Here is a 72,089-nt window from a genome sequence, read left to right on the forward strand (position 1 = left end):
TATTTTAAAGGGTGCAGTCATGTGGCGCTGCTTCATGTCAGCAGTCTGTAGTGACAGCTGTCTTCCAGAAACCACATTTTCTCATTAACAGCTTCATGTCAGTAACAGGATTTTTAGCACCACATTACCACCAGGGTACAGATCACACGTGCCACTTTTTCGGGCCAAAACAGTCAGTTTATGATGATTCAGAATACTAATTTGTCGTACTGGGAATCTTTGATCGTGTCCGCATGACTAGGAGGGAGTATGCCTTAGCTTGAACAACACAGTGGAAAACTTTTCATCTTGTAAGTCAAGTTAACATCAACCATATCTAACTTCTTGTGAAGATGGAAGTTTATTTTTACAAGACACTATGCATGTAACAAGCGTATATTGACAAGCCATCCTTGACACGTCTAAAGCTGACGCTGCAGGTGTACGTAGGGAGTCATTTGTTGAAGCCAGTTATGTGGTTTTCTATGAAAACTCTAAATTCCATCTTGAAAGGTAGCTCTAGTATAATCATCTGACCGATTTAATGAACCATGCTGCAAGGCCTTTTTGCTGTGTTAAAACCTGCATAGAACTCTGACGAGAGTCCTTGTTCACGGCCATATTCATGTTATGTTCAGACCTTGGCTTCTCCTTTGACAGCAAATGTTTGCAAAAGTACACTGACTATTTAGCCTTTGGTTGTAGTCATCTTGGCTGTAGTATACAATAGCAACACACGCTATTGAAGATGATCCACTGTTGACACAGGGGTTAATACCTGTTGTAGACTCATTTTTACCAAATATAAATGGAAAACTTTGGCTAATAATTTGTCAGCAGCCTTGATGCATTGAATGTTTGAACTCTAGCTCGCTGAAATATGCAATGAAAATTGTAAATACCTTGTGCAAGCCACACATTGTATGATGTATTTGAAGTAAAATGTCTAGATGAACTGTGTGATAATAGAAATATAACAAGAAAACATGAATATAGTATTTCTGAATCTCCTGGAGGATGAAGCTCCTGAACCAAAAGCCTGGATTGAGGCAATGAGAGGAGAGAGAGAGAGAGACATAGAAAAGCTTCTGTACTAAAATTAATGTGTGGCAGGGAGGTTGTAAGCTGCTTCTTTTTCAGTTTCAGCAAGATGAGAGGAATCGTTGTGGAACTTTTTGGAAGATTTCAGCTAGATGAAGAACAGCTTATGAGAGTTGATCTGTTGTTGGGCTGCTGCCCTTAAATGATTGACAACAGAACCGGTAGGTATTTGTTTGAACTGTTCTCATCCAGATTGTAAGGGATTTGCCGACATCATACTACCCAAGCAGAAGGATCTCTCAGCATCACATAAGCACATTTTTCTCAAAATTGTAATGCGTATTACTGATCTGTGTGATATGAAGCCTTGAATTTTAAATGCATGAGCAGTGGTTTGGAAAATGTAGCCACTCACTGCCAGCAAATGTAGAGGTGACCTTAAAGCTACTAAAGTTATTTGAAAATCAAACAAACTTTGGCCATCAGCATTAAATCCACAAATCGTACATACTAAAAATGAGTGTACCGGAATATGATCTGTACCATATTTAAAAGGTTTTCCCCGAATCCTTTTTTTTTAAAGTATAGTTAAGTTACTGACATACAGAAAAATTACAAGTGTAAAACAGATCGTACGCATAACTTACTGTACATATTCTTAATAGAAACATAGTTTCTTGATATAATTTCCTCTCAACATAATGGAGATTTGTGGGGGGGGGAAGACACATTTCCTGCAACTTTAGCTGTGATAGTTTCATGGTGTTAATACTAGTTGCACAAATGAATAACAAGTGTCAGCTAAAACTCCAAATTAATCCCAATTAATTGTGTTTTTTGAGTTTTTTTCAAGCATGATACACTATAAGATGTAAACATGGCTATGGTCTTACTGGAATTTTTTTGGTGAGCAGCAAATGTTGCATGTTGTCACAAGCCCACATGCTCAGTTTTCTCTTCCTGCAAGTGCAAAAATAATCACTCAGATTTAGAACTGTATACAATATTTATTGACGATGTATTCATCTCCAAAGGTTTTTCATTGTAAAGACAGACACTGACTTTATCAGGGCTTATCTTTGAGAAGGTACATCTCTGGGTTTCTGGGAATGTTCTCGTGAGTGGCACATACAAGGATTTTTCAAGGTGGAGGGTGTTGAGAGGGTAGAGGGATTAATGCTCCTTGGAGTGAAGTCCAGGGTAGCAGGAGGCTAAGGCTTCTTCTGTGAGTGTGTGCAAACATACACTGTCACCAAGATGTGTCATTTAGGCTTTTAGGATGTCAGTCTGTCCTTGCTCTCCAGAGAAGACTCTGCTGTCTGATGAAAACCTTGCATTTCCAAAAACCTTAACTTTCCAGGAATGAAGAGAAAAAGCCATTTTCCAACCATGTACACCCATGTATTTTTTCAGCTTTATACAAGGGATCTTGACAGGATTTTGTAAGCATACTTGTCATTAAGTTTCCAGAATCACTGGAGGACAATGTCGTCATTCTGTATAATATAAATGTGAAAATTGCCAAAATTGGATTTACAAGGTTTTGCCAAAAACAGTGTTTGCAATTATTATTATTTTTTATACACAGGAGTATAGAAGTATAAAAATATATGAAACAAAAAAGCGCTGTGAAGTACAAACACATATCCAAAGTGTAGAACTTATGAAGCAGACCTTTCTTGCCAGGTGCAGAGGGTCTTTGGAAACACATTACTGTCCGGCAAACATACATCCACCACACACACTCACACTCACATTTACCATGTCATACCACAAACAGTATGATTCTGAAGATTAAGAAATTTATATTGGATAAATTGAGACATGTCCTGGCTGAGGTGGATTTAGTACCTGAATGAATTTTCAAATATTTTAGGTGTTTAGATTCTGCCAATGATAAAAGTGTGCCATACAGTTTGTAATGTAAACATGTACTGTGCACAGTATGATGGGCCGTGTGTTTAACAGAGAAAGCAAATGCAGTACAGAGAAAACAACTGAGATAAGCTCACTAAGGTACTTTTCCTGAAGTACAATTTTTGGGTTTGAAGTTGAAGGTTGTGGTTGTATTGTTGTTTGTTTGTAGTGTGAATTGTGCTGACCTGAGATGGTTAACTTTCGGGCTGATACAAAGGCATCGTTAGCTTCTTTATCACTTGACCCTTTTTACTGTGTGTGTGTGTGCGTGTGCGTGTGTGTGCGTGTGTGCGTGTGTGTGTGTGTGTGTGTTTGAAAAGGTGGTGCACATTGTTTCTAGCTGATCATTGGTACAATAAATTGTAATACTTTTGCTGACACATTGCAGCAAATACATGCTGCAAAAGAATATCAACTACATTCATGATTACAGTATATGTTACATTTTGGCAAAACCAAAGAAATGTGCTTTGACAAATAGAGCAAAAATAAACAAGAGGTGATCAAGTGACACTGTAAAATAGACTATTTACATAGTTTAACATCAGCCTTTGCATTCTCTTAACATTACAGTATACATTATATTGAAAATGTCCTTTTTGTCTTTTCTATTTAAAGTTATTAGTTATTTATTTACAGGATTAAAATGTTCCAATCGATGATTTATAATATACTATCTGATATATACATACTTATTTAAATATGTTTTTTGTTTTTTTTAAGGACTGATCCCAAATTTGATCTTTAGAAAAATGCACAATGCCAATAATCAGTTTGAGTAGATCTCAGAATCTATCTGGATCCCTTTCTGTATGTTCTTTTTTATTATTAAAAACGAAACAAACAAAAAACAAGAAAGATGAGAAGAATTTAGTTTGACAAAACCACCAGAACTATCAAAAAGCTTTCAAAACTAAACATAACAATTTACTTGCGCATTTTTCAATACCCAGATCAACACAATGTGGAAATTATTCATTTTGATGAGCAACATGTAAACAACAGAGAGGTTGTTATAAGTTAAAACTTTGAACAATGTTCAGTCAAAGCTTACATTTCAGTTGTTGGGCAGTGTCATTGTGTCATTCTCAAAAACAGTTGGAACTGTTACGTAAATGCTTTTTAGAAAACTGTAAATATTCTTAATAACATCACTAATAATTGATATACCAATCAGATATAGCTTTAATAAATTGTAATTACAGACTTATGTACGCTCATTTGTGAATTGAAATTAAGTGAAATTTGTGAATCAAACACAAAAAAGCACAAATGAAATGATAGAATTCTTTGAGAAAGGATAAAGTGAGCAAAAATGGAATATCAAGGAGTTACTACTGTACAGAGCATGCAGTGAGTCATAACTGTAGGTTGCTACATTTTAAGTGACAAATTATAACATTAACTGTTAACACACACCTTCACAATAAAAATGAAGGCATACCAGGATAAATTAACCCTTCGAGTTTGTTGTTTGATGTTAACTAACTTGATGTTAGTTTGTGTAAACTCAAAAGAATCACTTAAAACAAAGGCTCAAGTTCCTAGTTCTCATTTTAGGGTCATTTGTGAAGGATATTTGGAGTCACCTTTTCTTTTTTTCTATGTCCTCAGCAATGATCTTGTCAATGAAATTTCACCATTAGCCTTGGTCACTCGCAGCGGCTCTATGTCCTTATTTGGTACTTTGCGTATGCGGGAAGGAGGCCATAACGCCAGAGTTCATTCATATGGACAACATGACAAATTGCCTATAGGGAGAGGGATAGGAAACTATTTTGTATTGCAGCCCTATTTAATGTCTACATTTTAACCTTGTTGTAACTGAAACATAAAGTGTGACTGTAATCCTATTAACATAGTTCCTAGTTTTGTAAGACAGCCATCATAAGCACCAGGTATTAGAAGGACGGTACAGCCTCTATGGCTTTTAAGAACTTGTGTGCAACAACTTTTATAAAAATCTACCTTGTGTCCAAAGCTCAGTATCATTTGTAAATAATTTGTAATTATCTGTTATTTGTTGGTTTTTAATTTACAGCTATATCCATTTACAGCATTAACCATTTTTTCAATATGGACAGGATGCACAACACGATTCAGAGGTTTTAAACTAATGATAATTATATTAATGTGGCTTGCTAGATAGATGCAATATATTAACTCATAGGCAACAAAAGGAAAAATCGTTTGCATGAAAAATGCTGTCAAAGGCTGATATTTAAAGTTTTTTTTTGTGCTTTTTATGCATTCTGGCCTTTCTGTGGACCAATATAGTCCTTTTCGCTTTGATATCAGTGTTCTTGTTGAACCTTGAAAGAATAATCATAGATAATAAAGTGCCTTTTACAGCAGTTCTGAATTTTTTATTCTGTCAACGTGGTTAATACATATCTACATATATACATCTAAAGACTAAACTATTTTCTTCAGATGTAGTCGTCACCAAAGACACTCACGCTGTGTATATGTGTTTTGGGGTAGAATCCAATATCAATACATATAGTAATATATAAGAAAAGACAATTTGGCAAAAGACAATTATTTCAAATTTTCTTTCTTAGTGCAATCTGAGTTAAAACCTGGAGTTTTTGGAATGTTCTTTGTTGATATTAAAATGGTTTATGAACTGAGAAGATGCTTGGAAGTAAATTATTTAGTGCTCCCTGTATAATAAAGTAGAAAAAAATTGATACATTACTTACATATTACATGATATTGTTAACTTCAGGCCCTTATAATATTAGTATGAAGTCAATGCTAGTAACAATACATTTTGTGTGTTTGTCATAATTAATCCTGGAAAACCCTGCTGACCTGACATCTAAGTAGTGTAATTAATAGTAAATGGTCATTTTGTGCCAACTGTCAATTGGTTTCTAACTGATATGATATTTTGGCAAATAAGTGTGTGTGCTGTAGATCTAACATAATAAAAACATAAAAAAATATGCAAACAAACATTTAAAAAAATGGCAAGATACACATTGCACAGATGTATGTACAATTTAAACAATTATTCAGAAACAGGCACCTTATATGTTTGTAATCTCTCTTTTATAAGGTTTTCATGTGTTAGCCAGCAAATAGGGTATTCCAAGATATAATGGATCCAGTCCTGAATATAGTAATTCAGTCCAGCTTTACAAGATCACATAAAAATGAAACGAACCGGATACAAACAACAAATGAGCAACATATTTTGCTGTTTGTTTTTGCCCTCACCGATGTCCTTTTGTTTCTTTTAATTGACGTAGTAAAGCCAGTAAACAATGTTGAAGAAGGAGAAGACAGTCGGGAAGATCATCCTCGACCATTTGTCAATAGAGTTTACATCAGTCAAGTCTGGGATGTTGATCTTTAGCTGTGAAGCACGCCTCCGTAGTCGGCTTTTCTTTTGAGTCATGTGGCACTCCAGCGTGTTTCGACCAAAGTTGTGCCTGGCCAGCCCTGCTTTGCGGTACTGTAGAGTTGAGCTGTCGTATGTCAGCATGGTATTTCGTGGGTCGTTGAGACCCAGAGCCAGCTCTGAAACGCCCATGTCGTTCTTGATGTCCAAGGTGCCCAAAAGGATGTTTTCATGTGGGTCCATCTACCCAAGAGAAAGAGTCCAGTTTGTGTGGTGTATTAATATCATGTAACAACAGTTTTCTCTAAATTACATTTTACTAAAATGAATGAAAACAAAGTATCAAAATTTACTAGGTAGCTCCTAGCGTCTTTGATCACCCAAAAACACATCTCCAAATATATGCTCATGTTAAACCTCTGTTTGCTGGACGTGCAAACCGGTAACATTATCAACTTAATAATGTGATAATATGCCAATGTTGTGTTTGTCCTGCTGCGTCCAGGTGGCCAGAATACAATCTAAATGTAAATGTGTAGGAGCAGTCTAACACAGTTTGACATCTAAATACATTTTTGCAGTACCTTGTTCTTTTGATCGCCAAGTCCAATTGCTCCGTCGTCCACAAAGATTGGTTCCCACATCGTGTCATGACCATCAAGATCCCTTTGTTTCATTCTTGCATACAAAGTATCATCTCTGCCAACTACATTCCCCACCAGCCACTGCAAAGCAAACATAATCAACATGGTTACTTGAGCAACTGAAAAGTAAATGCAAATATGTGTGGACATGAACCGCAGTATAAGGAATAGTGTTTTCAGAGGATTCAAAACACAAGTCCAGTTTTACGTTCCTCGTTTGCCTTCACTTTGATATTACCAGATATCAATGGGATTTTTTTTTTTCCTGCTCATTAAAGACTGTTTTGTATTCAACTATTATCAGCACGTCCATATGCAGCCATGGTAAGTTGGCCATTTTGAATCTCTGCTCGTAAGTATTTGGTTCATGTCACCTGGGAGCACAAACTGAGGAAGAGAACGCAACTCTTTCTATCAAGACAAAGAGCCAAGTGGCTCTGAGACCTTATTTCCCTCTGTTTCAGCTGGCAACATGTCTCATTTGGATTTCAAACGGGGCAAGTACAAGCTTATTAGGCTGCCTTTCTTTGGCACACTAGAGGCAGGAAACATTAGGTCAACCCTCTATTTGAAGTGGTGACATTTCTTTTTTTTCTCTAAGCTCCTTAGACAGCTTTATGAATAATTTAATTTAAATTTCACTGCAAAGTAAAGAAAATATGTGATTTTGTGAATCTAGAGCAAAGACTGGGACTGCTTCCACTTGAAAATGTGAGAATGTGGAAGCTCATCATCAAGTCTGTGCCTCTACAGAAAAAAAAAATGCATACATGGAGACATTTTTCAGAAAAGTATTCTGAATTTGAGGAAATGTAGGTTGACAAACTCCAAGCTAAGATATTCTTACCTTGTTCGGATCCATCCTCATCTTTTCATTGTTAGCTAGAGTTAGTTTCTCAGCTGCCCTTTTCTGACGTTGAGGGCCCCGTCCAAAGAATATGTAGTTTACCAGCGCATACTCCAGCAGAGCCAGGAAGACAAAGACAAAGCAGCCCATGAGGTACATGTCTATGGCCTTGACGTAGGGGATTTTGGGGAGGGTTTCTCTCAGATGGGTGTTAATGGTAGTCATGGTCAGCACCGTGGTAATACCTGGAGGAGAAAGACCATATTCATGACATTAAAGCAGACACGGTATTAATCAATAATGTTGCTGTTGAAATCATGCCATTTTTATGTAGGCACTCACAAATTTACTTCTGGCATTTTTCTTTTTATTAAATCAATAGCAACTATAGACCAACTTGCGATGAGATCACACCAACTGAGAAGCCTAATAGGACCAGGGGCTATTTGACTTTCCATTGGCTTCGTTCCTGTGGTGCGCACATGTCATTTTAACACACTTTGTACCACCATCATTTCAAACCTTTACTCATGTGCTGTTCTGACTGAATGTTCTGACTGAATGCTCTGAATCTTGCGACTGCAGGACATCTTTGTGATCTACTTGATACCATGTCTGTGCTTGATTAAGCTTGCCAGGATCAATGAACCCAAGGGACTTACCCCCATGAATTCAAACCACGCATCGGGAGACGAGCTAAAATACGGTCACCTGAAGCGCTGCAGCGATTTGAAATTCAAATGTCAACCTTGGTCTTGTTCATTAGCATAGAACTCCTACTGAGAAAAGTTGTAGACAGTTTTTTTTAAAATCCTCGCCCAGCAAGATGTGGATAAAAGTTACTGTCAGATTGACTGCGCATATCAACATGTTGCTTTTCTGCTTATTATGAGTGACACGCTTACTCTTACTGGTACTGATTTCGTTTCATATTCCTTGTTGCTTAGCAAAATACTGGCTGTTGGATGTAGTGTGCTTTCAATGTGTGTCTACAGTATTATCTATATGCAGGAATTATAAATGGCATGAGAGGCCCGATTCTAAAGCTTAAATGTGATTTTTCCCTTGCATGATTAAATAATTGTGTTCTCAGCTCCTATGGCGCTCAGCAATCCTCCCACGCGCACCTGTATATTCTACTGTGAAAGCACACAAAGTATGATTATTTAAGGCAATTTCTATTGAGAGTCTCGGTAAACAATTACTAAATTATTTTACAGCTGTCACAAAGCTGTCAGGTGACCACCGCTCAAAATAGGATTCAGGCAATTTTCCCAAGCTGTTGCTCCAAGGGCTTACCAATGACAACAAAGGATTCCAACGGCACAGTGGCCATGTGATTCAGCCATAACAGGTCAATTTTATTGCCAGAAACCAGGTCAGAATAAAGTGGTTCCTGAATCTGGTGTAGACTAAGGGGTGACCCAACATTTCCCAACTCAACTGACCCGCCTCCATTATGGAGTATTACCTTTTTTTTTTTCATTAAATCCCATGCATGCCTTAACCCCGGATCACTAAATGCAGCTCAGTCGTCAATCAGCGAAATTGCCTTGTCGACTAAAGCGAGGGATGGGTTGAAGGATGGATGAAGCAGGGTGGAGGGAGTTGGGTGAAAAGAAGACAGGGAGGCTTCTGATAAACACTGAGGAAGCTCGAAGCTCAACACAAACCTCACGTAGTGTTTACATGTTTTAGGATGACAAGGACTTGTGACTACCAGAAAAGCTCAGAGGCTCTGGATAAAGTGGAAACAAATCAAACTGGTCATCCACCATAATAAATCTGTGGGATAGAGCAACAGCTGTAGTACTGGGGTGGATATATGACCCCCTTTTAACAACCACAGTGATTGTAAAAGAAGTGAAACAGATACAGATGGAAATTTGACTTTCTGGCTAAACCTGGTATATTTTCTGAAAAGACATAAATATGCACTTTCCCTGTTAAATAAAAAGAATTAACTAAAAATAAACTAAACTAAACAGAGTGTACTTGGGGATCAGTGCAGTGCTTTATTTAATGACCATGTCTTAAATTAAAAAGACAAAAAGCACAGTAGTTAAAGTTGAAATTTGAAGACCGGTAGAAATTAAAAAAATTGAAATAAATAAGTATATATATTATGTATCACAAATATTCATAATTTGTAATGATGATTATTATGGGAAAAGACAAATCTGTTAACCTGAAAAGGGGCAAAAACCCGTTTGTCTATTGTCAGTCATAGAATGTTTGGGTCTGCTACAGATGTTCTTGCCTGACTTAATGTGAAATATTTCCTAAGTCTTCTTACCTAACCTTGTCACCCTCAGGTTCCTTGCCTCTATTTGCCCTTGAAGTGAATTATGTGAATGTCATGAGGTAAAATCGGGGGGGTAAAAAATAAAAATATAATCTTCCACTGGTGAGTCTATTTTTATTTAAGTGTCTACCCCAATGTCCTTTCAATCTGTATGTACTTGTATTGCAGGCCTCACCTAGAGCCACTCTGGCAGCAGAGGCGTCATAGTTGATCCAGAAGGAGACCCATGAGAGGATTGTGATAAGTATAGAAGGCATGTATGTCTGCAGGATGAAGTATCCAATGTTCCTCTTCAGTTTAAAACTCAAGGACAGACGAGGGTAAGAACCTGCAGAGAAGGGACAGGGAAGAAAGATAAAACAGTGATGAATTTTGATTTGCTTTATGTAAAAGGTACACTGGTTAAATGTTGGCACAAAGTCTTACTTGTTCATGGTTTGGGAATGTAATTTTGGATCAATATTAGCAGCCAAGTTCACTTCTGGTAGGATATGAAGTAAGGATACTAGTCTCTGTTGTTGTTGTTTTCTGCTATTTTGTTCACTTATTGTTAACATAACCCATGTACAAAAAGGATACCAATGTTCAAACATCCAACATGGTTTGTCATTGTAATCTTTTTTTTCACAAAATTATAATAATATCATGGAACATCTACATTTGCTTCGGAATGCAACCATTTATTTTGTTTATAATTGACACTTAATTGAGGTCTTCTGGAGACGGCCTCTCAAAAATGATAGAAATGAATAAAATACTTAATTTCATTTTTGGTTTATTAATGAGCTTTTGACTCTATAAAAAAGAAAAGAGTGAGACATTTTAATCACAATTTCCCTGGGCCTGAAGTTATATTTTGTCCAAACAACCAAATAGAAAGATACTCAAATCAAGAAGAGCGGGGCTAGCACTTTGGCTTCATGATAACCCAAAACAACAGATTTATTATTAACATCGATGTGAAGGTATCCTAAAACATACTGCACTCTTCAACGATTTTTCTTCCAAGCTCTGTTATCAACAATAGCATCTAGTTCCTGGGTAGCAGAAGAAACCCAGTAAAATGTCATATCTGTGTCCACTGAACTGACAAATCGGCGCTCTCCAGAATTACCTGTTCTGCACTGCCTGTGTTTATACACAATATTGCAAGAGGTTTGATGGTTTGTCTATTGAGGGGCCTTTTTTTTTTTTTTTTTTTTTTTTTTTTTGCTTATCTTGCACTATTTGAAATAAGCCCAGCAGGAGTTTTGGATTGGGCAAATTGTATCACCACACACATGTCTCTCCTAAGGGAATTGGCTGTATTTTATTTTGAGTTGCATTGCAACCAAATGGGGTTAAGCACCAAAAGAAGAGCTAGAATACACTGCAATATACCGTTGGAGAGAAAAGGGGGAAGGGAGGACTAAAAATTTGTTGCAATGAAAGCACTAACAACCCCCTAGCCTTAGCTCCTCCTAAAAGTCATCACTTAGACCTGCTTATTCATTTAACTAACGTCAGCATGAGCCACTGAGAGAATCCTTGAATTATTTCTCTATGAAGGGAGGAAACCGTATGGGTAAAACGAGGTGCAACAGTAAATGTTCATTATTCATAAGGCAACAATGACATTGCCTATCCTTGGAGTGAACCATGTCGCATGTATTTGGTAAATGCCCAGGCACTTGTGCTGAGTTTGCATCTCTGGGTGCCCCGAAGGTCATTCACTACAAATCACAATAGACAGCAAATTAAAAGGGAATCCCCGTCTACCATATCTCCTGTAGAAGGCAGTGAAATCAGGCACACTGCAGGGACACAGTGGGTAGTTAACAAACACATACACTCATGCATAAACAAACCATGTGCATACATCAGAAAGCATTATGTTATTAATAGGGTTGCGTGGAACGTGTGACCACTGCAGACAAACCTTGCCCTCTTATAATTGGAGTCACTATGCTCTTATTGCATTAGTGTTCAGCTCTGATTCTCTGCATCATCCAAAAAGTGTATTCAGCAGAACCACTGTCCCGCTTACCATTGCTTGCTTGCATGACAAATTCATGAATATGAAAATGCAGAAGAGATGAATATTTCATTGTATCAGACAGTATTCTTTTTGTTTATTGCTGTTAAATAAGTCATAGTGTCTTGATTCTCCCAGGACGGCACTTCATTTGAAGGTTTGTATGTGTGTTCGTAGATTTACATATCATTTTGCCTTTCTCGAAATTAGTGGATGCTAGTTCTCTTATCAATCAGTGCAAGTTGTGAAAATAATCAATATTCATAAGCTTCCATATTGCCCTATTTACAGCAGCATAATGATAAGGACATTTGAAATGGACCTTAAAGAAGGAAAATAATGAAAGGACTTGTTTAATGGAAATAAAGGCAAAGAAGTAAGAGATAAGTGTGTGCATATGTACAAAACAATAACATGCTTCGAGATAATATTTGTTTAAGGGTTAATACTGTTGGATTGCATTATGTTCTACCCTTGTCACCATGCTTGTTAGCATTACCTGTGGAGAAGACAACGTTCTTGGAGATGAGCTTATGATCCACGATTGAAAACTGGGGCAATTCGATCTTGTCCACCCCCGTCACAGCATTGTGTCCTCCTCGCCAGTAGAACTCAATGTCATCTGTAGTGTAGCCATCTGAGATAAAGGTACAGAGAACAGGGATTACTGAGGATTGTTAATGGTTTGCATTGTATGGATATGTTCATAATCATGTTCCATCTAGATTCTGAACAGTCCAGTTAATTAAACACTTTACATGATTAGGTTTGCATTTGTCACCATTTTACATTCTGCTGACAGCAGACAATGTAATTGGTCTATGGTTCACTGAATTAAAATATGAGATTAATCCACAAGGAAAGGGTATATTTATATCCTACTTTTTGCATTTGCATTAACTCTATGAATACAGTTTGCTATAATATTGTTTTAATACTACTACTATTGTTATTATTCTTATTATCGTAAATTCCTAACTCATCAGATGGGGACCCTTGATAAGGGCATATTGTTGTCACTTTTTAAAACACTGGGTTGTCATATTATCAAGCTGTCCATTTCAGTTCATTACACATTATTTTTTGCATTTCCATTAGCAAAAGTTGCGCATAGGTTTAACAGCTGGTACTTTTTTTTAGTACCACCTCGGTCGAGTTTTCCAGCAAGCTGAGTCAATACATGATGGTGGAGTTAAAACAGTGAACACCATTGATTGGTCAAAGAGAACTCTCACATGCGCAAATCGGGACATCAAGCACAAATCCGCAAAAAAAATGAATTTGAATGGCTTGTAATAGCTTCATGACCACAAATACTCGCACAGGTTTAGTTAAAGTCAGAGCATTCAAATTATAATAAAACTGTGGAACCTGAAGATGGTATTAAAAATTGTTACGATCCATATCACTTATGTAGTCTCTTCGTACAAGACTCCTCAGATTAACACAAGCCTGTATATTGCTGTTATGATAGGGCTTACATAAAACTTTGCATCTGTTCTGATTATTAAATATGGTCAGAACCTGTTTATTTATTCTCAACTCGAAAACATTGTGTATTTCTTTTATTAAATCATCATATGCTATAATGTAGGTAATACTATATGATTCAGATCAGTGATCCTGAGTTAATTTAGAGGAAGATAGAACCCAGGTTGTATGCATGTAGCCTATTAGTTTGTGTTCTGACCTATTAATAATACAATAATAATGCATAAACAAAGTTCTACGCACACATTAACATCCCAAGCGGCCACCTCAAGCCATTCCTTTGCCAACCCTGGACCAAACATTCCAAGAAACACAACTGAACTCTTTCCAAAAGTGTATCCAGTTAAAGGGAAGCAGCTTCACAACAGCTCTATCACGTGTTCAAATGCACCTGGACACCAACTTCTGAGGAACCCACAAGCAAGGCACAGGCTCGTGGGTTAAGTCAACTTTATTATGTTTTGTCCCATGAGCAACTAAATTATTAAATGCCAAGAGCAATAATGATTAAATAATCAGGCCTGGAATCCATTTTCTTCTCTAAAACCCAGTAAAATCTTTCAAGGGACAAGGGAACATTAATATTAATATGAACCACAGCTACTCGCTCTTTTGCTCTCATTTTGGTCCAATCAGTGGAGACATGGACAGCAAGGCGGCTAGTGGGCAGGAGCAATAAATGATTGAATAACATGTAGTTATAGTTGAAGACAAGTGCTGTTATAAAAAAGGCAAGAAGAAAAGTAGAACATTTTCATTAGACCATGAAACTTGGCTCTTGCATAATCCACTGCCTACTGTCTGCTCTAGTGCAGCTGACATGTCTGCTGACTTCGGGGCATAAGAGCATTGGTCTCAGAGAGAGGAGAGGAAGGAGATGAGGAAACGAGTGGAGACAGGAGACAGCTGGGGTTAGCGCACTTCTTTAGAAGACTGGCTTCCCATTAAAGATAAGCTAAAACTATATTGGACCTAATTAAAACAGAAATATGCAAAATGATGTATAAAAATGGTATATTTTCACCATGTGAATAAGTATGTATGTGCATGAATGTCTTAATGAAGTTGTTTTGAGACCTCCCTATGCCACAACAGAAGTCATCATGATACAAAAAACATTGTTATGTACACATGTACAGCAGATAAGCTTGTTTTTCAATCACAGATGGCATTATTGCTTTTCCATATTGGGATTCTTTAGGGCTACAAAGGGGTTTGAAGTGACACAGAGCTCATTTTGATAGAGGAAAGCAGTTAGATGGTGATATTTGTATATCTAGAAGCACCAGAGTGTCTCCGAGTTCTGACAGCTCATCAGGATGAGTGTATTGAAGTGTGAACTTGCTCACCTAAGAGGCAGGAAGCCAATACTTGCGATACCCTTTGCTGCATCAAGACAAACATCTGAATATTGTAGTCTTATATCATACAACTGCTAACACTTTTCAGTCCCTCCAATGTGTAGTCATTTTGGGTAACAGCAGGAGATGGCTTTAACAACAAATCTGGATTTTTTTTTTTTCAGTAACTCAACATGCAACATAATAATCTTTTATGATGCTCGCAACAGTGGTTACAACTCATGTTTGCTGCAATGGGGATTTGCATGCAAGCTAGTAAAATTTGCCTGAGCCATTATTGTTAAAGCCTATCATTATATTGCATGCGTGGAAGTTCTTTTTAGACTGGTGTGACCAGTATTCCCCGGAATACTAATGATAGTGAGATTTAGCAGCTAGAAAGTGAATTAATGTTGGATTTGCACGAGTATGTACTAAATGTGCGTGTTTGTGTGGAGGGGTGGGGGTGATGACAGGCCCTGTCTGGATGACGAATGAAAGCACAATTGACAGAACACTTTAGAGGCATCTCTCGTGCTGTTTCATTGATTAGTGCTTACAATATGGACCACACCTCCTCTTGTCTTCCTCTTCTGGTCTCTCCTTTTTCTCCACCACTCTCCTTCTCTTACTTGTTATTTTCTTTAATCGACGTTCTCCCAACCATTTTTCCGGTTGATTACACTCCTCTCCTTCACTCTTCAATTTTTCTGTCATAACTACTATTATGTGTCCAACTATCTTTCACTCTACGTTCCCTCTTCCTTTCCTTCCGCCATACCCTGTTCTGCTTAATTAATACTTGTGTGACCTATTTAGTTGCTCTGAATTATTAACGCAGAGTCCGCAGTGGCTCCTTTCATCGCCCTCACACTCTGACATCTCTTGGTCCTCTTGACGAAAGGAGAGTTTGGTGCTCACTGTGTTCAGATATACTCTCAAATTTAATGTATTTCCAAAACATTCATGTACGGTATCATCATCACCTAACATAAAAGGTAATCAATACATTCTCAAAATGTATTCCGAAGGAAATAAGTAGCCAAAGGGGGGGGATGGGAAAATGAGATGAACGTTCTATCGTCTCGGTTCCAGTAAAAAGCCTGGCAGCCTCATTTTGAACCAACTTGCAGACCATCAAGTGCTTCTCTAAGTGCAGAGCATAAAGAAATTATATTAGTCGAGATGGGATGAAATAAAGGCAGGTCAGGTCAGGGGCAGACAGAAATAACGTCATTTTGGATACATTTCTTAAGTGCTAAAATCGCGACTGAGCGGCCTCCTCTACTTGAGATTTAAAATTAAAATTTTACTCAATGGGTTCAGTCCCAGAGGATTGGCCCTAAATGATGAGAGCCCATTTTATTGATGACATGCTGGTTTTTCCTCTCGAGTCAGCACCTAGGCCGATGACAGCATATATCAATACGTATGGGGAGATTGACATTTCCTTGACAACAATCATTCTCCCTTGAGGATGAACCGTTCTGCTTTGCAAGATCTACCATTTAGATTGTAATGCGCATTCTCAGTCCTAACGGGATAGAACTTTTTCATACTAATGACCCCATGGTCTTTCCTCAGGCAATTCAGGAGAAGCAATTTAATCAAAGCATTGAAGAGCAAACTCGACAACGTACTGTTCAATCCAACATTTTTATACCATGGGGTGTTATGTGCATTCCAGCTTCTCCAGGGGCCGCTTGTTTTAATAAACAAACCTGCATATGCACACTTTCAGTAAAGAGAAGTGAATGGTTTTGTGCAAACATTTGAGTCAATGATGTGAAATGGCCCACATTTTTTGGAGTGTCCAACTACCCAATCCACTTAACTCCATTGTTTCTACATCATCGGGGCTGACTTTGCAGAATTGCATCACCTCCCTCTCATAATAAAGTTATTATGTCACAGTATTTGGCACAAATAGATCATCCTCATTCCCATTAAATGAAATTGACTGGAATGAGTGAGGGTGAGAAAAAAGAGACATGATCTGAAATACATGACAGACAAGAGAGAGTAAGTCTACTGTATATCTATTAACTATTAAACAATGAAATAAAGAAGGGAATTAGCTTATTGAGTACTTAGTGGCACGAGAGTCAAGCTCATCCCTCAGTACAAAAAAACCCCCACTATGGGTGTGACAATATGTTTTACGGTAGCACAAAGGCTTCTCTCATAGATTCCAAAGTCTGAGAGCGTTGGCAGGCCCAAAAATAAATTAAATTGTTCCCGATAGCATCAGAGGAGATAGCAATACAATACTAAAGCTATTTAACTGGGACTCTGGCATATCTCCCTGACCAAATCTGACTCCGGGCCTTTTTATCAAGCTTTTGAAATAATGTCTCCGTTGATTTGTTTTAATGGCCAAAGACGGATTTTGGAAGGAGATAAAACACTGACTTTGATATCGCTCTGGCCAAAATATAATTGGGGACAGCAACGTTTTTTGTTTTACTTCTAAATTGTGCTATTTAACATCATATCCCTGTAATAAAACTTATACATTTGTGTTTTCTAATATGTATTGACACATGTATTAGACATACATTTCAAAGGCCACACAGAGGCCCTAACAACAATCACAAAAATTGCTTTTATCTGATTTTCTTCACATTTTTAAGAATGACATTTGAGGTCACAGTGTTTACAAGCCTCGCTGGAGAACAGGCCCTTGAAAAAGGGACTTCAAACCAAATTTCTTTGCCATGAATATTGGGAATGTGGATGCTGCCCCACCTAACAAGCCTTTGGGTTTGTCCAGGAAGCACCAATGGAGTCTGGGGGGGAGTGTGTGTAAATGGTGGAACCTATGATACATAGTGTCCATTGAAAATCTTCCCCTACTCTGTCCAACCCAACCACAATCGCAGCATTTACCATGTATGGTTTGGTAAACCTGGGTTTTTCCACAGTTTCTGTATATTAATAGACAAAGATGTGTGGTTAATGTACATAGACATAGACCAGCGTGCATGAACACATAAAGACACACATGCTTGCTTGGACCCACAAAGATACTGTCACACACGGGCACGTCAAATCAAACCCCTTGAAAAAAATGCCTGCCTCTCTCTCTCTCTTCCCTGTAAGCTCAGAAGGCTACGCCTCGCTTAAATATCTCTCAGATGAATTTTTGATTCCACGCAGTTCAAAGCGACTTTAATGTTATTCCTGGTGTCCAATTAAAAAATGACTTGGAAACTTTTGCAGTACACAGCAAGCAGCAGCAGCTGACTGCGTGCCTGGACAGGGACAGAACATCTAAAGATCAGTTAAATAAATAAGCCAAGCATGCCCAAGTGTAGAAACCCATTCACAACCACAGTATCTGTGCAGTTTTTCTAAAAATGGGTTCTGATGGGCAAGGATAGCCAGAGAGAGATAAACTGTAGAAGTGGCTCTGTCCATATGATGTGGATCGCTGGTGCAGAAAATATAACTATTACTTGGTAGAAATGCTTTAATGAAATGATAGTTTCATTGTGAGTGCACAGCAACTGTGTGAAAAAACCTCTCACCCTCTCTCAGTGTATAAACACAACACACACGACAAAAAATAAACAGGGATGTCTGTTTCTGCTTGCATTGGTGACTGCAAGCTTGTCTACATTTTTGTTCTCTCTTAATGCATTTTCAAAGCACTTAGATACCTAGTTTTTCTGTCTCCTGAAGAGCCATGCAGCCGCACTTACGCTAAAGCTGCTAATCAGGGCAAAAATGCTTCCGTGTTGTATTCATTGTTTAGCAGCTTAGTGACCCTGCTCTTAGTATGATTTATTGAAAAGGTGCACAGCTGCTGTACTTGGGAAGTCAATGTTACATCTTTAACTGACGGTAGGGCTACCGCTCAACAGTGTATATACTTTACATTGTAAACTGCATCTCTGTAACATTGACCCAGAACATCAGGAGGTTTAACCTTTTTGAATAATGCGTGCAATGGTATTTCCTTGCACTCAAGTGAAACCTTGTGTGGCCTACTACGCTCGTTGAAGCCCTGGATTACACATGCATTATAGAGATGCTGAGGATGTAGTAACAAAACCGGTTGACAGGCCATGGTTTGCCAGGTTATGAACTCAACCCTTTTATTATACTGCTGGACATGAGGTTGAGGTAGTGTGGTATTCAATTTAAGACGTATTTTTATAGATATGCATGAGTTATGAGCAAGAGTTAACAAACTGTCTCAAAGCTCTGCGTGGATAAAAAAAACTTGGAATGAGAATAAAGAGAAAAACTAGAGGTATACATTGTCTTTCAGAATTGACAACCTCTTGTGTTATCGTAATCTTTGCGGTCTTATTACATTACAAAATCTCAAAACGGTCAAAATGACTGCCTTGGTAGTTCTAGTGTTGAAATGCATTCACCACATGTGTTAGCGCTCAATAATACCCACAATGCATTCTTGTGAGTTTAACACTGAATTTAAACATAACTTCTGTTTTGCTACAAGACATCTCCACATGGATAAGTTGTTCTGTAGTAAATGACTCTCTGTTAAAGTTGGTGCACTAATGAATGTGAGTGTGTGCCCATAGGTAAATTGTTATGTCAGCAGTGTATTTTACCAGAATCTACTTTTTCAATAATTTCATTCTTATATATTTTGTTAAAATAATGTAATATAATAAAGAATAACTTCAGTACGGGTTAAAATTATGATTAATGTACCTCCAAATTGATAAAAGGTAGAATCTAAATCAATTAGGCACTGGATTAATGCAACACCCATGGAGCAATCTAAGTGACCCAATTCAAACATACCCATGAGCCTGAGCAACAGCTGCATGCTGGGTATAGCTAACATGCTAAATGCAATGGTCAGGATCTTGGTGGACTTCCTCGTTTGCTTAGGAACGTTTAACCAGTGCGGTGTATGAGGCCTTTCTGCTGTTTTTGACAGTTGAGACTGCAGAGCCTTTTTTCAGCTTCAAAATTTTGAGGAGCACATAAGCTGAGTGGGTAAATCAGGACCAGAGAGGTCGAGGTGACCGATTGTATTCGGACCAGAGAGGTCGAGGTGACCGATTGTATTCGGACCAGAGCGGCTGAGTGGACCAATTACATTTACTCCCGCTGCAGTATCTATTACTTTGTTTTATAAAATTGTTGAGTTTCGTCCTCTTTTCTTGTTAATATTAGTGAAGCTACACTGAGGAAGGGGGCTGTATACTTGATAATCAGTTGTATGCATATGTGTTTTTATTAATTTAAAAGTTCTATCATATAACATCCCCCACCCCTATCTTTAAGAAAATTTAACACAGGGTGGGAATGTCCCTGGGCTATCCAGAATTAATCATTTACATCTCGCCATCCCCACCACTTTCAGAATACATTTTCTTTTCTCTCCTTCCATTATGTGGGAACCTCTTATTTGTGTCAAAAGTGCTATGAATGATGAACGTATAGTTGTTTGTGCATTACGTCCTGATGTGATTCCCGATGGTGAATAAAATGGTACAATTACAAGAGGGATTTGCAAAGTATTTGATGCTGTTTTTCTCCAGGTTAAGTGCAGCTGTACTATAGAGTGTGGCCTCAGAAGTGTACTATTGCTTGATTTGTCCTTTATTTAACAAATGATAGAACTATGTAAGTTTGGAACATTGTCACATTTGAAAATGAATTATTTTCTATTTATATTTTTTTGTGTGCGGTAACTTAATAATGATAATAGATGAATCGATTTTCTTGAGGATTGAAAACAACATCATGGTTCCATCCCTCTATGCAGAAAATACCAGCGCTGATGCAGTAATCACCATACTGAAACGGCATGTTATTGCGTGATTAAAATGGTAATCAAACCAGGGTCAGCATGAAATGTCTTGGACGTTATACACAACCTGTCAAAACTACTAATGCTCCCAAGCCAGTGTGTTTTAAACTTGAGGCCCTCCAACAACTTAAAGGAGAAGGATGTGTGCTTGGGGTTCTGATGACTAGCTGTGTTGTGAGGCACACTCATTTGTAAACAGCCAATGTCCCTCTCTGTCTCCCCCTCACTTGTCTACCATAATTCCCTGAACCATTGTTAAACAAGTAGTTCAAATGGACATTGCACAGTGTAAGGTAAGATTTGCAGTTGCAAGCCCTTCACTATCCTACCAAAGGCATACCAGTTTCCCAATTAAGTTTGATTAAGTTTGACAATACTCTCCTAATTTCCTCCTGGTCTGTGACCTCATGTCCAGCAATTGTGTTTCTAAATGTGAGAATCAGAAAATGAGGCACACAGCTGCTATGCTTTTTCCCCCTCCAGAATAGATGCAAATGTTGTTCTTCCACATATAGAAAGGGGATTTTTATATATTAAATATAATAAAAAAAATATATATAATATGTGTTAATATGCCTATTATTTGTTAATCCGTGTTGACAGTCTTAATCTGTAGGCCTCAGGAACATCCTCGGGCCTGTGATATGAGCAGGTCATTAGGGACAGTGGTCCCTAATTTTGGGTTTTGATTTGAGAAGGAGCTGTGATACCAACTATACTGTTATCACTAACGGAGAGGGGGAGGCCATGTAGCTGCCCTGAGGTCAACTTGTCAAACCTGCTGAAAAACGGGTTTAATTGGTTTGACTCCTCCTGGTTCCCTTTAACCATTTGGCCCAACAGCTCAAAAAATAATGTTTCTCATCCTATTCCACATCCCTTTCACACTGATCATCCACAGCTTGATTTCAATTCTCTCTCTGTTGGCGTTCTCTCTTAATTTTTATTGGACTATTTTTCTATTTTAACTTCCAACCATACTGTACCAATCTGAAGCCCAGATGTCCTCAATTGTTCCTATTGGAGATTGACATAATGTGTGTTTTAATTCCACATTTGATATAATCTATTTTCATTGGGATTATATCATTTGCTGCAATATGTAATGCGGTTGGTGCAGTTGCTTTATGTGCCCATCATGCACCAAGCAAAACACATCCTAGTCCATTAGCTGACTGCATTCCTGTAACCACTCTCACAGACACACAGCCGGCAGCTGCTGGACAAATGGTCTGTAACTGCGTACGTAATGTTATGTTATAGAGCTGTATGCATCCTTATCCTTGCATACAGAAACTACCAGGTTTTATTATCACAGTTCATGGAAAGCAATATATTGGTCAAAATTCTCAAAGCAGTTACCGTTTCTAAAAAGCACATTGCTGGTAGTATCAGGGCTCTGCTAAACTTCACTTTTTTACTGTGTTGTGCAATCCTGGGTAAAAAAAAAAAAGAAAAGCTTAAATCACTTCCTGCTCCTTATGCTCTATTTCCTTTTGTACACCAGCACCAGCTGTAAGCCTTCAAGCTCACATTGCACAGTTGAGTACAACGCTCTTAACTCTCTCTAGATGGAAACTCCATTAAGATGCATTTACAGTTATCCAGTTTAGTTGACTAAGCTTGAGCAAGTTTATCCTTGCAAGTAAATATAATTTTCCCGTGATGGTTAAAAAATGGTGAGGGCACCTTTTCTACCTAACCATTCACCACTGAAGGTATACTTTAATCTGTCCGGAGTATGCCAGAAACAAAAAAACTAAAACTTTTTTTTTTGCATAGGAGCAGCAGTTAGCATAGCAAGTTATATATATAAAAAAAAAAAGCTGGGCTGCAGCTTTGGAAAGCATTAAAAGCAGCACAGACAGCACATATTACACAAAATATTCTGCTGCTCCAGTGACGATAGAGGCACTCATTGAACTATGACCATTAGGTAATTTGATGAGAGCTATCTGGTTTACAACATGCTCAAATTTATGTTACCTTCCACTCATTTTTCCAAAGTCCGTGTGACACGTCAGTGTAGTTTAAAAAAAGATCTTTCTTCTTGAAACCAAATTATGTGCAATAAAAACAGCTCTATATTATCTGACATGGTAAAGTATATTTTTTATTTGCAGAAGAGCAAACTCAGCGTAGGGTATATTTAGGAAGGAAAGATGCATCTCCTTTTACCAAGGGAAATAAAGTAAATTGGATGGGAAGGATTATGTTGAAAATATTAAAATTCTGAGTAAATCCTTGCACTACAGCAGAGCATAAATTGTTTGGACCAAGTGCGGGCCCAGTCACACATGGCTCGTGACAGCTGACAGAAAAAAAGCTGAGGCCACGCCAGTGTATAAGGACACAAACACTCGGGGCAGTCCACAGATTTACAACTTGGACAAGAAACAAAATGATAAGTGACATAAGAAAATAATGAATGAATAAATTGAGGAAATACTCACAACTCTCTATCTCGAGTGTGCAGTTTTGCTCATCCAGTGGATACCTTCTCAGGTCCATCATACAAGCAGCAGTGGTAGTAATCCTGAAAACACATAACACAATTTGTTAATTTCATGGCATTGTGGATGATTTTAGTAGACCGCAAAACTGGTTGTTTGTCAGTGGGAGGAAAAAAAGGTTAGGTTTCAGTCTTCAAAGTTTATAGATATTAATGGAAAATCTAAATACCTATAATTACATCCAATTAACCATGAGCAACTACAGACTTAAAATCTTCAAAAGATCCAAACATGAATGTGGAGCCTTTGAGTGTTGGTGGGTGGTGGCAGCGTTGGTGGGAACTCCACTGGGGATTACAGGGCCAAAACTAATCCTGATGTCCCAGTTTAAGCATTGTTTGGATTATCCTGTGGGTCCTCTGACAGGCCCCACCTGAGATGTGAGTCACAGCAGGGATCAAGCTCTGTGGGACAGTGGTGGCAGCAATAGGCCAGACATAACGGGGGTAGTGTTTGTACTGTCACTAGTGCATGTTGTCATGACATATGTGGGATGAGTAGTGTTTTATAAACTGATGACATCCCAGATCCTTTACAAGTCAAAATGAATGCTTGTGTTTAATACTGCTTCTACTATATGATAACAAAAATAATAATAATAGAGATTGTTCCATTTTTATATATATATAAAAATGGAACAATATATTTTTTTATATATATATATATATATATATAAATAAATAAATAAATAAATACATTTTAAATATGATTTACATATTTATGTCTGTGATTTACAAAGATCTTTGTGACTGTAAAGTTTTGCCAGCTGTCCATCTGTCCTCTGTTGATTTGCCTGAGTGATTTATGCCTTATGAACATTTTGTTGAGTGTGAAAATGTACACGAACAAACAAGGATAAAATAGATTGTGGGAGGTTTTTGTCCAAATAGAATGAAAACAATTTTCATGTTTTATGTTCTTAAGCCCCGAATTGTTACTTGAGGAGGAAGAGTATATAGGTGCTTGCAGAATCCAATTTTGACATAAAACAAGTATTCAACTTCACTCTGTTTCAGAACTGTCAGTTATGAATTTCTGTTTAGCATTGAAGAAGTTAAGTAATTTGTTTTAGTTTTTTTTATCTATAGTAGTTATGTTTTAATTGCATCAAGAAAAACAACTCAGAAGTTGATCTCTAACTTTGAGTTTCTGTCACTTGAGCAGCAGTTAAATGAGCCAGCTCATTCAATGTCTGACATATCTATATAAATAAATTCAGCATTTTTTGACACTGAGCTGCTTCAAACATATACCGGTAAATCTTTTTGACAATGTGAACCAAAGTCAATACTACAATCTTACTAATTCTACTTGAAGTCCTACTCTAACTCATGATGCATTTTTAACCACACACATTTCCTTTACTAAATTAACTGGAAATGAATCAAAGCAGTTTAAATCTGGACTATTTGTTGGATCATTGCTCATAAATCAAATCTAGCAAGCATGGTAAGTGATGTTATAATAGCCACAAACAGTAGTGGCCAAGGATCCCCCCTATCATATGCTGTGTACTTATTCCAGCATAATAGCATTTAGCCTTCCAATCTCTATCAAAACAAATACACAGGGATGGATAATAAGGGATAATAACAGCAGCAACCACGAGTGAATAGATGTGGTCCATCAGACTTTGTGAAGGGAACATAAGGACTGTGCTGTGAGTAATAGGCTGCCATCCTTTGCCTGGCTCTGGTCTTGTGTTAGAACTTTGACTCCCACTGAGGGAGTTGCCACAGAGCAGCACAGCATGGTGGGTAATCGTCTAGGCACACCTGACAACATAGATAAATTTGTGCCAGAGGAGAGGCTCATCTTGAGTCCAATCCTTTGTGTTACACAGTAGAGATAATCACCCATGTGTCTCCATGTGCCTCTCGCTCTCTTTTGCCCTCTACTCCCTTTGCTCACTCTTTGTCCCCATTCCATTATTCAGACCATAACAGCCACTGCCATGCCATTTTTTTTTGCATCACATAATCAATTTGTTTCTCTAAAATCCAAGATAATCTAAGGATCACACAATTGCATACCGGATTATATTTTTCAGCAAACTTTTGAAATGATGATGCGGCAATACTTTCATGCTGTTGTTCTATAGAAGCATCCCATTCTGTCTGTAAATCATTTGTGTCTGTGTACAAGCAACCAAGCTCACCGCAAACAACATATAACAAACAGTTGGACCATATAATATTGGTCATATAAAGGCTTATAAAAACATGTTTGGGTTGTTTGTTGAAAGGGCTTATGGTTTTAACGGTATAAAGCGTATAACTTCAGCAACCTCATGGACCTTGTCCTACAGTCACAGAGGTTTCTTTTACGTTTTTTTTTTTTTTTTTTTTTTTTTCTGTTTAGATATGTTTTGCTGGCCAACAATCTATTTTTATGTTTTTGTAGGATGAATTGTGGCTCCATGAATATCGACATGAAGGCAAGGCAAAAGATACCACAGGAGTTAAATGATGAAAAGAGATGAGATGGGAGACAATTTGACGATAGAGGATGTCAGGTGATTAAGTGAGGGAACTATCATAACTGTGCCTTTTAATAGCATTAAATAAGTTCAAAGGAAAGATTTCTAGCATTTACATGCTGTTTAATAATACACACCTCAGGAGTGTCCACCACCCACAGTGAGATAGGGAGGTTGTTTGAGCCTAAGGGGTTTAGATGGATTCTTCTTTTCTTTCTGTCTTGACCCCTGTCTTTGTAACAATTTGTTTCTCTCTGAAGGATTTGCTGCTGGTGATGGGGCACTACGGCTTCCAAGTGTTTAACCAAGGAGTAAATTGCCGGTTACTTTCTGGCAACTTTCTGATCTCTGTGTCAAGATGGAGTCAACGGTGTAGAACTGAGAGCAAGAGCCTCTGGCAGGGTCTTCAAAAAGAAAGTGTGGGGAAAGGTTAAGGTTATGCATGTTTGAGTGGGGTTATGTGTGTGCATTTGTGAGCATGTCTGTTATGTAGCTGTCACTCTGGATGTGTTTATGTGTTCCTGATTGTGTTTGCATCTGTCTCGCTCTCCATTTACCCTCACATACTTTCTGGCTTGACCCATCCTTTAAATGATGCACAGCCACATTTCCTCACTCTGTCTTAATACTTGGTTGCCTGGCTGCTGCCTGAGGACACGGCCATCCGCATCGACTGAGCCCCATATGTTGCATCACCTGCAGTGACCCTCCATATTTACCCGATTTAGCTCGGAGGCTCTGATCCTGGATGGATCAAACTTGTGAGGTAGAATCAGGGACAAGTAGCCTTGAGGGTTTCCAGCAGTCATTGGGATTCAGCCCAAGCAAATGTGTTGAGTGTTTATCACATACTCGGAACAGATATGCTAAGTGGAAAGTAATTAAATATTTAAACACAAGTTCTGTACATAAGATAAGATAAGATAAGATAATCCTTTATTAGTCCCGCAGCGGGGAAATTTGCAGGCTTACAGCAGCATAGAGTTAAAGTGCACACAAGAGACATAGTAAAGAAAGACAAGATAAAAAAAAAAAAAAAAAGTATTATAAATAAGCAATAAAAACAGTAGAAAAACACAATAACTGAAATATAATATTTACAGACAGAAAAAAAAACTATTTTAACTATTATTGCACAGTGTTTTTATTGTCATGTGTCATGTGGTCTGCTGGGAGCAGAGCTGGTTGTGCAGCCTGACAGCAGCATAAGACATACATGACATACATAAGACTAAGTCCACTTTTTAAAATTAATTTCAGTATTTAATATCCATTGATTCTTGTCCCAATCTCATTGCAACAGTTATGATTTGACTCTTCCAGAAAAAATCAAATAAAGTTATTTGACAGTAATATTTTCTAGTTTTTTTAGTTCAGATATTACATACAAATCATAGGTTAACTTTATAACAAGTCTCTGTCATGACAGCCTAAACCCAGCACACATTCCCTAGTAGTTCCCAAAGACTTGCACTTATAATGTTTACATTCTGGTAGAGTCTTGCTTACTTTCATAAAGAATCTGAATACCTCCCTTCCATTGCCTGCAGATTTTTATAATATTAATTCAGAGACACGAAATGTGTCTTGTGCCAGAGCTGCATTATTTGATAATGACAGCATTTAGAGAGCACTCATCCCCCATAGCCAGCTGCTCCCCACCTACAGCCTACCAAGAAAACATAGGGAGTAGAATGCCCACAGAACCAAATCACTTGGATGCTGTAACATTAATATTCAGCAAAATGTATTGTTGGAAGGCATACTATTCTGTTTGGCATTTCCTGTGAATGTTAATTCACCCATATATTATCATATTAATTGTTAAAATCAAATAGTTATTGTGTATGCCAAATTCTCACCCTATTGTCAGAAAAGCTCATTGTTTAACCCTGATAAAGAACAAAGGTAAGACCCTCCTTTAGACGTGTCATATTAGTTGTACCCTTCCAGAAAAATACGGAGAGACACTTTTGTTGCTTGACATGATTAGCTTTCGCTATGGTATTGTACTTCCTGAAGTCAATTTCTTCTATTTGCTGTTCATCCAGGTTAATGGATTTAGATACATTTTGGGGTGTTACAAGTTGTGTGGGAAAAGAACAATAGCCAACAGATATGTAAAAAAACATTTTCCACCACAATGAAGTGTGTGTGTGTGTGTGTGTGTGTGTGTGTGTGTGTGTGTGTGTGTGTGTGTGTGTGTGTGTGTGTGTGTGTGTGTGTGTGTGTGTGTGTGTGTGTGTGTGTGTGTGTGTGTGTGTGTGTGTGTGTGTGTGTGTGTGTGTGTGTGTGTGTGTGTGTGTGTGTCCCATAATTAGGTGTGTGTGTGTGTCCCATAATTAGGCCCCTCAAGGAAGGAAAATTAGTGTGTGTGTGTCTCCATGAATATCCATCAGTTGTTAGTACACTCTCTCTATGTGGCTTTATCTAGATTCTCTTCAACAATGCATCTCACTTTTTGTGTTTACTGATGATGTGGCCACTATTTCCTTGTTAAAGTGTGATATAGTATTTATGTGGCAAATACAAATTTAACCGTGATGCACAGTTTACAATGAGCACCAATATAAGCCACAGGTCAGGAAAAAGTGCAAAACCTTGCAACTTTAAAATTTTATCATAAAAAAGTAATTACATCCTTTAGAGTCTGATCATTAAAACAAATCCCACAAATATTCAGATACTTGTTTTCTTTAAGATGTCAATCAATATTCAGTAAGTCTACTCCATGAAGGAACATTGTGTGCTACAAATTATCATCATATAGTTTATGTTAAACTTCTACAGAAAGCGGAAGGTAATTTTCACATAGCCGTATTATACAAGCTTTACAAATAACGTAATGCTTGTTGTCACATTGAACATTGTTTTTTAAACTTGCTTTCTAAGAGCACTCAGCACTTGTGTTTGCAGTGTTACATTCTGTAACTATTTCTTGAAAAATAACAGTTTGTCCATCCACCCACGTGCAGCATCTTTGCTGGTTAGCTGGCAACCTCACGATGACAAATGGGACTCTGGGAAGTCAAAATGCCTGGCTGTTGACTGCCTAGAAATAGTTCCAGTAAGTAACCCTTTGTAAAACCATGACATATTGCTTTTAAATTCGCTTTATTTTATTTTTTTACATCTGTTTCTTTATATTCCTTTTTGCGTACAGACTAATTAAACAAGACACAATGTGTTTATTTGGGAGCCTAATACATGTTTGTTATTTTGAACTTTGGAGACAGCCATTCTAGCTCTTTACCGTGCTTTTTTATGTGGAGCTAAGCTTATACTGTCTATAAATCTAATACATGTTGAGAACAAAACACCAACTTTGTCCTAGATTTATGATACTGAATACATCTATAAATCAATTCACATATTGTTATTAACATTTGTATCTTTATATATTAATTTTAATTTGCATTACCCCTATAATTATTCATATTTAATTTTCTATGGTGTATGGATTTACTACTGCCTTCTGGAATAACCCAATTTTCATCTCACTGATGTTCAAAGTTTCATGAAGTCTTATCTTATTTATTGGCAAAACAAATATATAACCACATTATTTGTATTAGGCTTTCAGTGGACAGCAATATGCTGTGTCTGCATATGCTCCATGGATTTGTGGCCACTCACCGACATGTGCAAGATCCCATGACCCAATTTAGGATTTGTAAAAATCTGGTCATCCTACTTACATGATACTGAGTGTCAAGGGTGATGGATTTCTTCTCCCTATTTCAATCTAATCCCGCTTCATCCAAATTAATATTTGCACTGACTTTTCATCACTTCTGCAGTGCATGGGAAATGTGCAAACCCATATTCCAAGTTATTATGGATTTTTCATTTGCATATTGGATTCAATGGTTGTTTTGATACTGTATGTTATCCAATTTAAGTAAAATGCCCCGACACAAGGATGAGTTCTACTATTTCAGTGCTATTTCAGCATAATCTGACCCTCACAATCTGCTGGTACCTCTCTAGCTTTTTTCTAGCAATGAACACATATGCTTTGATCTCAGAGGGAAGCACCATTCTTATGAAATGAATAGCAGAAGTTGCCTTAGTATTAAATGTCATTAACGTCCTAGGGAAATGACAGTATTTGAGGTACAGTATGTCCAGGATGTCACTGATTTTATTTTGAAAATGTCTTTATTCCCCTACTGCATCAAATAACTTAAACACCCATCAGGCAGTTTGCTTGATGCTGTTTTTCCTGTGTGTATGAATCGGTTGTGTAATGCTTTGCCTTTTTAAACAATCAAGTGTCTGCTAAAAATTTTAAACAAAGCTATGATCCAGGAGAAATAGTTATGGCAGTTTACCAATTGTAAATTTGACAGCAGGATTTGTTTTGATTTAATCTGAGGGCAATAAATGTATCAGATATTCTTAAAAAATAATTCTTAAAAATGGATATGATTCTAATTCACTTTGCACTCGTGAATGCGCTGCCATAATTGGACACTGCGCTAAAGTGAAGGCCCCAAACCCAGTGCAATATTACACTAAAGGACCTACTTATTGGGCCTTTGTTTGGCAGAAAAGTCCTTAAGTGGGTAAATTCAAGAATATATTCAGTATCACTCTGACAGTTTTTTTCTTTCTTTAACTCAAGGCCATAAGCACTTGTTCCATATAAAGTAAAATGTGACTGATTGTTGTTTGTAGAGATCAGGAAGTTGCTGGCCGTAGGATTTTGTGCTGCACTTATTTTCTTTTTGTCATACTCATCTCTTTCTTTATCTAATGCTTTTCTCCATCTCTGAAGATAATATGACTGATCTATTTCTTCTCCTCCCCTTCCCCTCTGCTCTTGCTGTAGCTACAACACTCGCCATATCTAGAAACTCTTTACCCTTTTGTTGCTTTTCAAGTGTTCACAATCAGAAACAGCTGGACTTTAACACATCACTTCCATCTATCATTGTCAGAGATGTTGTTTTGGTTGACATTAAAGTAGTAAAACCCTCTCTCATCCTCATATATATATATATTTAACTTCACTCTCCCACAGCAGTGCCAATGTGCTGCCATGATGGCCATTAAGATGTTATGGTTTTCAATAACTTTTTATAGTTTGGGCATCAGAGGCCTATTTGCAAAATGAACTGATGAGACATCAGTGAGGTGTGAGAAGTGCACTGTAATCATGTTAACTTTGAGAGGTTGAAACTCAGTGGAATGGGTCAATCAATTTATATTGTACTATTGGGGTTTTGTTTCTGGCAACTGGAAAACAGATGGGATGTGTCATTAACATATCAAACATGCGAAAGTTTCAGCTTGGGGCAATATTAAAAATTGTTTCTGAAGTGGCCTCCGAGAGGAATTTTTACAAAGAAATGATCAAACCTGATGTTTTGTTAAAGTAGTATCCAACAAACACACACTCTTTGTCTGAGAAAGTCATTCATTCCACTATGTTTGAGTAGATTGTAAAAAAATAAAACCAATTGATCTTCAATTGTTCTCTGGTAGGAGACATGACTAAGATAACTGGATGTTTAAATCATTTGACAAGATTTCAATCACAGTCCAACTAAAATCTTAATAAGGGATCCAGTTTTGCCATCAAACAAAATATCAGTGGTCAATTCAATGTTAATAGCATTTTTATAATTGAAAGGAGGAAAAGAGGTCTATAAGGAAATATCCCAAAAGTTAATTTTCCTCTCAACCTCTGGAGGGACATGTCGGTGCATGTGATTGAGCAATGACAGGGGAACGGCGGAGACAAAGTAAACAAACTTGTGCTGGAAGCTGTATTACTCACAAAACCAAGGCCAGACAGTGTTTTGTTATCAGTGATACTGAGGAGCAAGGATCTGCAAACTGACAATTTATAGTAGCAGTTCACTGTTTCCTGGTGGATGTTGGTTTGGTCCTTATTTCAGCGAGCAATGCTGCAGCACAAGACGTATGTTTGTAAGATAGCTAATGAGAGTTGTTTAAAGCCTATGGCCCTTGTGTAGCAGGCTGCTGTGTGGCTGGTAGACAGTTTGACCACCTGCCTATGATTAAACGATGATGTTACTTCTTTATCCAAATAAACTGTTTCAAATGTGTGAATTGGATTGATTGTAAAATATAAGTTATCCATCTGGTAATCTGGAAAAGTCAAGCATTCCTACTTTTTCATTGTATAGATAGAGGACATAATCATGAAGGACATAATCATAAAGCCATAAAATATAGCCTAACTTTCTTTCTGTCAGATTCTAATTACTTTTTCTGATGATAACAGATACAATTTAATTTACAGAGCAAATATATATATATATATATATATATATATATATAAAGTTTGACTACATATATAAAGTCAAACTTTATATATGCTTTATCTATACTTTTGGTGTCGATGTAAATTATGCAGATACTTGGTAAAAGTGTTTAGTGTTACAGAAGCCTTTAGTTGGTGATGTGCACATGTCCGGTAAATGAGGATACAAGTAGGTCACTACATCATCATTTTAATTTCGACCGGGGGCAATATTGCACCTCACGTCAGTAGTTTTCTTCATCTGGCTCTAATGAGCTAATTACTGACTGAGACTGATGCAGCAATCATTGACACATTCTAGAGTTAAAGGTGGTAGAAGTTTGTTTTTGTTTGGTGTTGTTTTTTTCTCCGAGTTGTTTAATAAAAAATAAAAAAATTAGAAAGTACATTGACAAAAGATTCAAATTTGAAGTGAAAATTACTATTTACCATTACTGCAATTTTTTACATCATAGTGTATCATTTTATTATTTTATCTGGTGCAATATTCATCCAGCTTGTGGGAGATATTATGTCTTTTTGTGTTTATTTCCAAAGGTAAACATCTAACACCTTGTTCTTGTTGTGTAGTCAAAAATTGTATTCTTAGAGATTAAATCTCACCTTAGGCCGTACAGTACGGTTCCGTCCGGGTGCAGTCGGATCATTCTATTTTTCACTGTGACACCGTGGACAAACGATTTTTTGTCATTGAGGAAGTAGGTGTCGGGGACCCAGAGCTGGTCAGCCACCCGGTTATCTAAGGTCAGGTTGAGAGGGATCTCGGAGTAGGACAGCCGTTTGTCTCGCCAGGCCTGCTGAAAGTACATCGTCAGTGTGTAGTCCTGAAAGTGCAAAGAGAGAGGGAGCAAAAGAGGACAGGGGGGGGGAGGGAGGGGGAGGAAAGATACATAAAATTAGAGTGGAAGGAGACAGATGAATTGGGGAGGAAATGGAGAGCAAAGAGAGAGAAGACTTGGTTATTCCACGAAGTGTTCATTTTACACAGCTGCTCTGTACTACAAACACTCCGATTGGACCAGACTAGGTTTCAATATTGGATGAAGTTCACTTAAACGCAAATGTAACACTAGGAGTACAGGCCAAAGAAACTCTCAGTGAAAGGCAATGAGGAATTCCTTTTTTTCATAGAAACATGAGTTTTAGACAGACAGTGTTTACGTGTCAGAGAGGGGAAGAGAGACGGGGAGACGGATGGTTTTGGTTTTCGCGTGTGTGTGTGTGTGTGGTGTGGGAAAGAGAGAGAGAGTTTGGGTCTGTAAATATCTGATAAAAATATGTATTGGGCTTGCTTGTTTTATTTATTGTTTGACATTGTGTGGAAGTGATGCACATAGCGAACCGTTCTCACTCACAACGTTTCAAATAACGCATCTTGGTCAGTGTTTAGCGCTTGTATACAAGGCTCAGTATAAAATGAGGATAGTCCGGACCGTCCGGAGGGGTGGTGGTGGTGGTGGAAGGGTCTAACAAATACACTTTGTCCAGGAGACGGCTGTTAGAAAACGTGACTTGTTTGTCACTCGCTAGTCACGTAAGTTGTTTGTTAGGCCTCCCTCATGTGAGTCATTAGTCAGTGAAGTAAACGTCAACCATGCTATAACCATGTTGTTTGACCCATTGTGTGAGAATGTGTAGGTCTGAGTCTGTTAAAATATGACGAACCAACTAAAATAGCCCCCAAGCAACCTCAAAAATCTGTTTAAATTATCTCCTATATGCTCTATTTGCTTCGACAGATGTTGTCTTTCTGGGATTAAGTATTGCCTGTGAAATGAGCTCACTATGTTGTACTTGCATAACATTTTCTTCTGCTTTTCCTCCAACAATCCGAATGGTAGACCATCCTCTTGCATCACATAACAAGTCAAGCAAAGACGGCACATGTTTGTTTTACATAGAAGAGTCAGACATCAAAGTGTGTTGGGCATAAAAGTTTGCCTTCATCATGTGTGTTTAAAGTATGAAGAACGAAGACCATCTGTGTGTGTTACTGAGGCAAGCTTGTGTGGATTTATTTTATTTGGACACTTGTAGGTTAGAGTTACCACTAGTAGTGCTATAGAGCAATGTTTTTTGTGTTTTTCTGTGGTATTTGTACCTAATGCTTTACAACATACATGCATATGCCTACGGGTAATGCAATACACATTCCTGTTACGGTTTTGTGCCGTTTGCTGATCAGCAGTTTGTGTTTGTGATCCAGCAAAGAAATAGAGAAAAGGAAGAAGGCTAAATAGCAAATATTTATGTAAACGATGCAGGTTTCAAAATTTAAAAGAAAAATCAGCTTGGTAAATGTTTTATGAGGATGTTAATCCACCGTTTGGACCTCAAGAATGCATCAGAAACAGAAATGTTGTATTGCCAAGTAGGTTTGCACATACACCCCTACAAAGCATCATGGTGAGAAAAACACAGAATTTTAACCTTTTTTTTTTGTACAAAAAAACCTCCCAATGTATAGACCAGTAGATTTACTGTACTTTAAATATCCAAATTCAAAGCATTCAGAGAGATGATTGTTCTAAATTTCAGGCCGTTGGGACTATACAATGATACATTGTGGCTTGTTATGATGACACACACTAAATTCCTGAAACACATACAAGAGGTTAATAATTCCTAAACAAAGAGAGGAAGTTTGAAAACTTGCAGTTAAGTTCCATGACGCTAAATCTAGGACGCGCTAAAACAGTCAAGCCAGCAGTCAGGTGCTCATGTATCTCACTGAAGTACGAAGCCTACCAATCATCCATGAAAAAACTGAAGTGAATTAAAATTGCTGTCTCAGGGAACTTTTTGTCATGACTGGCACATCCACTTCCTGGCAAAGAGGCTGAACATGCATTTTTGAATATGCCCGTCGGCTACAGATCTGACATCCGACAGCACCTTGGGAACTGGAGGCTTGGATATTGACTGGGTGGAGTCTGAAAAACAAGGGCAGCTCTTCTCAGTGAAGCCCTTGTTTGACAAATAGCTTTTGTTATGTTGCTATTTGTACCTTATTTGGCTTGGGGAGCTGAAAACCACGAGAGGGAAAAATTCAAAAGACATAAAAAGTCTGGCGCCAATTCTGGCGTTCAACAGACTGATTTCATAAATCCCGGCTGAAAAACTGTAATGGGATTGATGGGACATTCATTTTTTTTTTCATGAGTGAAAGAAATTCTGAAATTCCTCATCTAATTCTAAGTCATGAAAAAAATAATTAGAAATGATATGACGAGGCTTAATGAGATGTTCGATGATTGCCACCAAAAAGGCATTTTCTCTGTAAAAACATGGAAATAGCAGAATAATCTTGTATTTGTCTTCCTTATAGACTATATAACTTTTGAGGTCTAATATCTGGGTTGCTTTACACATGCACCAAAGGATCCTTGGCTGCACGTGCTGCTCTCGCAACACTTCCATCGCTGTTCGGTGGTTATGTAACAGATCACACTCTTTCTGGATTGCTGTGTACTGCAGCTCATGTGGCAGAAGAAATGCTTGTTGCCATGTAGTCCTCCCTAACTACCATCGCTGCATTCATCAATACGCAGCATCAAGCAGGCGCGTCTACTGTGATGTATGAAACATCAGAGAGGCTTCTCTACATTTCTTTCTTGTGGGCACGCTCTCGCATGTACACACAGTGTCTCATCCTGTTTTGTTTGTATTATCAGTTAGTTAAGTTAAGTTTTTAGTTGCTCAATTAGTTGTTTGGTCTTTAAAATGTCAAAAAAATATGAAAAATGTTTATCAGTATCTCCCAAAGCTCAAAATGACGTCCATAAATGTCTTGTTTTGTCCAAAACTCAAAAGTGTTCAGTTTACTATTGTAGAAGAGTAAATAAACCAGAAAATATTCACATTTAAGAAGCTGGAATCAGAGAATTTACTTTTTTTCTTGAAAAATTACTCTCATCCATTAACTTATTAGTCTAATAGATTTATAAATAATCGCTGCAGCTCTACTTGTTAAAATGTGGACATTGAAAATGCTATCTTCCAGGATTTTAATATAATATAGAAGCAAACAAATGCAGCTGTGATTGTCGCCTGCCACTGTGGATGCAATATGTAATATTGCAATATGTCCTATGCAATATATTAAGAGCAGGGATTAGATAACAAGAGTCATGATCTTGTATATTACATCACTTGCCAGCCCCAGCACTCATAATATGCATCATTTGAAAAAAGCCATCAGCCATTCAGGCATACGCACCGCCCTCCTCACCACAGTGTCCACGTTTTAGATTGGAAGTACCCTTAAGTAGCCGTGAGATGTTTGATAAAAAGCTGACTGCCAGGATGGAATAAGAAGGTAGGCTACTTTGCGGCGTGGAGCGTAATTATTAAAGAGTGAATTATTCCATTGTCATCCCTGAGAGCCTGTTATTGCAGGCCTATATACTTGAGGAAGTTGTGGTTTGCTTTGCGGGACTAGCTCTTTGGAGTGCCACTGTGGCTAGTTTACAGTGAACATAAAGCTGTTGTCAAAGACAGCTATAGTGTGCCCCTCTCTTTCTCCCACTGTAGGAGGAGGAGGTTGTAAATCACCAGAATAACTGCAGCGGCTGTGTGCATGTAAGTGCAAGGGAGGCTGTCATAACAACAGTCATAATGAGCATCAGTACATAAACTGTGTTGGAGAGAGGGAGAGAATGGGAAAGATAAAGGAAAGGAGACAGAGTGATGCAAGAAGAATGATGTTGGATTTATGAGTGCAGGATATGCTGTGCTGCCAAGCTGCCAAGGAAAGGACATTACAAAGTGATCATTATATTCTCTCACTCTAAACCGTTGCAGAATGCGAGAGTCCATTATTACTAATAACTAATGTTCAGTTCCACAGCACGCCTCCTCCTGTGTGCTGTTTCCTAATTTCTCACATTTTTTGCTTAAATACATTTCGAACAGATCCTGTTAAACACACAAGCTATTTAATATAAGCCATTCAGTCAATTAATCAATCTGTCAGTGATTGCTTTTGTTCATATTTCCTGTTATTGTCTATTCAATCCAAAAATATAATTTATAGAACTGAAAATGACATTTGTTGACGATATAAATGTACAGTACTGTTCTGGGAAAAAAAAAGAATCCAAACCTTCAAATGAGGTCTAAAGTTCTATCCTTTATGTAAAACACCTGCATCTTTAATAGAGCTGCTCTGATCACATGACACATTAGCTACAGCTACATCATCATCAAACGCCTGCAAGGGTGCGCTCCACTGCTGGGGGAGAATCTGGCGCTGTTAGATCATCTGACTCCGCTCACCTGGCCCACTGACGGCATATGCTGAAGACTCAGAGAGGCTGTTTCATCAGCGCTCTGCAGTAGCTCAGACCTATCTGAGCGAGTGAGAGGCAATTGAAGCAGCCTACAATGATTTGCCAACACACATTGATATTATGACCTCGACATCTCGAGTCATCTTACCCCAAGCTACAAACGGGTAAAAAGCCTCAATTCGTCATAAGGACCAAGGTCTCTTCTGATATGAAAGCAGTTGAGGTTAGCAGCCAAGGATCCTTTGGTGCATGTGTAAAGCAACCCAGATATTAGACCTCAAAAGTTATATAGTCTATAAGGAAGACAAATACAAGGTTATTCTGCTATTTCCATGTTTTTACAGAGAAAATGCCTTTTTGGTGGCAATCATCGAACATCTCATTAAGCCTTGTCATATCATTTCTAATAATTTTTTTCATGACTTAGAATTAGATGAGGAATTTCAGAATTTCTTTCACTCATGAAAAAAAATGAATGTCCCATCAATTGCACAAGATGAGCAAACCTAACAGCTGTAAGAATCACCACGAGATATTGTTGTGGTAACCTGATTCATAATCAGTCAAGAAAACAGCTTCAGCAAATAACTGGTGAGCTGGTGAGTGGCGAATTTCAACTTGTGGACAGCAAATGACAGATGTATGATATATGATGAGATGGTTGACTTTTAAGGTGCTCTATAATGTGAATGGTGGGAACTGCCAATCTGTGTGGCACTGATGACCTCATGTTCTACCATGGAGGTCTGTTTTTTTTTAATAGAACACATAATCCGTGACAAGGCCCATCCTACACGCTCTATAGCCCCATCCAGATGATGTCTGCAAACTTGCAAAGTTTGTGTTTCAATACCGAAAGGGCACATTTTACTGCCAGAGTCACTGTGGGGGCAGATTTCTCAGACAGAGGCAATGATTCCAGACAATGCTATATATACAATACAATGCTTGGTCAGTCAGTTCTTCATGCAGCAAAATTGGGCAAAATATGACATTTCTTGACATGGATATTCATAAAGTGAGTCTCATAAAAGTGTTAGAAACAGTCTCACATTGCACAAATGAATAACAAGTCAGATGCTTTGCGCATGTTGAGACTTGTCTGTGCCAGGAATTGCCCTTGAATATGAACAATCTATAGCCTTATTGTCTCAGTATTAAACAAATACGAACAATACAACTTCCTCTTTTTGTTACTTTTTCAAATACATCAGTGTTAACTTGTGGAGACAAACAAACAATTGGAAATCAAGACAAAAATACGTTTTTCCAGCTGCCCACTCTGACCTTGTCAACCCCACTCATCCTTCAAGCTGCCCTGTCCACTAACCCCTCACATCTCATCTCCACCCCTGCAACACATGGTTTATCTTGGGCTGAGGCAGCTTGAGGGAATCAATATTAGACTTATTTAGTTACACTGTTTGAGACTTCTTACAAATTGTACTTTGTGTGTTATTGATAAGTTTGCGATTGTCCCTGGAGATGGGATTTCTTTTATATCTTTTTAAAGCAAGTCCCAACAAATTTAAAGACAAAATACGTTGTTTTCTTTGTCTTACAAAACAACGTATGAAGCTTTTTTTCTGATCTGGTTAGGTTGAGGCAGCATTTGGCTTGATTAAAGAGGATTATATTCAATATTTTTTTTAATAACAATGGATGTCATCACTATTTATAATGTGAAAAGGGTCGATCATAATGATGAATCCACTTAGTCATCACCCAACTCTGCAGTTCCCTGTAAGCTCTAAACAGAGCTTTCTAGCAGATTTCAGCTCATTGTTTCAGATCTGAGACCTGTTAGTTTTACTGCGCTGGTTAACTTTCACTGTTCTCATAGTGTCGTTTTCAGCCAAAGAAGGAAGCTGTTTTCAGCGAACAAGCTCTTTATACCCACTGTGGGCTACCTGCCCAACACAGACGGCAGAAAGGCAAAATCAAACACTAGCAGGTGAACATGAAAGAGCATGAAGTGAGGAGCCAGATACTTCCTCCGTAGTCAGTGGAGACCAAAAACAATATACTTACATTTACAAGGTTGCAGAAATACAACTTCAATTGAATGTGAATGTTGCTGTGCGTGCTGGATGTTTAGCAACTGTTCAAGATAAGTTCACCAAATCAACCTAAAATGTGATATTGAAAGAAAACAACAAAGATCTATCCACCTCAACCTCTTGGATTTGCAATTCTGTAAAACACTATATGACTACTGCCTTGCTCCTTACAGGCAGAAGACATCATTTTCAGATAAAGATCAAAAGGTCATATTGAACCTTTTGAACAAATGAGAAACTAATTTGTTGTTTTTCTCTGAAAGCAGTCATTTAATGAAGTAGAAAGGAAACATACAAAAAGGGGAAGTATGATGTGGACTATAAGGTGGGGGAGGAATAGAAAAGTAAGGTACAGTCTGAGAAAGTCAGGATAACAAAGACAAAAGTTGGGGAGTGATGGGAGGGAGATGAGGGAGAATGGAGGCTTAAGTCTGTAGGGAGAGGAAAACGACAGAGGGCTCAGAATGAGGAAGACTTAATAGGGAATACTGGTAATATATCTCTTTCCTCCCACTACCCTGGAAGCCAGTTTTCCATTTGAGAGCAGTGGAATGGTGTGGTGATTTTGCTGGAATGGATGTGGGGTGAGGGAGGGTTTTTAGAGGGGGAGTAAATGAAAGGCACTGGAAAGCTCAATTGAGCAGTGATGCAAATTGCTTTTATTCTCCCAGCTCCTCACTTCCAGTCTCTGATTTCAGCACCAGCAATGACCTCCCTCCGCTACTTTATCTCCCTCCTCTTTCATCCCTTTCCTCTTCTGTCCCATCCATTACATTTTCCCCCTTTTCTCTTTTATATCATTTTTTTCTATTTCATCTCCCATTATCCCTTCATTCCTTTACACAAACCCTGTTCCATCTACTTCTCTCTACAGCTTCCCATCTCTCCTGTATTCCCTCTCCATCCATCCATCCATCTCATTCTCAGAGGACCTGCTGTTCCGTCTATGTGCATGCGGTATAAAAAGGACAGTGGGAATATATTGGTGGGGAGTGTGAATGGCTTAGATCGTTCACACTAAACAGACACAGGTGAGGGAGACGTCCAGAGAACAAGACAGGTGTTGGATTAAGCCTCTGAGGTGTTTTATGGGTTCTGAAGGGCCACATTCAGATTTGAATATATCCTCCTTCGAAGATTGTTGACAATAGAGCTTTGGAGTGTTCATTTCCAAAATTGTCATATTTTGCATATAGGTAAAAGGGCACCAAATCAATCACATGATTGCATGGACTGATATTTATCAAACATTGACAAACATGTGATTTTTAATATTTTGTTTTTGCTTTTTAGAACGAGGTAAGTGTCACTTTAAATTATTTCTATAGTGCACTGACCTTGAAGAGTGGCACTGAATCCAAAAGCAGTCTGCCTCTGAATCCTCCTCTACCTCCATCCTCTTTCTGTCTTTCTTACTCTGCTCTTCTCTTTGCAATACCTTTATTTGGTATATGTGATCACTCCACCTCTCAGTCATATGTCCATACCCCCCCCGACTTCAGTTCCTCCAAAAAGCCCTCCAACAACAAGTGGCTTTCAATTTTTGTGACTCACACAGGACTCATGCCGTCAGCGACAGCGTATGAGGAACCTGGCTTTGGGCACAGCATTTCCAAAGAGGCCTAATAATAAACAAGCCCGTCCCCACAGTGCTGAGTGACATATATTTCCCAGTCTCTGGGGATCTGTGTATGGAGTCCTTAGGATCCAGCACTGTATCTGGAACAGCTTGTGCACCGCATGTTGTAAATCTGCGACAGGAAAGCACACAGGGGCTGCTGCAGGGGTTGATTTGGCCCGTTTGCTCCAGAACATATCATTTTAATATATTTTAACCCAACAGTCAGACTGACAGCTTCAGCACGATCTAAAATAAATCAAAATATCTATAAAAAAGAAAATATCTATAACTGAAATGCCTTGATTGGTATGACCAAAGCTACTAGACCTTTTGTGTTTTTCTTCCATCATGGCCTTTTCCTTATTCATAGCATGTCAGTAACTCAATGATGGATTTCAATAATGCCCAGATTCTTGTTTGTTTACTTTTACTTTGTCTAACCTCCCTTTCCATCACACTGCTCCTCTCTCTCTCTTTCTCCCAGTGTCTCTTATCCCTCTGTCTCTATACGTCCCCATTTTACTTCAATAGCCTGCTCTTTCATCATTACTCCAGCCTGGAGGCTGCTTTCAAGAGAGCGTGCTGCTGAAGGTGAATCAAATTTAGAGGAACCTTTTCCTCCCTCCTCAGAGCTCTTCCAAAGCACAGGTTCACAGCTTTGCCAGTTGGCAGTGGTGCACCTTAACTGAATACATACAATTTATTAGAGTCGATTGGAGCATCTGCAGGCCCTTTTGTGTCCTCGGAGAGGAGTAGAGTGGGGTAGCAATTCCAAGAGAGGGAGGGTTGGTGATGGTTGTGTGTTTGTGTGGGTGTGTGGGTGTGTGTTTGTGTGTGGGGGGGGGAGAAGAGAGGGCAGAGCAGAAGGCAAATTGTCAGGGTGCCTTTTGAAGCCCACTGGAAGACAGGGAGGAAGTTGATGGCGATTTCACTCTCAGCTGTCAATCAAACTAGATGGAAGGTTAGCTGGCCAAAGAGATGGGAGAAAAAATGAGTCTGTGTCTGCACATGTCATCTGTCCCATTTACTGCTTCTCCTACTTGAAGAGTTTATGTGTGTGCGTGAAGTAGGGGAGTTGAGTCATTGTCCAGCTAAAGATGCGTAGCTGTATATCTGTTTCAGCACAAACTTGCCAAAATTTCTGCTAAAGCATCAGACAGCTGCCCTTTCACTATCCCACGTACACAATTCACATATAAATACACTGATCCGCTGGAGCGGTCCCACAGCTCATGCATTATGGAGGTCTGGGGAACTGAGGAAGAAGCTTATTGCTATTCAAACAGAGTACCAAGGAGCACACACACACCACATATACACATTGTCAACAATGAGATAATGCAATATATAGACATCTGTGGATCGATTGTGCGCAAAGAGCCTGAGTGAGTACAGAACAATGGTTATCAACTTATATCTGAACAAATCCAGTTCCAGATGCGTGTCTCCTGTGCATCTATTTTTTTCTTCGTCTATGTACAGAGTTGTGTGAGCCCAGATTTGATGGCCTGCATACAGTATCTCCTTGAGCAAGGACACCCTAGAAGAAGCAATATCTCCTCGCAGTTTGAATGACCTACAAGAGACACAGGGGTGCTTTAGGAGGGGGTCAGCTTCAGAATGTGTGTGTGAGGGGGTGTGTGTGTGTGTGTGTTTGTGCTCGTGCACTTGCATAGCCATGGACCTCTGTGTAGTTACAGATTCACCACTGGACCGTAGGGCCATCAGGGGACAAATCTAGGCGGTCCAATGATTGTCATGTCTAAAAGCGTTTGTGAATTTATTCCAATTTTAGCCAAGAGGGGAGCAGCAGGTTTTTGAGCATTACAGTTCATAAATGTATTTGAACACATTACTAAAACATGTCATTTTTATACACTCCTGAATAACATCACCGGCTTGCAGTCTTTCAGGCTACTGACTCCTAAAAAGGAACATTTTCAGATTTACAACCTTATCAGATTTTTTTTTGTTTTAAAATTAATCAACTTTAGTGGATGTACCGACTACCTATCAGGCAGAGGTATAAATATATATTAAAATCCCAAAACATAGAACAAAAAAAAACCAATCAGGACAATGTTTTAAAGTAATCTCTCAAAAAACATCTAACAGCAGACTTTTCATGGAGCTTGTACATGTGATTTCAATCTAATCCTATAGGAATGCTATTTGTTGATGCAGGAAAGAAGATCCTCACTTTTACTGTGCAGATTGACAAGAGTCCTCTTTTCGTCAGTATTTAATGACAAAGGTTGCCTCTTATAAAGCTTGGAGTGACATTAACTGTCTAGCATGGATGAATAAGAAATAAATGAGCAAAATGAATAATTCTTAGAATTAATAGAAATCGACATTTATTCTGTGTTCAAAAAAAGAAAAAGGATAAGTGTAGAACTATAGTCCACTTTAACCTGATTAAGGTCTACAAGTGCATACAACATTTACCGTATAAAACATGTTCAATTTTATATAATCAGCCCTTTTATTGGTGTGATGAGAATAGTTTCATATTTTTGTGCTAGTTCAAGTACTTTGCATGTTAAACACTTTGATTAAAGTATTTCAAGAAAAGGTTTAATGCATGCAACAAAGAGTAATTATCGTTAACAATAATTTGATTTGAGCATCAAAAAGCCTTAATATCCATAGTACTCTGGAATGAAAATGCATCTCGACAGACACGAACATGCATCATGGTTAACACTAATCCTCACAATGTTATTTGTTTTTCAAGGGAGTGGTTCTTCTCCTCATCTCACCCTAGCTGAACTCTTTAACTGGTGAGAGAGATCAAGATTATAGACTTGTTTTATTTTTTTTAATTCTGGTTTAAAGTCTGATATTGGTCTAATAGAGGGCCGACTGGCATCATTTAGTGCAGAGAACACTTTATTTAAAAGTGCAAAATCTGCTTCCCTAGAGAAATAGATGGTGACAAAACATAGGAGTCGACTACCTTTCCTGCTCTCCAGCTACTTAACAAGCAATAAAACACTTTACAGTACTACAATGCTACAAATACATTGAACACTAAGGATATTCTTAGGGAATCAGTGCACAGAATATAACCCCATACATAAATACAAAAGGATGCACATACATTTCTTCGAGGCAATCTTCATGAGTGGGAGATGCGGAAGAGGGAGAAATTGAAGTATCCATAAGGAACACATACATGGCTAACCTCTAGTCCAGGTTTTTTCTTCTTTTTCTCTTGTTTTTTGAATTCACTCCCACAGCCAGTCAATATAAGGCTCAATAATACAAAAACAATAATCTGGAAACTGTTTCAAGCTTCATCTAAACCATAGGTGCTAATGTTAAACTCCCTTTAATAGCCCAATAGACAACAGCAACACTTGCTCTTGGCTTCATTTTACCAACTGTGCAATTGTGTGGTTTCAAATGACAGAGGGAACTACAACAATAGCTCTAACCTAAGACCCTGAGAGGCAAGGCTGTAAAGATAATGATTTGTTCTTTTTTCAGATTTGTAGAATTGTACTAAAGACAAACTGTAAAATTGCAAATCTCTGGTATATAGCATATGAGTAAAAATGTAAAAAGTAAAAAGGGAAGTACTGGCAAACTTATCACTCGGACCAAGAGCAACTTCTGCCATATATCCCGCTCTCTGCTATCCCATTATCAGGTTTCAGTGTCATGTTCGGCTGCTGTGTGAAAACCAATCCACACCCTCCTCCCTCTCCTTTTTGGCCATTATCAACTTATTGTATGTTGACAAGCTGTGAAAAAGCAGAACCTTGTGCTCCATTGACAACTGTCAGTACCCCCACACTGTGGAAGCCTTGTGATAGTTCAAGACATGAGCCACACTACAGAGACCAGCAACACCAATTATAAAGCTTTGATGACAAGACAAAACAGCAGAACCATGTGAGTAAAGCTATTCAGCTTGTAAGAAACACACACACACACACACACACACACACACACACACACACACACACACACACACACACACACACACACACACACACACACACACACACACACACACACACACATACAGGGCCGCTGTGGCTCAGTGGAGAGCAGGGTCGTCCCCCAATCAGAGGATCGGCGGTTCGATCCCTGGCTCCGGCAGTCCATGTCGATGTGTCCTTGGGCAAGACACTTAACCCCAAATTGCTCCCGCAGGCTGTTCCTGCATGTGTATGAATGTTAGTTAGGGTCCTGATGGTCAGGTGGCACCTTGCATGGTAGCTCCTGTCATCAGTGTATGAATGGGTGTGATTGGGTGAATGATTAGTAATGTAAAAGCGCTTTGAGTGGTCGGAAGACTAGAAAAGCGCTATACAAGTACAGTCCATTTACCATTTACCATACACATACACACCCACAATGCAACTCGGAAACACATTTATCTCAAACATATCAAATAAAGACTTTTCAGAATGCAGAATTGTCTCTTTTGTGTTGGCCTTTCCTCCACAATGTTATTGTCTAACCCCCCCAAAATGCATCTTTCTGAAAATACTTTCCAGTGTGGTTACCTTTAAAACAGCTGGCCAAATGTAAATGGGGAAACTGCAAATTAATAAAGTATTACATATAATTGCATAACACATGGTAGGGGCTGGGTGATAAAATGTTCATGATAAAATCTTCCATGATAGCAATGTTACACACATTTAACTTCCTCTGAGTCTTGGTCAGTCAAGTTAATGTCAACCAGTCTTTTCCCAAATTGAATTAAGTGGTTTCAGTGCCTTAACCTAACTTCCTATACAGTTTGGAAAGTAACAAGTGTATATTGACATGCTGTCACTGAGACATGAAAAACTTCAGAGGCTAGTGCCACTGACCAAACTTCGTTATTTGACGCACTAGTGTCAGAATATGTTGCCCTGGCTATAATTTACTTGTCCTTGCAAGGCTAGAAATATAACCAAATTCAAGATTCAGACATGAACAGATCGTCCATGAATCCATATAGAAATCATACAAAAAAGGAGCTTCTCATAATCTGAGATTTTGTCTCCTAATCATCAGAGTCCACATTCCAGCTGGGTCTACCAAAATGGAAACAAACAACAGTAAATAAAAAGGTTAAGGTTTAGTTAATTTTCAGTTTGACACCTGGACATACCCCGCTCTAAGCTTAACTGTGTAATGCAGGATAAAAGTTAGTGATATTTTTTTACCTCATGACCCTTATTATGTCATGGCCTCTGCTTCATACTAGCCTAGGAGCTTTTCTGTCTTACTGTGTCTGACTCTGTGTACTTGATTACAGGAGTGGGATCAGGTGTATGGGTGTTGGGTGGCAATACTGCTAATCATCAGACGTACAATTAAGCAATATTTTGATCCTCTTGCCTCTCAAAAATCGAAGACCACGTAATGGAACAGCCTCCTCTGCTGCAAACACACTTGCATCCATGATTTTGACCTCTGTTCGTTCACTTCGGGGGATGAGCCGAAATGAAGCAATCTCACTCTACTCACACTTTATGGGATATCATACTGAGTGTGTCAGTCTGAACATATTACCTTGATTAACTTAATCTAAAAATAGGTCCCACACAATGATGAGTGTTATGCCCTCAACACAGCAAAGAGCGGTTGCTTACACACTCTAGGCAGGATTGGTAGAATGTTTAAATTTGCTGGAAGCAATGCGCTTTGAAGTTTATGAAAAAGAAAATCATCAGTATTTAACTCATCAATAGTGTCTCAAATATTGCCAAAGTTGAAAAGTCGACTCCTTATTGACTTCCTTATCCTTGACTCTTTCATCATTCCTCTGTCCCTGACCCCCAATGATCCTTCTGTATCACATGTCCTTTCTATTAAACTAATTAATACATTTAGTCAGGGGTCTTTCTAAACTATAGAGAGGGTCAACTACAATCGATCAAGGTTTTTTTTTTTTTTTTCTCCAATGACACACCCACAATGACACAAAGACATACTGCACTTTCCAGTTCTCATCATTTGTGATTTATGAGCACAGCAAACTGTGAGGGTCTGAGATAATGCACAACTTCTAATTCATAAATAATCACCTGGACAAGAGCCACATCAGCTCTATAACTGACAAAAAGACTCCAGTCAGCACTTGTCAAAGCCAAATAGTTGTCAGTGAATATTTAACACTGATCACCACTGTGCATGATGCTGTTTACATAGACATTGAGCCTTTGGTTTAAGCCATTTAGTAATTTTGGGCTGTGTTTTTGTGTAGCACTTTTTGCCTGTGTAGATTTATGAAGCAGATTCATGAATTCTTATGATATGTGGACCTTTTCTCCCTTGAGCTGAAATGTTTTCTAGCTGGCACTCACACAACTCTGCGTCATTCATTTTGTTTTTGTGAATAACTGCTGGCTATACAGACTTTGGAACATGTTGGCGAACAGAAGATTGTGTTGTCCCTCTTAATAAATCCAAACATTAATATTTGTCTCTGCAGCTCCTCCATTGGGTTAAGCACTAGCCCGGCGTGGACAGGGCAGAGGCAAATCCCACATTGGGTTAAGCACTAGCCCGGCGTGGACAGGGCAGAGGCAGCTCCCACAGCTGGGATGTCCGTCTGTGTTTTTTAGTCAACCCGTCAGCAGGTGCACAGACAGACATGGCTAGACAGCTATCATATTCTTTACTTCGTCATTTATTGACTGCTTGATGCTGGACAGAGAGCAAAACTATATGACACAAGTATGAACCCAAGAGTGGCCCGTGCAGGGCATTAGGGCATGAAAAAATATTCTCAACTCGGCAATCGGGAAGGAATAAACAAATAGCAACAGTTTTCAGAGAGCAAAATAAAACCAAGTAGTTTTGTTGTCTAAGTAAACCTCCATTGAAAGTGTATTTTTGAAAAGAGACTACATGCACGTAACGAGCCGAAACTGCACGTTTTCTGTAAACATGGAGGTTTATTTTGAAAAGAAACATATAACGAGCAGCGCACTTTGCATAGAGCAGTGGGGTTAGTGAATGTAGAGATGTCTACTGAAATGGTAGGCCAACTGATTAACCCAATTCGATTTATAACTCTGTCTAATCCCCCTGCAGAAGTGCCCCCGGCCTAGTGTCATTATCAAACAGGCACAAGAGAACGCATAAGTGCGACAGACCAGACAGTGAGTGAGGAACAGAGGAGATAATAACATCAGCTTGACACAGGACAGGTGTGGAAAATATATTGCCCTGCAATGAGCAAATCACACAATGGCAATATGCTATCAATTCCCCACGCTCTGCCCACCAAAAGTACAAGATGCTCCCGTTTAACAGTTAGACCTACAGCTGCATCTCTGATGGCTAAACATCCACCATCATCATTCACTGTCACAGGCAACAGTAAATCAGATGGCTAACCAGTGAGCTTGTTTAACCTGGGGGAATTGATTACACGCCTTCCTTCCACTGACATTTAGAGCTGCGTTATTAATTGTACAATAAGCAGTGTCTGTAACATTAATAAGGTTTTAGTCAGTACATCTCTACTACTTTATGACAGTGTGTGTGTGTGTGTGTGTGTGTGTGTGTGTGTGTGTGTGTGTGTGTGTGTGTGTACTGCGATGGTGTATGTCACTTAAATTATTAATGTTAGATTTTGCATATTATTCTCAAAAGATATCCAAATATGAGTTATTTAACAAAACTCAAAAAAGCAGTAATATGGTGATGATCCTGATCAAACACATACATAATTATTTCACATACAACAAACTGTTGCAGCAGCGTTCTTAGGATATCTTAATGGAGTCAACTTTAAAAGTTAGTTTGTTAAAGAGGTCTGAGAATTTTTGTTTTAACACAACTGAGCATACAATTCTATCAAAGAGGAATTGTTTGTTGTATAATTTTTTTTTTCCACTCGTCATTTTACATTGTGTCGATTAATTTCCTTTTACAGGAAAAGAACCCACATGGGTGCTAAAAGAAGCCCCGCTGGTGGCTCCCTGGGGATATATTTAGGCAAAGTGGCAATCAGTGTAATGACATGCTAGTAGGTACTATTTACCATGTCATCCATGTTAGGTGGGTTAGCATGCTAACTGTTGCTAATTGGCACTAATAAAGTTCAGCTGTGACTGATGGGAATGTTATCAAATTGATTGTAATCAAAAGATTGTGACCTGATGATGGTGCAATAGATACATGGTGAGAAGATCATCAACATACAGTATTATTTGGCAATAAATTCAATAGCTGTGGAGATATTTCACTCGAAGACAAAGTTGCTGGATATATAACAGCTCAGCTTGTTGCCCGAGTTGAAAAATTGAACAGGCTCATAAATATGTACATGTAGAGACTAAATAGATAAAGAGTTAGAGAAAAAGTGAACACAATCCAGAGAGATCAAAAAGATACATAAGAGTGTGTTGCAAGGTTGCACACTTTGCTTGAACGAGGAGGAAAGGTATGAATGAAAATTGAAAAAAGTTTGGGCAAACCTGTTGTACAGATGTGATTGAAAGAGATATTTGCATTGAGTACAGAAATAATGACCGCCTAACGCTTCAGTCACCATTTTCACGAACATCTTTGAACACACAGCTTATGAGATTTTGAGTGCACAAAAATCTGAGGTAATCTTGTCAGGTTGACAGCTGCTCCGTCTACCTCTCCTCCTTCCTCTGCCTTTAGTTCTTTTGCACTATTTCCTCTTTCCTGAATTCTTCTAACATCTTTCAGATGCGCCAACAGCTGCTGCACTTGAGTTTCCCCGGTCGTGCTCGACACACAACTCAGTCACCTGCTCACCCAGTCGCACCTCATCCGTCCATGTTGGCCTCTGTCAGACTATTTCTGTGGTCTTGTTTCCTTGCTGCTCTGTTTTCCCTGTCTGTTGCTGTTTCTATATGGCCATCTGCCTGCCTTTTGATTGACTGCCTAACACCCCTCAGTATTTTGGATTTGTTTTGCCCTATATGATTGACTTTGTTTTTAACAACCTGTCTTTTGACCACGAAAATACTTAATTACCTCCAGCTTAATTGTACGTTGATTTTGGTACCACTTAATTTTCACTTTTTTGCTTTAGAAAGAGTGTGAATGCTAACCTATTGGTAAATCTTTGCTCATAATTATTATAAAAAAATATGCCCATAATTACTGTCTATCTTAAATCTAATTCAATAAATATATTTTTTGACTTGGTCCTTTTGAAAAAAAAATATTTCCAATAACAGTATAGGCACCGGAGTTTTGGGCAAATACTACTCAAACTGGAGAAAACAGTGCATTTGTTGGTGACTATTTTCAGTTGTGTATTAAGACAAATGGGGTGCACCATTTGCAACAGCAGAACAGTGTTTGTGGGATCTACTAAAAACTGCAGTGATGAAGTTTATTGTAATGAAGAAATATGTTCCCAGCAGTGGCTCATTTTACGTTTCGACAGTTTTTGAACCACAGTTGAGGTCTTCAACTCAAAGGAATAAGCCAAATTTGATAAACGCTCAGGTATGGCTCCAGAATATGAACTATAGATAATATTACCAACAGACTTTCAGGCAATTCACTTGCCTAGTGTTGCTTTGATAATAACATACACCTCAGGTTGAAACATCATTCCTACATAACATTATTCTATCTCATTATTCTACATTCACATTTATTATATGTTGAACTCGCTTCCACGTCACTTGGAAATTGATAAAGTGCTTTCAAGTACACACAAAAAATACCAAGTCTTCTGGCTGTGCCTACCCAAAGCTTAGCACATTCAAGTGGCGGAGGCAGATGCTCCCACTGATCTAATGTGTAATGTACAGTTGCTCTCATATGACGGCACTTTGTTGATCATTTTACATATATTTATCCTAATTATATTTTGCTTGTTCCTCATCCTCCATAATAAGTGGAAAATCATCTTGTGTCCTTATTTTATCACCATGATCACCATCATCATCACAGCAACACATCCGCCACCTCATCATTATTTACATTGAGTTAATTGGTTCTGCTAATGGGTAAACACCTGCCCATATGTAATGTATTCACTGGTGACAATGAAATCCTCTTTTCAGTATACAAACAACCCACTTAATGTCTGTCCTTTTACTGCATTCAAGTGGCACACAGTGTAATCTGAATGGATTACTAAAACTCTATAGGGAGGCACATGTATCTAAACCTTCCAGCATGAATAATGCAAGTTGGGGCATGGGTTGTTTCAGCACTCCACTCACACAATTCAACCACTCCTCCTTTGCTGCAACAAACATCCCCTGTGACTTTCCTATGCACAAGCTTGCTGTACGTATTTTTCAGTATTCGTATGTGAGCCAATCCATACAACTCCTGTGTATAATTCATGTTTTTCCTCATTCTTTCTTTGCTGAATCTGTTGATAAGTGTAGCAGGTTGTTGGCAATAACTTCAGGTGGGAAAAACGGAGGGAAGTGGCCGAATAAAAGGGTTGTGAAATTGAAACTCAGAATTACACAGTAGTGGCCGAATAAAAGGGTTGTGAAATTTAAACTCAACACACACACACAGTAATTTGGCTGAAAATGTCTCTAAAATACTAATGGTATGAATGAATATAACCCACCATCACCTAAATAATTGGTATCAGACCTGAGATTGGTCTAGCTGACCTACTGCATTGGTCATATCTGTGCATTGGACAGTGAAGAGTTTAAGGGAGTGACTTACATTGGGAGCGTTTGATCAGTTTACAACATTGACTGTATCTATAAATGAACGACGGGACTTCACTTCCTGCCACATTAAAAAGTGAAGCCAAAATATCCCTGACACAGGCGCTGCCATTTTTTAGCATTTCATATAATTTGCAGCCATTACATTACATTACAGTCATACAGCCAGAGTGCAGGGTCGCAGTTAGTTAGCGTAAGAGCCACATAGCTGCTACAAAAGCACCATGATATATGTTTAGTTATGTTCTATTACACAAACTCTGGATTTATGTTTAATAATTGTTATCTGCGTGTGGATATGAACACACACGGTGGTCTAACAGTGCTGGCTAACTTTATTGTCAGGAGGTTTTGCTAAGCTAGCTAGCAATATGGTCAGTGACTGTGTGAACAATAGACAGTCTGTATGTAAAGATCTTTGTATGCAGATCTTTTTTTGTTTTGAAATAGACACGGTCATGGAAAGTTAAAGTTCCATACAAATCCTGATTCTATGGCTCCATGGCTACGCAGCTGTCAATCATGATGTCACATCCCCTTTTTATACCACCAAATTAACACATTTTAATCAAACCTAACCACAAAAATAAACATTCATAAACAACATTAATAGAACTACCTAAAATTATAGAAACCATCTTTACTATCAACATTTCTAGCATAGCATTAGGTCAAATGACTAAAGCTTATGTGGAAGGTGTCTTTAATAAATATAAACCTGTAGTTAATTGTCATCCAACACTGCACTATCCTCAGCTAAACAGAGAATTTAGCATCAGCATATTGAATTTACATTAAGGAAAAGAAAAAGGACTCCAACAGAATTCTAATGTTGCTTTTGTCTGTTGAATGTTTATGAGTTAACTGTTGCTGACAAATTTGCCAAATCAACTTGGAGATAATAAATTGTGTTTTCAGTTTGTTTTGCTTCCAATTAGTAGCTGGAAAAAGGGGAAAAAAAGACATATTTAAATCTAACATATATCAAAAGCTATCAATATTTATTCATCCAGTTAGATTTGGCCTCATTCACCAATAACCTCCTAAGTTTTAAATTGATTTTTTTCTTGAGAAAAGTGCTGAGAAAAGTTTGATGTGTGAAAGTGTAGTGCTTTTATATTTTAAAAGACAATAGTGCTTTGTAAAATATGTCATACAAAACAAATATTAAAATATGCTATAAATGATGGAGCAAATATTACTTTTATTTAAATCCTAAATTATACAACTGTAGAATTGAGAAAAAATATATATTATTTTGCACAAACATGTCAACACTCAAATGTGTGTGAGTATACTCTTGAGTGTGGGTAGATTATGTTCTTACCTAAGACGACATCCCAAATAAGAAAACATTGTTGAATGTCAGAATCTTCTTGAAAACTGCTGAGTGGGTTTTAAGAAGAGATTTCTTCTCAGGAACGGTTGGTGATACAGGCCCATTGTTGTTTTGTAACTCTTGATTTGATTGTCTTGCTGTACATCCCAGTTACAACAGAGTCTGTATAGTAATAATATAAAGGGGACACTGCTAACAGTAACAATAAGGTTACCATGACATCTGATCTTAAAACAATTGTTTAAATCGGGATTGTACTCTTCAGGTCTAAATTGTCTATTGCTTTCTTCCCTCATAACATGAAGTTATTAAATATGCAATGAGGTCACTTCTTTTGTGCACTAAACCACAAATCAAGTGGCATATATTTTAAATCCTGTTCAAGCTGTCTTTTATTTCAAAAATTCTTTGAACAGGAGGCAGGAGATGACTCAGACCAATGTTTCATCTATCCTTAGCAATGAAAATAAATCAATACTGTTATCATTAGAGTGGGGCTTTCTTCATACATTATGTTCTCTCCACCTCTCTCCTGCAACAACAAATCAAATCCTTGCTGAACCCTGGTTGAGTTTGTCTCCGCTCGGTCTGTTACGTAATTAGATGAGCTACTTTCCTGGAGGCTACGTTAACATACCAGTTTATGAAGAAGCAGGACTGGAGAACAGCGAGGGATTAGGATTTGAGAATGTGTGTATGAGAGAAAGAAAAGAGAGCGTACATTCTCACTAGAGACATGCAAAGTGTAGTACAAAGTATGCCCGTGTCTACACTATATGGTAGCAGGCTTATTATAGACTGTGAATAAGAAAGAAGACACTGCAAGCAATGCTCCAAAGGACTTCAGTCTCTAAATATTTTAATGTAGCAGTTTTGAGAACTGTTATTACCGTTGACAGCCGACACAATAATTGCATTGGTGTGATTAACCGTTTACAAAGTAAACTGTTGGTTGGTTTGGGTTCACAATACCGAACCAACCATCTACAGCTTTGTGGATTACAATGATATCTTAAACTGTACCTATTAAATATATGCTTTATCACCCAAAAATACATCTGGGGACGAAGGCCAATCCCTAGTTGCTCATTAAGTTCTTACCAGTTTTGAATATAGTGTGGAGATAGTTTGAAGAGTTTGGCAGTTCATTTAAAAATAGAAGAAAAAGTTGGAGTGTATTTATTTCTCCACACAATTGGAATGTGTTTCAGTCTGTGAATCTTCGCACATTGCCTCGACACTCTTTTTTAGTTACTATGCAACCATCATGGAGCAGGAGTTTGGAGATAATTTGAGTTCTGACAAAGACTGCAGCGATCAACCCTTGTGAATCATTTTGGTGAAACCCGGCCAGACAAAAGTGGGTGTGCTTTGACAAAAGAGACAATAGTGTCTCTGTATCCTATCAAGAAAGTTAAATTACATTGCATCCATTATCTTCAAAGTTTAATTATATCATCCATCTTTTCATTTGTATCATTAACATTACAATGAGCTGATTAGGGTGAGGTTTTCCTCACCATTGCCATGATAAACTGGTCATTAAATGTTTAAATCTGTGCCTTGAAAAAATGTAAATTATATAGACTTACTGTTTTGGCTGAGGCCTCCTGCTCATCAATTTACAAGCCTGCCCACACCAGCAATATAAAATTGAAGGCTGTCTTAAAATAGATCTAGACACAAGATGCAGACTTTATATCATTTTGAAGCTCTCCGATATGCAGATGAGATATTATGCAATACCTTATAAGTACTTCCCAATCTCCCTTGCCTTTTATTATCAAAGAGCTGGAAAGGATCTCTTGGCTTTCAGCCTACATCAATTACAATGTAACCATTTGTATAATATGAAGTATAGACGTAGTTCCCAGTGTGCTCCTTATGAATTTATGGCATACATCCTATCAGAAACATCTTTTGCTGAGAGGCTAAAATAACTGGGTACAAAAATGGGGGAGCTCTGAATTTCACAGTCCTTCTCCAACAATCAATAAGCTCCTTTTGACCTTTGTGTGCATCAATAATGGTATTTCTGCCCGTTGGAAGAGGATAAGAACCTTAGTTCATCTTCAGACGGGAGTATTTCTCCCCCTGTGAAAACTGTTGGCTCAGGATTCAAGTGCTCAGGAGCTCAACCAAAAGCAAATATTGAAACTTAAATGGCAGTAGTCGAAGAAAGTTCACAAAAGAGAATTGCTGGGAAGAAGGACAAAGAAAGAAATCAACCAATTCCACTATACGCCTACTATTCTCCTTTCTTTCTTTGACCAGTGCATGAAATAAGGCTCGCCCAGCCACTTGCCTTGGGTCGAATGTTTAACATGAAATTGGTATTCAGTGTGTGTGTCCCTATCTGTATGTCCACCTCTGAGTCATGCAGAATGAACCCTCAGCAGCACTATGTACATGACCTTCTCTCCTCCACCAGCACCGCTTCTGGCTCTCCACATGGTAACTTGGTAATGTCAGAGCTCTCTCTCTCTCTCTCTCTCTCTCTCTCTCTCTCCTATCTATCTCCGTCTGTCTTTCTCTCTGTCACATGAATACAGAGGTGAAAAATATGACTCCTAGGTCTTACACACAATCAAATCGTAACCCTTGGCCCTGACACCAAGGAACAAGTGACCTTTTATGGGTATGTAATGAACACCAGCAACTGCCTCCATTTCATGTCCGGCTCCAGGCCCAAGTGACATGTCATGTAGTTTTCTATATAGTATATGACTCAGTTAAGCCACCTATTGGTGCACAGATTTAGCCGTAGCATATCTAAACAGTCGCCAGTCACTACCTTATTATAGACGCTTGTCTTTTAAAAAAAATAAATGGTAGAATACGCTTTTTGGGTTAGGCTCTGCAACATGCTTGAGTCCAGGTTGTGAATTTGGACCTCAGAAATGCTTATTAATGCTTAATAATGGAGGGGACTTTAAGTCCTCTGCGGGCACTCACTCTTGAAGGCTTGCATACTTGGTTTGGTGACTCATCTAAAGTGAGCTAGAGGCCTGTGTTGTTCCTAAATGGGCTTCTGCTCTGTGACATGGGTAACAACATGCTAAAACAGATGGGTTTTAAGAGGAATCTCTTTGCAGTTATTTTAAAAGCCCCCCCTGGAATAAACAAATATACTAACTCACTAACTTCTCAATTGTTGTTGTCTCTGAATTTAATGCGAGGCTTTCAACAGAGAGCAGTGGTGGTCGATAGAAGAATATATTGTTAATACACACCAAAGCATGGGTGTCCTGCTCTGCCGTAATGGCTCATAGGACACTGCTGCATACACCCTCGTTGACATCTCTCCATTATCCTCTACCCTGTTTCTCATCTGCTCTCTAAAGAAAGAACACAGGATGGTTCCATCCCCACACCAAAATAAGTGGCAGACAGAGAGCCAGATGGGGGAGAGGAAATGGAAGAAAGGAAAGTGCTTCTACACCAGCTGCTATCCTGAAAAGTGGTTACATTTATAGGAAGGGGAGCAGATCAAAGATGCCGAAACCATTACGCACACATGTGGCCTCTTCTTTTCATGAGACTCCAATGGGTCAGGTGGTAATGACTCCCCTTTCACATTAGAGGGTGTTTAGTGGGCCAAGGCTAACAAAGGAATTGGATGATCAAAGAAGCTGTGCGGCACTGGCTTTGTGTGTTTGGATGGAGAGTGGGATTTATTTGAATTTGGCCATGTGTGTGGGTGTGTGTGGATATAAGCCCCGGCCGTGACGCACTTCTGGGTAGGAGTAATGAAGCTGGGATATACTCTACTTTTTTTTTTTTTTCCTGAAAGTTGTAGCCCAGAGGAGATCATAGCAGTAGAGGAAATAGTAAACACAGCCCAAACAAACTTTGGAGTGTCCTGTTGTTGGACATGTAATGCTGTACATCATATACTTGCAACACCATGGCTAACAAAACAGCTTGTGCCCCTTTTCCTCACTCTGCTTGGATTTCAATCTGCTCTATGCTATTTTATAAGAACAAATATCCAAAATATCAACATTTGCTTGTTGCCTACACAATTGAGTGGCCATTTAAATCAATACCTTCCTTTATTCTGAGAAAATCAATATACAAATTGCATGAAACATCTCTTATGCATGTGGTGATTGGGATGTAGATACACATACCGTCATACATAATACTTAAGTATTTGATTCCTGGATATGCATCCCATGTGCACTCTAACAACATGCATACTGCACTTGCAGAAACTCTTTCACACACACACACACACACACACACACACACACACACACACACACACACACACACACACACACACACACACACACACACACACACACACACACACACACACACACACGTGCACAAACACACCATCTCTCCAGCACTTGCATCTATTACACAGGGAAAACATGTCTTTAATTAAGGATTCAAGGCCCACTTTGGAGGGCTCTGTAGACCTGCATTTTGTATGCAATTCCATGTATGTGCCTTTGGTCTTCTGGGTAAATACATGCAAATAGACATGGCATCATCTGTTCTCTCATCTCATCTCATCTCTACACATCAACATAGTCCACAGGAGCACAGAGATAACAACATGAGCAACAGCCTTTGGGTGCTGCTGCCAAAAATATTCCAGCGCATAACCATGCCCTGAGATTACAACATGACTCACCATGGCTAGTAACACCTAAACAACTGCAACAGCAGGAGGCCTCTATGCAGGATGTACATAAGTTGTAAATTAAAACCGTAGAGGTCATTCACAGAAAGAGACAATGTTACAAAAGAAGAAAAAAAAAGGTGAGAGTATTATCTTTTTTTTTTACGCATCAAAATGTGATGCATATTTATTTCTCACCTTGTCAACTGTATTATACGTGTTAAGATTGACCATCCATGAAGATAAATGGCAGCCTTGAGTTTCTCTGTAAAACAAGGTGCAGTTCCAATATCTCATCACTAGGAGGTGCACTTGTATGAAGCAAAACTTAATCTCCACTTCTCATATCCACAGCTCTCAAGTTCTCCTCACTGTCTCTATTTCTAGTTAAGCGTAATAAACCAGCCATAACAGACAATCTGAAACATTTCTCATGAAGCAACATAAATGTCAGTGTGTGAAAAATAACCAGAGTAAAGACTTAGGCTAATACTTAACTTTACTTAAACTCCCAATAATAAAGTGGTGATTGAATTGAACTTTTATTTCCCAATATAATTTGTTTTGGGAGATTAGTGATGATTGGTGTTGTGCCTGCTCAGTCAATATAAGCAGCAATAAGCTTATGAGACAGAAAAAAAAAGAAAAAAACCCATCTATGTCAATCCATTCCAATACCCTAAAGAGTTTGGATTCATGCAATCAACCCTCAAACAAAACGAACATTGCCTTTGAGTTCTCATACCAACAAGTCGATGGGGTAAAGACACATTTACTTCGACCTGCATTTAGAGGGGGGTTTCCCCGGTGGTTTGGGAGGGTATTCCCCGGGGAGGTTTATGCTTAGCAGGGATCATTAGTCCAGAGTGGTCTCCCGTTGTCAAAGTAGAGGTGATGATGGCCTACTTACCATATTGACTTCTGACACCATGTCTATGCTGGCTATGTCTATGTTCATTCCCACTCCAACCGGAGGACCTATAGAACAGGTCAAAACAACAGTAAGCAATACATATAGTGTACATAACGTGCAGCCTGTATGATTGATTGATTGATTGATTGATTGATTGATTGATTGACACATTTAACAATAGACGGTGGATAACATGTGCGTGATGAAAACACACATTAACACACTGAATGTAGCTGTTGTCAGCCGGATAATAGTTTACAGTGTTCATTCCGGGTGGGATTAGACGCGCTGAGGTGCGGTTAAGTGCTGGTGATTCCCCTTAAAAAGTTGTTGACATTAAATCACCTTACCCTAAACATGTTTCCGTCATAAAAAAATAAAAAACATGAACATAAACACAGATTGGCACCTAAATGTTTTTAAATTCCAATAGGCAAGCACTGGGACTTGACAGTCACCTTTTTTTTTTTTTTTTTTTTTTTTTTTTTTTTTTTTTTTTTCCTCTAGGATTTTTCATTGAAATAGATAAGATGGTGTATGTTATCGTCCACACTCATCTCCCAACCACTCATGTGTTCTCCCATCATGTCGCTACTCTGGGTTGTTTTGACACATTTTTGCCTCGACTGTATCATTTAAAAAAAAAAAAAATTAAAAAAAATGTCATACACTGTGGAAGAATCTGATAAGAAACGTCTCTTTCACTTTCCGAAATCGCAATTATCATTTGAGTTATCGGGGATTAAAACACTGTACTATTATACGGGCTGACAAGGCGAAAACTAGAACAGAGTTGATGATAATACGATTTCATTTACCTCCGAAATCTGGCCTCAATCGTATATCATAACCTTTCAACAGTCTATCCACCGTTTCTTTAACCAAAGACATATTGCTAGGGTCATTGACACCGGCACTATGGGAGAGAAAAGAGAGAAAAGGGTGCACAGGGAATTTAAATACGAGACATTCTTGGACCATAAAGTGTCCAAGTATTTTCCATGCCGTCTGTAACACAGTCACACTTAAAAAAAAAAAAAAAAAAAAAAAAAAAGAAATGAGTGGAGCATCCTCCGAAGCTCTCACTTACCTTTGGACGCACATCACGGACACCACCAGAGGGAAGAAACAGACGCAGAAACACCTCATCCTTCTTATTCTGAACACTGCCATACTTATGTGTATTTTTTTCTTTCTTTTAGTGAAGACAGACGAGGTCCAACTTATTCTTCCCAGTGCAGTAATTCCAATGCCGGGCGCATGCGTATTCCCGACCACAACATCAAGAAGCAGCGCTGCTGCTGGTGATGGTAGTGGCAGATGTAGTACCCAGGAACGGAGGAGAAAAAATTTAAAGGAGAACCATGACTACAAGTTATTCAGTAACACATGGGGGTCTCCCTGGTTTCTGTACACACACACACACACACACACACACACACACACACACACACACACACACACACACACACACACACACACACACACACAGACACCGTGTGACATAGTCGTGACGGGAAAGTTGTCGGTGCAAATCCAGTGGGGGCGAGGATGAAAATGTGGGTGGAGTTGTCATTTTTTTCCCCCGTTCGCTCTGTATAGACACCAGTCAGCCAACTCATCTAGCTGTCCCTGAGCAAGGCACTTAACCCTGCTACTCTAGCTGCCCGGGGGGGCTCCCATCTGAAGTCTGGAGTGGACAGCTTTTAGTGTAAATGTGCTTAACTTAACACTAAAGCATCCAACGTTAGTGAATCAACTGGGATGCATATGTGAGACAGCAGTGAGACCAATACAGATCGTATGGTTCTTATTAAACTATACGTCTTATTAGATCTGCATTCCATTTGCATTTATTGCAGAATACTGATCTTGCTCACTGATGTGTGGTGATGACGTTACCATCCGTGCGTGGGTGTGAACTTGTACGTGAGGCAGATACAAGTAAGATAAACTGTTCGTGTGTCTTGCAGTTTTTATGAGTACTGTCAGGCGGGTCTCACGGGAAAGCTGGGGGAACAGATCAGAAAGAAAGAAAGAAAGAAAGAAAGAAAGAAAGAAAGAAAGAAAGAAAGAAAGAACAACCTCACTATTAGTTAATGACTCTGTCCATGGTGCTGGATTTGTGTGAATTCAGTTCCCCCCTCTCTTTCTCTCTCTCTCTGACTCTGACTCTGTCCATGGTGCTGAATCTACTCCCCTCTCTCTCTCTCACACACACTATCTCTTTCCCTGCACACAAATGAAGGGTTGCTTCATGTTGCTCACGCATCGATCATCTCCAAGCATTCAGGCCTCTGACGAAGAAAAACAAAAGCGTGGCTTTAATGCTCTGAGCTGCGCGGTGGCAGTGCAGTGCCTGCGGGGTTGGGAGCGTTGGGAGCGTTGGGATGCATGGAGCAGAGCAGAGCAGAGCAGAGCAGTATGCACTGAAGCCTACACTCGGCACATCTCTCGCAGCCAAGCGCACTTGTGGCTCCAAACACTGGTAAGAAGGATGTGCACCCACTGTGTAAACTCGGACACGAATCGTCATGGATATGCCGGGATCAGAGGCGGATGCTTGAAGAGTGAGCCCTGTGTAGAGAGGTTCTACAGCGGCTCTACTGCACGAGGAAGGAGAGGGAAGGAAGTGATCCTACCAGGAAGATGCACTGTCTTGTAAAAAAAAAAAAAAAAAAAAAAAAGCACGAGTATCAAGTAGAACGTGATGGCTGTCCATTGGAGGATTGGGCTCATAATGGGATTTTATTGATTTGTTCACGTACAAAAATCTAATTAAACTCGGCAACCCCGTTTGACCTGATGGGGGCGTTGTAAAAATGTGAAGAATTTTAATGCCAAATAAAACGCAGTTTGTTGGGTAATCAATATTTTCTTTGCAGCCCCATTGCACAAATTCGTAATATATCTTCAGGTTGGTTTTGGTATGAAATTGTTGAGAGCGAAAGATTAGTTTAGCTGCTGCATTCCTGGCTTTGAATTCACCTCTTAAGCCCCCACACATGTCAAAAAATCCAATTAAAATCAATGATGACATATTTACAGTATATGACACCTTATTACTTCGTTTTTTTGTTGTTGTTGCTTTGACAGAGAGGTATCAACAATAGCTGCGAGAGGACATTGTTAGGGATTAAAAATAATCATAATACTTTTCCTACAATAGCCTAATGCATTGCTATGGACTGATTTTAAAAGTGTTAACTCTCTTTGTAGCACAGTTTGTCTCTGGTACTTTGTTGTGGTTTTCTAGTCCGCTCTCTTTGATTTTAAAGTCGTTTTGTACCTTCAAATAGATACTCCTTCACAGATTATTTGGTTTTATAATAGGACGTTTCAACGCTAAGCAATACGTAGAGACAGGACACCATTTTTTTTTTTAGAGTGCATTCAGGATGTTGCTGTTAATGACTGTCTCTGGTTACCTTTTTGCGGGTAACAGTAAGAACGCTGATGTGTTCCTGAGGATGTGCCTTTGTCTGCTCAGGGGGAATCCAGTCAAATCAGCACCATGGATAGCACTCACTGCATTTGGTATGCCTGCTGCATATTTTCCCCATGGGCCAATACGTTTAGTATCAATTTTGTCATCAACTTAAAATTGCCTGCTGTTAGATTCAAACTCCCAGTGTTTGCTTTGCACATATTTTAGTGATGGTCATGAAAAGCAAGTCAATAAATAAAGTAATGTACAAGTTTGGTCGTCCGGTTATCCAGGGCAAGATGCCTATCCATCAAGGCTTTACATACTATCATGACCTCTTTCAGCATGCGTTTCATAGCTCACTAATATTCCTCAGAGGGCGAACAGATTGTTGGACCATAGAGTGCTCTGTCAATCAAAATATTGTGAGGATAGAAAAAGTTGTATTGCAACCCCACAATGTCAGTGGGCGGATGTTCACATCCCTTTGAAACTGGCACTGAGGCTGGCAAAGACATATTTTGACCTGCATCCGTTCTTAATGCCTGATTTACTGTATTGTTTAACATTCCCAAAAGGGCTCTAGCTCTCCTCTTTCTCTCTCTATCTATGCCGTTCTGCATCTTTGCACTTAGAGGGAATATAATGACTGCTTTTCTGAGCCCCTTGGTAAAACACCATGCACTTCCGCCGGTGCAATATTCAGGTTTTTGTGTGCTGATGAATAAAAAAAGGATGTCCACAATGCCTGAAATAGGCATTTGTGTTGTTTCATGTCAGCAAAAGGGTTTGTTTGCTGGAATCTCGGCAAGATGATGGAAAATGTCCATAAGTAGGCAGGGAGCTTGTAAACTCTCTTTGGCTCTATGTGTTTGTGTTTGTGTTTGTTTGTTGTGTTTGTTTGTGTGTGTGTGTGTGTGTGTGTGTGTGTGTGTGTGTGTGTGTGTGTGTGTGTGTGTGTGTGTGTGTGTGTGTGTGTGTGTGTGTGTGTGTGTGTGTGTGTGTGTAAGCGTGAGGACTCTGTGCCTGAGTACATAGATAACACATCTCAGTCCAGTGTCTGCCATGACATTGACTTTTGTTTTTGCAATAAATAGCCAACGTGATGAAAAAAAACAAATTTTGGCACACAATGTCACACAATCAGTGTTTAGTTGGGCATTGCATTGGATGTCTAAAGCTTCAGTTCTACACACTCGTATAGACATACAAACATAGGGGAACATTGTCATGGTGTACCTTTTATCTTTCCAGTGTCTCTACATTGTGACTCTGGAAAGACTTTTGTTTCTCCATTGTGAGCGATATAAATAAACAGACACACATACTACATGATGCTAATAACCTTCAAATTCAAATGAATGCTACAACGTAATGGGGGAGGGACTGGGGGTTGAGATGGTGTTCATCTATTTCTTTTCAAAAATATCCAATATCCATTTATTATGATGTGAATCCTTCCACGTTAAGTCACGTGGCTGTGTTTCCATCTCTACTCACCGCATGTCTCATTTATGAATGTTTCCTCAATTAAATGTTGCCAAAGCTTTTGTACAACCTCGCCAAATATTGGCAATCTAATAAAGCCAATGAAATTAGCTTTTATTTATTTACACATTTTAGGCGTTTCCAGAGGGAAGGTGAAAAGGGAGGAGGGTGGATTACTATGCAGTGCTTAATAAGCCTCTACAGCTTGTGGTCTTACTGTGGAGTTTGCACCTGGTCTTTTTCTCAGCAGGTAACACCTCCCTTGGAACGGCGGTCTGATATCCTTCCAGATCCACAGGGATGGAGCGGCAGAATGCCAAAGCACATGGCCAAAATATAGAAGCATCATTTCACCCACTTACTGTAATGCCTGTGTCTATGAAATGTCCATCAACAGTGTGGAGATACAATTACGATATAAATACATATACTACGTGTACAGGTGTGTGTGTGTGTGTGTGTGTGTGTGTATTTGGCTTAACGTAACTCATAAAGCTGCGTTTCAGTTTGGATGCCAGTTAAAAAAATGACCAACTAGCATACATTTCAATAGTGACCTTAATTAACATTTATAGTATAATCATACACAACGTGCCTACCAGAGATGAACATTGCACTCTGCCTTTCTCTGTACTTAAAACATCTTTCAGTGTTTATTTTAAGGTGTACCACAATAACAGCATTGACATTGCTGATTAGAGCTCCTTAACTCGGCAGGAAAGCTCTATTAGAGGCCAGTGGAAGGTACATTTAAATGATGGCCTTCTTATTATTGACAAGGTGTGTATTTAAATCTATGATATACAAAAGTTATTCAGAAATAAAAAAAATATATAAAAAATGACAACCACTAAAGTGTGGTGTAATTATAGCTGTCTTGGAAATGATTTATTTTATTTATTAATTAACTTTTTTCTCAAGGCTTTTTTTTCTTAGAAAGGCAATACAACTATCCAAATACTTACAGTCATGCAGAGGTGGAGGAAATATACAGATCCTTTGTGTCAGTAACAGCTGCACTTCTACGATGTAAAAATACTCTCAATACTCATTACAAATGAAGCCTTGTATTAAAAAAATCATACTCAACTAACAGTCAGTAAGTACAAAAACAATGCATTGTGCAAAGTGCCCTCTGTCAGTCTTAAATTATTATAACAAACTTTATTGAATATTGATGCAAAACTGTGTAAGCAGCCAATTTAACAACTGGTGTTGGATGGTTTAATCTACATAGCAATGCGTTGTATTTTATATGAACTCAGATGTGGTAGAATTTATATCCGCACAATTAAATCTAAGCTCGTTTTCTCTAGATTAAAGTGTGCAGATATATGTATTCTACCAGTTTAAGCTTTTTGATACTTCCAGCACCTTATTTAAGATAAAGCCAATACAATTGTAAATACAAGAACAACAACAACACTAAACGAAATAAAAATGCTGCCTCACAACAAGCTGCCAACTCCTTCTCCCCTCCCCTTACCCCAGTGAATGGCAATCCACCTTCTCATCCTGACAATGCTAAAAGAAAATTATAATGGGACAACATAAAAAGGTTGGTCAGATAATCAGAACGGTTGTAAACAAATATCGAAATCTCTTTATTTGTAAGTAAGAAAAAAATGATGTACAATAAATGTGTCATCATTGCACAGGAAAACAGGGAGTGTCTATCAATTATCTTTGGCTATCCTGTCAGGTAGTTGACAACCTGTTTGATTGTTGCCCCGTTTTTAACTATTTTATTTTTTATTGTGTTCTGGGATCTGACCAATTACTTTGGACAGTTGTTATAATAACCTAGAGAACCAATGGGTAAAGCATGAAAAATAAAACCCAACCCAAGTAAAGCCCCTGAAAACTTGCTTCAGAAACATACAAATTTCCGTATTTCTGTAAAATATATTTATTTAATTTTTTGATGATTTAACAGTAAGTAAATAATGTGCTTCATAAGGACTGTGTGGGTGTGATCTGATCAGGTTTGATAGACTCACTGAATAATCACATACCAAACTAAGGCATTTCCCCTTGCATCCAGGCTGAGGGACACTTTCAAGGGCAATAATGTTCATAATTTTGTCACCATACGTCGTAGCTCCATAGTTGCACTCCATCCACCACCATTCACCTTTACTGGAGGCAAATTAGCCCATCAACAAAGCCTCAAAATGGCCCTGGATTTGTCCTGGACTGCAGGGTTTCCATGCAAGCCCTCGCACCACCAGAGGGCTGCTGTTGGCCAGGATCTCCACCTGTCCCTGGCATAATGGCATAGTGGTGGTTTCGACCTCTGAAGTGTAGATAAGCAGGACAAACGAAGTCCATCAGCCAAGCTTTATGCCTCATTACACTCCCTCTACCAGAAGAGGCGCCACCTGCTACCTCCTCAAGGTTGCAGTGTCCTTCGCTACCTACTTACCACCAAAACAGCAGACAGTTGGCTAATTCCTTGCCTACCTTCACATTCCCTCTCTCGCTCTCGCTCTCTTTCACTCTCTCTCTCTCTGTCTTCCACTCTACCACTGACAGACGTTGGTTATCACTGCCAGAACTGCTGACAGGAGTCCAGAGTGAGTGTCAGATTTAGCCACAGTTTGAACGGGTGGAAAGATGTGGGGAGTGGTGGAAGGACCGAACGATAGGAAGATTATTTTGAAGGCCTCTGCCAAAAAGCCCCCCTTTTTGGTGACCAAAGTGATGATTTGGTGGATGACACAGGATGGTAAAACAGCAGTTGGCCACAAGTTTTTCCATTTCACCCTACCACCTGCAGATAACAAAGATCAAGGGCTACTGTGACACTGTGAGAAAGATGCTTGATGCTATTCAAAGTTGCACTTTCATCATGCTATGTGGTTAGTACACAACTGAGACCTATTCTGAAACTATTTACTGGTCATGAAAACTATTTTCTAAAAGTGTTTTATTTTTCGTCTTCAGGTTGAAACCCAAAAAGCAGTCCAACGGTGCATTATCAAGTGATTATAATTATGGAATAAAAAGTTTCGATTGATATTTTTGTACTTAAAGGTTAACCAACACCCACATGCTTTCAAGTAATAGCCAGCTGTCTGACCGGGTCAAGTTTAATCGGATCAACTCAGTTTGAAGACACAGCTCCGCGGAGTTGGCAAATTACCACCTCTGCAGGCTCACTGACTTTAACTTGACATTGATTATTTTTCCATAACTACAAGTGGTAACCATAGAGACTGAATACTAAATCTCTATGCTTACATCTGTTGAGGGATGAATATCATATGCATGGTTTAAATTTAGCTTCACCGACAGGCTTTGTGTGTTTTTTATAATGAAAGAAGTGTTGAAAGGGCATAACACTTAAATCGAAGGATGTATGCACATCATGGTTGATGTGTATGTGTGTCTGAGTGAACCTTTTGTTACTCTCATTTGCTTTTTTGTTGAATTTCAGACATCAGAGTCTGGATTTTAAGTAGTTATCATTGACATTCAAGGGGGCTTTGTTTAGTAACTATAATGAGGGTTGAATTACAGTTGCAGAGGTTTTAATATTGACGCAATTTACGAGACATGTGACTTGTCATAAAGAGATGAAGTCATAAATACGTTTCTTTATTTGACATGAATCATTTGTTGTTTGTGAGGGATGGCCTTTTTTCGGGGAAAATCCTTGCTGCTCGGTATAAACTTAATGATTTGGGAACCACAACAGTGTTTCAGAAACAGAAAAAAAGTGTAAACAAGCGTGTCATCCCCGATTCAAATGAAAAAGTATGGTAATGCACAAAAACATGCTTGTAATTCATACACACATTTTACACATATATAAATAATACATGCATGCTTTCTTAACCTGTACAAACATAAATTAAATTAAATGTTTGCACACAGTTGGCTACAAATAGAAGTATTAGTAAGACATGCCTCAACATTTATTTATTTATATATATATATATATATATGTTCAACTTGTTTTGACTTTGTTTTTTTCACTGGGGTCTGTTGGACGAGTTTTGAACTGCTGAAGTTTTCCCTGCCTTTTCTTTTTCTTCCTCTTTTTTTGTTGGTAGCTTACAGATCAGTAAGAAAATAAAGATAAAGTTTCTGTGACAATTTGACTTGCAGTTTAAATTGATCGGTTACCAACTAAATTATATATATGTATACATTATATGTATGTTAAGTGTATATGTCACCATTTCTTTATCTCTGTGATTTGCAGAAAAGATCAATAATTATAGCACTTACTTTTGAATAAGAACTACAAACCTTGAAGTTTATTGAATTGACTTTCTGTGTGTTTTACTGCCTCTATTCCCTCTCTCTATACTGGAGGTCGTTGGCAGTTGTCCAGAGCATTTCACTGGGAAGCTTTTGGCTGCAGTCAGGGAAAAGGTCAACCAAGGCAGTGAGGACAACTGTTTTCTCAAAAATCAACATTTATTTTATCTTACTATGATATGGTTTGGTTCCCATGGAAACTGCACTGGAATTATTTTCCTTCTTCCAACCGTCAAATCCACTGGAGGTGGTGCAGCACATCATGTCTGAGGAGCAGAGATTTTTAAAGAACGCTGTTGTCGTGGGTGTGTGGCCATGGGGGAGAGAAAAAGCCTCTACCCAGGCTGAGTCCCAAAGTTTTCAAACCACTGAGTTTAAAGTAGGTCTGAGTTCGCTGACGAAGAGATACTTTGTGCTGCATGTTCATCCAACCACTAACCCAGGCACAGCACGCCGTGCCCAATGCAGAACCTCTAACATATACATTTAAAAAAAAAAAAACCTGTGCAATACATTACACTGTGCAATAATAGTTTTTTCTGTCTGTAAATATAATATTTCAGTTATTGTTGATTTTCTACTGTTTTTTATTGCTTATTTATAATACTTGTTTTTTTTTCCGTTTTTTTTTTTTTATCTTGTCTTTCTTCTACTATGTCTCTTGTGTGCACTTTACTCTATGCTGCTGTAAGCCTGCAAATTTCCCCGCTGCGGGACTAATAAAGGATTATCTTATCTTATCTTATCTTATCTTATCTTATCTTATCTTAATTGGGAATCTTCATCACCAACATCGTTTTTTTAGCTAATATCTCCCAACTTTCTACCCCTACCTTACCTTCCCCCACTAAAAACATCCTTACATATGACTCTAAATTCAGCCTTTTTGACTACTTCTTACTGACTGAACCTCAACTCACACAGTAACCTTAAGTTAATTCTAAGTTTACCTAATCCCCTTCTAGTCACTTTTTAGAAGCAATGCCCCCGAAATTCCTCACCTTTTTATTCTTGTAAAGACATTCAGTTGTTAATAGCCTAGAAATACACACACAAACACGCGCACACATATTCCACCACACATGCTGAGCTTCTCCTACTGTAAGTGGTTACCATAGAGACCACATGGTGAGGCTCATGAAGTACAGTGGGTCCATCTCACGTGGGAGCTATCGTGTATTTATAGAAGCACTGTGGTGTGGCCAGGAATGAGTTTAGACAATGCACTTTTTTTGGGCAATAACGAGCAATGAAGTGCTGTAGCGGGTAAGAAGTACTGTGAGCCACATTTTGCTTGTACGTTAGCAGTGACTTTGAATTATCATTGTGTCTAGTACTTCAGTGTTCTATTAATAAATTGGATGTTGAAACTGTCCGTGTTGCTGGAAGTGCAGTGTGGCATTCAAAATATTCAGATATTGAGCAAAAGAGAGTTTTCTTTCTTCTGTTTCTTTCTTTCTTTCTTTCTTTCTTTGTCATCCGTTTCTGCAGCTCTTTTTTTACTCTTCCTCACAGCATGCCTTTGTGTATGTCAGTCTCTGTCTTTCCACAGAAAAATTAGAATAACTAGCTGAGCACTGAGCAAAAAGCTTAACAAAAAAAAAAACCTTTCTAGCAGTGTCATCTAAGAGCTCCTATTCCGTCAAAAGGTCAGCGAGTTTTGAAAAGTTTCTTGTAATAATCTGCTAGCTCTGCACCAAGCTGCCTGTTATGGGGAATCAAATACAGAGTACATATCATGACATGTTTAATTAAATCCTATTTTGTTAAATAATGAACTAATTAACAAACTCCGACTGAAGGCGTTTTTCTTCTTCTTCAAAACACGTTGGATTTCGAAGTATGTCCCCTTATCTTCCCAAAGTAATTGCACTTCCTAAACTGACATAATTGAATTGCTACCCACCGTGGCATATGAGGTGTATTGTTCTCAAGGAACGAAGCATACGTAATTACAATCCATCATAATCACTGCGCCTTTTTCATCTCAATTCAGACTTAAGTCTAATGAATGGTTCCGTCATTATATTTTGTGGAAATATTGTCTATAAGATATAATGGCCTCCTATTATTTAACAATGTCCCTATGTCACAGGCTTTAAAAAAGTAATGACCAATTACAGAGAGGCGTGAATTCGGCCAAATGGAATAGAGAATGAGATGTCAGAAGACGTTGGCTATAGCAGGATAATCAATACGACTGGTGAAAGGATTCACCTGAGCTGACTATTATCTCTATTGACTTTCACTTAGTAGGATTATTATCTGTTTTATATAATCATGTCCATTTGCACAGCTCCCAATGTATCCAGTCTAACCATCTGCTTCTCTGCTCTCTGGAGCACTTATGTTTGGCTGGTTGCCTGACAGAGCATTTGCTTCAAGACATGGTATCCAGGAAGACAGTGATCCTGTCAGGAAGACGGGCATCACATTTTAATAGCTGTCTATAAATCAAGCAGTCCTCCAGCCTTTCAGGAGATGCATCGAGCTACTTGGTACACAATTCTATAGATGGGCCATTTATTCAGCCAGCCAGTCTGGAATAGAGTCACTATGACAGGAAAAAAACATGACACAGATATAGGCAAGAACACACTTGTGAGGGCACATGGAGAATCCTGATTTCAGCCATAGACATCATCTAGATTCTAATCAATATTGTTTCATCAAGTATGAATTCAGTGATGGATTGTGCTAATTTTGTGGGAATACTGGATAAACTTTGGTACATTCCTAAAAAGCAGAGATTAATCATGACTGCATGGATGTGCCCAGTGCATGATACGTGCCAGCCATAGACGTGTATTAAAGAGTAATGGCTCTTGTCTGTGTCATGTGAGTGTGTACGCTAAACCCACGGGTCTGTGGTTGCTTGTGATGTGAGAAGCCATTGCATAGCATGCTATGTAAGCACATTCCCCAGCAATTGGGGAGAGAATAAGTTCAGTCTTGACCTGGCTCATCCACAAGCTCGTCCAGTGCCAGCAAAGTGAATCAGGTCAGGAATCCTTTCATGGTCAGTGACCCCATGGTTGATAAGATCAAGTTGATCACAGCATTAGGGTCAGATTACTTTGTCTACCAGCAAGCCAACGGAGAAACTGAAACATGAACTTGTTCACAAATTACATAAGATTAATTCTCAATGGCCACAACAACTGCCACTACTCAAGTTATACTTCAATGTGTATGAATACTGCTGCTGCTTCTCCTACTTGCTTGCTTCAGCTACCTCTATGTCAGCCATCCCTACTATTCCCACTGCTATTGTGCCCGCACCGCTACTTCTACTTCTTCTGTAGCTTCAACTCTAAGATGGTGGTTTGCAGATGATCCAGATAAAAGTTGTTTGATTTGATCCTCCAGTACATCCAGCTATGTTACATATGTCCCTGAACAACACACCAGCACAAAACAACTCCTCTAGTTTCTATAGCACGTGGGACATGTCAAAATTACATATTTAAGTTACATTATGCAAACTTGAAATCATGCTGAACCTTCTTGTTTTACTATGTAGAGCTAAATCTGCCAGTACTCACCAGAGGTTTGTAGTGATCACCAAGATCTTTCCATTCACGCAGTTACGTCTAATCTGTGAAAGGTCTTACTCTGGATGGGCTTCATCTGAAAGTGATCAATTGTTTTCTGCATATGATTTAAATCATATTTTGAGATCATTATATAACTTGTGTTTTGAGTACAAAGAGACCAGAGTTGAAGGATTATGTTGCGTAATCAGTCTCCACATTTGAATGCTGTCAGAAGAATATCCTATCTTTTTCTCTCTGACATGAATTATTGATAGCTATGATACCACTTATAATGAAAAAGTAATGCTGTGCTAAGATAATGTATTCCTGCCCATTGATCAATAGGGACGTGATATAGTGATGATGTTTGCTGAATCTGGAACATCAGAAAACCAAACAATTTTTTTCAGTTTAAGTTCTAAGATAAGCTCCCTGGTTCACTAACCTTCTTATCTTACCATCATTTCCACCTTTGCCATAATCAGCTGATGTTTGTGCACACTGCCAGCTGTGCCACTGAAAGATCAACTTTGCAGAGCAACAATGGAAATGATGCAATTTCTTGAATCGTGTGTTGTTGTTTTTTTGCAACATATATAAACTCATGTCAGCGCTGTAGGAATGGCTGACTTCCTGTGCTTTCCTTTAGCTCTCGGTCTATGGATAGTGTGAGTTTGATGTTGCACTAAATGTATCTACCACCTACTCCACTCAACCACCCCAACCACTATATGAATCACAGTCCATCATGCTTTATCTCTAGTAGCAGTTTTTCTGTCTTTTTATGGCCAAGCATTGTGGTTAGACACACACACACACACACACACACACACACACACACAC

General features: G+C 38.6%; 1 protein-coding gene across 1 annotated transcript; it reads right to left on the reverse strand.

Moving 5' to 3' along the window:
- Positions 1–6,181: 6,181 nt before the first annotated feature.
- Positions 6,182–59,699, reverse strand: LOC129113498 (gamma-aminobutyric acid receptor subunit beta-2-like). Its single transcript, XM_054625830.1, has 10 exons — positions 59,617–59,699; positions 59,345–59,442; positions 58,524–58,591; positions 32,618–32,838; positions 23,181–23,263; positions 12,596–12,733; positions 10,258–10,410; positions 7,778–8,022; positions 6,871–7,011; positions 6,182–6,529 (listed from the first exon to the last, which is right to left on the reverse strand). Exons 1-10 carry the CDS (start codon positions 59,697–59,699, stop codon positions 6,182–6,184), a joined length of 1,578 nt encoding a protein of 525 aa, XP_054481805.1.
- Positions 59,700–72,089: the final 12,390 nt, after the last annotated feature.

Source organism: Anoplopoma fimbria, chromosome 24 (genome assembly GCF_027596085.1).
Source record: "Anoplopoma fimbria isolate UVic2021 breed Golden Eagle Sablefish chromosome 24, Afim_UVic_2022, whole genome shotgun sequence".
Lineage (NCBI taxonomy): Eukaryota > Metazoa > Chordata > Actinopteri > Perciformes > Anoplopomatidae > Anoplopoma > Anoplopoma fimbria.

Excerpts from the sequence above, each read along its gene's own strand:
- LOC129113498 (XM_054625830.1), bottom strand. The coding sequence starts at position 59,699 with ATGGCAGTGTTCAGAATAAGAAGGATGAGGTGTTTCTGCGTCTGTTTC. Across the intron at positions 32,839-58,523 it reads TGGTGTCAGAAGTCAATATG|GACTACACACTGACGATGTA; the intron begins GTAAGTAGGCCA and ends TTGCACTTTCAG. Across the intron at positions 12,734-23,180 it reads CACACTCGAGATAGAGAGTT|ATGGCTACACTACAGATGAC; the intron begins GTGAGTATTTCC and ends CCTTTATCTCAG.